The 72089-nt window shown below is 42.1% G+C and overlaps 2 protein-coding genes across 2 annotated transcripts; both read right to left on the reverse strand.

The window, feature by feature from the left end:
- Positions 1 to 3746: 3746 nt before the first annotated feature.
- Positions 3747 to 18490, reverse strand: LOC110287870 (F-box/WD repeat-containing protein 15-like). Its single transcript, XM_085828045.1, has 10 exons — positions 18387 to 18490; positions 17603 to 17640; positions 17245 to 17408; positions 16095 to 16213; positions 10209 to 10418; positions 8670 to 8828; positions 7595 to 7805; positions 6306 to 6484; positions 5890 to 6014; positions 3747 to 3914 (listed from the first exon to the last, which is right to left on the reverse strand). Exons 1-10 carry the CDS (start codon positions 18474 to 18476, stop codon positions 3809 to 3811), a joined length of 1401 nt encoding a protein of 466 aa, XP_085684171.1. The 5' UTR covers positions 18477 to 18490; the 3' UTR covers positions 3747 to 3808.
- Positions 18491 to 31260: 12770 nt separating this feature from the next.
- On the reverse strand, positions 31261 to 46605 carry LOC110287871 (F-box/WD repeat-containing protein 15). Its single transcript, XM_021154376.3, has 10 exons — positions 46516 to 46605; positions 45732 to 45769; positions 45374 to 45537; positions 44246 to 44364; positions 38633 to 38842; positions 37021 to 37179; positions 35956 to 36166; positions 34366 to 34544; positions 33955 to 34079; positions 31261 to 31804 (listed from the first exon to the last, which is right to left on the reverse strand). The coding sequence occupies exons 1-10, from the start codon at positions 46603 to 46605 to the stop codon at positions 31699 to 31701; spliced, it is 1401 nt and encodes a 466-aa protein (XP_021010035.1). The 3' UTR covers positions 31261 to 31698.
- Positions 46606 to 72089: the final 25484 nt, after the last annotated feature.

Raw genomic sequence — 72089 nt, forward strand, 5'->3', positions numbered from 1 at the left:
TTCCTTACAACCCCATGGGACAAGAAATAGTTGAACGTGCTCATAGCACCTTAAAAAAATTGGCTTTTTAAAACAAAAGAGGGGCATCTATATCCCCCAAGGTCACCAAAGGCTCATTTTGCCTTCACCTTATTTATCCTAAACTTTTTGCAAACTGACATTAAAGGTCAGTCTGCAGCGGACTGCCATTGGCATCCAGTTACTTCTAATTCTTATGCATTAGTAAAATAGAAAGACGCCCTGACTAATAAATGGAAGGGTCCGAATCCGGTTCTAATCTGGGGAAGAGGCTTGGTTTGTGTTTTTTCATAAAATGAAGATGGAGCACGGTGGCTACCAGAGAGATTAATTCGTCAGGTAAACACAGATTCTGTCTCTTCTCTTAAGTATCATTCTAAAGACTAAAATTCCTCTTGTGCTTAGAATTCAGCTGGGAATGGAAGCTCCCAGAAACGCTGTTTTCCTCTGAGCCAAATCCCCTACAGGAGGCCGGAGACTAGCTTTAGTTTTACAATTTACATCTAAATAAGTACCTGGATTTCTCAAAAAAAAAAAATTTGCATTGCTACTCTCTCATTGTCTAGATATCTTTCTTTTTTTCAAGCAGGTCAATCTACATTCTCCGGCGGACCTGCAGGCATGCCTACCCCTCCCCCAAGAGCAAACAGGTGGTACTGCTATTCTCCCTTCCAAGGACATTCCAGCACGTGGCTTTCGGTCTGAGATAGGATTTAGATTTACCAAGAGAGCTAGGAAAGTAGAAATTTCATATATTTACAAAGATTAGTTCTTATTTTAATAGAGATGGGCTTAGTCCCTTAGCTGGCCTCTGGCTTTTCACCCTTGCTGTTACTGCAAGGTGTCCTTAGTTCCTCAGGCTAGGGAATAACAGGGATGAGGGAGGAAAGACTTCCAGCTCCTATTTTAACCACAATTCGTGGTGTTAATACTGACATAATTCTTGTCTAGGCCTTGCTAAATCTGAGGTTGACAAGTCTCCACTAGAGACCACGCAAAACTCAGACCTGCGCGTACTGATTCGTGATCATACGAATACAGTATGGGTACCGCTTGGCGCAGGAGATTACTGCGGGGGGAAGGTCCAGCTTAACCGTTTCTGAGTTCCCTGTGCGACACACCTGATTTAAAGGAGGTTGGTATCTAACTCCAGCTAAAAACCAAAAATACCTAAGGCTCTGCCTCCCCTCCCCAAAAGATACCAAGAGCCACAGATGTGGGTCCTGACAACACCCACGGGAGAAATCAAGTCAATGTCCACCCAAGCCAAGGTTAAAGGCCCACTCATCTACGGATGAGAAAATCATTTGATCACCTCAGTTAAGCGTTGCCTATTTGAACTTAATTAATAGGGGGGAGAGAGGTTGGAGACCTTACTGTCGAAAGGGTAAGCCCTTCACTGCCTCCCACCCAAATAAAATAGCCAATTGGCCTTGTACTAAGGAGCCAGCCAGTCTTGCCTCTTCTCCTTGTTTCCCTGCCTGTCATCCAAAATTGCGGAGGATTATCAACTCAGTGTTATTCTAAATTTGTTCGGTCAAACTTAGCCAGGTTTCCAACGCCCTACTTAAAATGCAACCAGGTAGTTACCTATTCAGCACTAATTAGCATTATAAAGTCAGAGCCTGCAGCTCAGCGCTATTCCGTTAGTGCTTTAAAGACAGTCTTAGCCAGATACAGTTTACCATTAGAAAAGATAGGGAATCCCACGAAAACAGGTTTTTTTTCTTTAGCCCTAAGAACTCAGGCAGAACTATTTAGCATAGATAATTTTTCTGCCTCAGGCCAGCCCTTTCTTTTTTTTTTTTTTTTTGTTAACTAATGGGAAGAGATGTGGTCTCCCTTCCCCCACCTGCTTGAACCTGCTTGCTCAAGGGTGGAGTTTCCCGCTCATTCGTGCTGCCACGCCCACTGCTGGACCCTGTCGGCTTTGCTGCCTGGAGGCACACACGTATTCGTCCTGCTACTGGATCCTGAGTTACTTGGCGGGAAATTGGGTTCCCTCCCCCTTCCTTTATAACTGAATGTTGGAATTAAAAAGGCGGGCTTTGAACATGAAATCGTCTTAGCCCCATTCTTTCTTCCGCCCCGTCTAGATTCCTCTCTTTTCAGCTCGAACTGCCATTCTCAGTTGAACTGTTCGAGTTGTGGACTGCGGGCAGGCCGCAACAGTCAGGGAGCTTTTTTGCATATATATATATATATATATATATATATATATATATATATATATATATATGTTTTGCCTCAATGTGCATCAAAAGCTTGTAGATTCCTCAAAGACCAAAAGAGGGCTGTGGATCCCTGAACAGGATGTCAGTTTTGAACTGTCCTGTGGGTGCTGGGAATTGAACCTGGGTCTTCTGGAAGAGCGGCTCTTGTCTTAACTTTCAAGGCTTGTCTCTAGTGCCTTGGATTTATTTCTTTTGAGAGGTGGTGTCATGTAACCCAGGTTGGCCTTGAGCTCAACATATGGTTGAGGGTCCCTTAGGTTTGTCTCACAAGTGGTTGAGCTATGGGGTTTCTTTCTTTGCATAATTCTTTGTGATTTGCATGTGTGTGCATGTTTGGTAATCTGAATGTGAATGACTCCCATAAGCTTGGTCAATACTTGGTGGAATTATTTGGAAGGATTAGGAGGTGTGGCTCTGTTGGAGGGGTTGTGTCACTGTGGACATGTGTTGAGGTTTAAAAAGACTTGCCATTCATTCCCATGTTGTCTCTTTGCTTCCTATGTGCAGATCAAGATGTGCACTCTTCACTGTTCCTGTCTCCATGTCTTTGCTCCACCCTATTGACTCTAATCCTTTTAAGCCATAAGCTCAATTAACTTTAATTTTTCCATTTTAAGGTTTTTCAAGACAGGGTTTCTCTCTATTCATATACATACATAGCAATGACTGTCCTGGAACTGGCTCTGTTTACCAGGCTGGCTTGTTCTCAGTTCTGGCCGACTGTGTCTGCCACGATGTGGGATTAAAGGTGTGCTCTCCCACCACCTGGCTTTTAATAATTGTTATTCTCTCTCTCTCTCTCTCTCTCTCTCTCTCTCTCTCTCTCTCTCTCTCTCTCAAAAGATTTTATGTGTGTTGCTAGTTTGCCTATATGTACATTTGTGTGAAGTGTACTATATCCCCTAGAGTTACAGACAGATGTTAGCTGCTGTCTATGTGGTAGCATTGAACTCAGATCCTCTAGAAGAGCAGCAAGTGATCTTCACTGTTGAGCCATCTCTCCAGCCTACATGCCCTTGATTTCAAAAGTGGTTTGAGAGAAAAAAATCAGTCAAGAATTCAAAAGAGAACAGTGAGGAGAGGTATATGGAAAGGTTTAAAGGAGGAATTGGTGAAGGGATAATTACAGTCTCAAAAAGTTTTTTTTTTTTAATTTTAATTTGCCACAAGATTTCTGCGGTAATAAGCTGCCCACATGGCCTGCTCATCTGAGTCAACCCTATAGCAATGAAATGACAGATGCCACAGCCAAATGTGTGTGTGTGTGTGTGTGTGTGTGTGTGTGTACATGAGTGCATGTGTACATTTGGTCATAGTTTTTCTTTCAGAGATAGGTTCTCTTAATGTAAACTGGTTAGCCTGGAACTAGCTGTGTAGACCAGGCTGGTCTCAGAACTCAGATCTTCCATCTGCTTCTGACTCCTAGAGTCAGGATTAAAGGTGTTCACCACCAAATTTGGCTGCTTCACTGATAAGCAACACTGAAATCGCCAACTTGTGCTTGCAAATAGACCTTTATTATCATTAAGGAAGAGGGCACACAACCCACTCAGTTTTCAAGAGAAGACTTTCAAGGTATATGCCATCAGAAAGCAGGGGATGGGACTATTAGTCATCACTAAAATTATGCTCACATCATCACATAATGTTTTGATAATGAAGCTGCAAAAGGAGAAACAACCAAGATGTCAGTACTCAAATGGGAGTGAGGTTTATCAACTGATAATCAAAGGGCTGTCTTTTTATCACAGTCCTAAATCTATTTAAAACTTTTAAATATTTTTTTTCGTTTGGTGCTGGAGAGATGGCTCAGTGTTTTATAGCACTGACTGCTCTTCCAGAGGTCCTGAGTTCAATTCCCAAAAACCACATATTGGCTCAAAACCAGGTGTAATGGCATCTGATACCCTTTTCTGGTGTGTCTGAAGACATTTGCAGTGTACTTATATACATAAAATAAACAAAAAATATATACTTAGTAGTCATGTGTGTAGGTGTCAACTTGTGTGTGTGTGTGTGTGTGTTTGTGCTTGAGTATGTGTGTGCGTGTGTGCACCTGAATGGGTATGTGCCTATGTGTGCATGCCTGTGTGTGTGCATGTGTGACCACACACATGTGTACTTATATCCATGGGTATGTGTGTCTATGTGTGCTTGTATATGTATGTGTGAGTGTGTTTGGTATGTGTGTGCGTTAATGGGGGTGCATGTGTATGCTCCTATGAGTTGAGTGAGCAGATAATAAGTTGTGGGAATCAGTTCTCTCCTTTCACCAATAGGTTCCAGAGACTGAACTTGTCAGGCTTGGTGGCTTTGCATAAAGTTCTGAGCCATCTCAGGTTAATTTTGAGTAACTGTGCATATTTCCAAGGACGACTATCATCCATGACATCCATGACAGACCCCCATGACAGGGATGTTTCAGCACATCATAGAAGCCAGAGGACATTGTAGAGCCCTTTCCAAATCCTGAAGGAGAAGAAACTAATTACCAATTTAAAAACCTGAGACTGAGTGAGAGGGGATGGTTCAGGATTCAAGGCAAGCCCTGGATACACAAACTTTGAGGCTAGCCTTAACCACATAGCATTTAGAGTTTACACAGAGAAATCCAATAAGGTGGGGAGATTCATTTTTTCTTTTACTTTTTTGGGGGGAGATGGGTTAAAAATGTCTTGCAAACTGGCAATCAACTTTCAGTTCAGCAGCCTGGGTGCAGGGTTTGGGGACTGTAACACCACACCATGACCACTGAAAAGAATTACGATGAAGGCAAGTAAAAGTTAAAGGAAGTTAGGCAAATGGAGATGATAACAGCTCACTGATGAAGGTACCCAAGAGGGGGCTGCACTCAGGAAAACCCATCCTTCTGTTAAAGAGTATATGAGGAAACAGTCCCCTCCCCCCACACTTCTACTGTGGCCCTGAGACTGTTGACAGAACTGTATGTGCTGAGTTCCCAGAACTAGCAATTCTTTCTTTTCCCTCCCTTCCTTCTTTCCTAATACAGAACCTTGCTCTATATCCCTGGCTGCCCTGGGACTCACTCTGTAGACCAGGCTGGCCTTAAACTGACAAGATAGCAACTTGGCTGCTATGCAACTTAGCAGCCAACTAGCAACTGCCTGGATTAAAAGTGTGTGTTGTGCTTAGCCAGGTTTTTGTTGTTGTTAATGTTGTTGTTTTGTTTTGTTTTGTTTTGTTTTGTTTTTGTGATGATTTTGCAATGAACCCAATTTGGCTGCCAAACTTACAGAAGATGACCTTGAACTTCTGGACCCTCCTGACTCTACTATTTACATATTAGACATTTATAGCGCAACGTCTGTTCTGTGTGATGCTGGAGATCATAAATTTAGTCCTATCTTTTCACAGAAAGTTCTTCTGTCTTTTAACAGTGCATTTTTATATAGAACTTTTTAATATGTTCAACACTGCTTTCAATACATTTTTGTCAAGGTTTCTGTCAGATGCCCTGGAACTGGAGTTACAGACAGTATAAGCTGCCATGTGAATGCTGGGGATTGAACCCAAGTCTTCCAGAAGAGCAGTCAGTGCTCATAACGACTGAACAAACTATCCAGCCCCAGAAATGGTTTAAAATTAATTCTAGTTTAAGTCAAGAAGCAGAGCTTACCCAGACGGTGGCAGATATCCCCTTTTTTGTAGTCGATAACACCTCCTGAGCAGTGGGCTTCTCTCGTCCCACGCGTACACATCCAAAGAGCCATTGTTACAGGTGACAATGACATGAACAGGGTCCTTCAAAGAATACCCAAGTGATAGTAGACTGGAGTCAATGTCACATAAAAAGACAGGGAGAGGGCCTAGGAGATGGCTCATCAGGTAAAGGCACTTGCTGAGCAAACCTGGTGCTCTGAGCCAATGTAAAGGGAAAAAGAAAGAGACTAACACCAGGAAGTCTGCCTGTGACCTCTGCAAGTGTTCACACACAGACAAATGCATATGTGCACACACCCCAACAGTATGAAGTTTAAAAATGTAAATCTATTTTAAAAATACCCCACTGGAGGGAACACATTCCAAACATACCACCCATAGTCTCAAGATCTCTTCTGGGCAGTACTGAAATTTCTGCAGACGGAGACCATTTATGTCGAAGAGCAAGAGAGAGGATCCAGTTGAACAAACAATCACATCCTTATCACTGACTCCCATCCATTCTGCGCGCTCCTTGTAGTCTTGCAAAGAGAAACTAGCTACCAAATGTCCTGTTCCAAACAAACCGAAAACAGAGAGGCAATTTATTCAGTCACTTAAATAAGGGAAATATCCTTAATGCTTACTGAAAAGTATATCCCTCCTTCCATGGCATGCTACTCTGAAAGAGACAATGAAAACAGTCCATTGGTCAGACAAGTTCATGTCCTGTGAAGTCCATGTCCTTGGACACAGAAAAGCAGGCTATGATATAGGGATGGTGTGGACAGTCACTAGCTTAAACATTGCAAAGACAACTGTACTGGCAAAGGACAGTAGTACCCAGTCCCTAATGCATGACAAAAATGGAAACAAGTCTCCCTGAGAAAACTGTAGATTGCTATTATAGTGACCATCAAACAGGCACAAGTTTACATCGGGCCAAGGAGCATCCTGCTCCCTTTACAAAAACCTCATGTGGAGTATCATCATATGGTGATCCACAGTCAGGCACAATCGAGTGGATCTCCAACTTTGAGGACAATCTAGTCTACAGAACAAATTCCAGGTTAGCCATGGCTAGACAGAGAACTTTAATACAGTTCTCATGTGGCAGTGTGGGGAGGGGGATCTGCCCTGCCATAGAGGTACTTTCATTGCTACTTCATAATGGTAATTTTGTTACTGTTAAGATTCGTGACTTAAGTATTCTTGAAGATAGAAATTTGTCATAGGGGTCACAACCCAGAGGTAGAGAACTACTGCCCTAAACATTTTGCCACCCCATAATATAATTCGTTATTGCTCGCCATTTGGGGTTTTTTTGTTTTTGAGACAAGGTCTCAGTATGCATCCATGGCTCACAACATAGATTAGGCTGACCTGGAACCCGGGAAATTCTAATTGCTTCTCATCCTAAATGCTGGAATTTAAGGTGTGCACTACAAATTCTTGGCCCTTTATTTTTATTTTTTTAAATTCTTCAGTGTGTGTGTGTGTGTGTGTGTATATATGTATACATCTCTGTAAGTGTATGTATGCATGTGCACATTCTAAACCATCTTGTCAGATCCATCTGTTTTGTTTGTGAGACAGCAACCTCTATGCAGTTTTCCTGACTCACTCTGCTGATTTTGGGGCGTGTGCCATCATGCCTGGCTTTGGAATTTTCTAAGGTTTACCTTGAACATTTAATTTGTTCCCGATCACTTCCAGCTTCATATCAAATGTGCCAAATTTTGTGATGTTTGGGGGTATAGTACTGGACATCAGGGTTATCCTATCTTCCCTTCTTGGGGTCCAGAAGACTCCTTGGCATAATGGAAATTCGAGAATGGTAGACACTGGGTCAGAGAATTCTGATGGCCTCAGTAAGCTGTTCATGTAAAACACCTGTAGAGTATTGCCCAGTGGAATCAATGAAGAGTAAATCTCAGGAGTCTGGCACAAGCACACTCAAGACAAGGGGCTTTTGAAAGAAACCAAAGAGTGGTTGCATCTGTTCTTTACCCAGGACAGGGAGGAATAGTCATTGCTCCCACTCAGGGTCAGAAAAACTCAGCCTCTTCCTGCCCCTCCCATCATATTCAGAGACAGAATGGAGTCCCTGACCCTGGTCATGAGGCCCCTTGGTCATCCTACCCCAATGGACGCATCTGGCAGAGCTTGGTTAAGTACATTTTTCCTGTGCAGAGGACTAGTCCAAGGGTGTTCTGGACTTTTTTTTTTAACTGAAGCATTAAGACTGTCATACTGTAACCCAGGCTGCTTTGAATGTATATCAATATATAAAACTAAATAAATATGCAAGGGCCCTCAGGAGTACAGAACTCTGCACAGACCATTGCTCTCCCAGTACCTAACAACCAGGCACCAGAGAGCTGGCAGTTAAGAGAGAAGGCAGTATATAAAGCATTGGGTATGGTAGCACTTATCTGAAATGCATCAGCCACTGTTGTTCATGTCAGCCAGTGATTGAAAATTGCTTTCTATCCAACAAAGGTGTCTGGGACTGTTATTTCACCTGCTTTTATTCTTTGGCTGAGCCACAGTTGAAGGATACTTCACTATAATAGACATTTGCCATTGTGACTGGTCACGTGACTGCTAACAAGCACATTATTCTTTCCTGACTGTAGGATGGCTTTTCTTATGATAAGGCTTAGGAGAAGGGGAGTGGTCTGCCCGGACCTCCCTGAGGACTGGACTTTCCCACTGTCTGCCACCTTCACCCTGGAGTTGCTAGAACCCACCTACCTTTGTCAAGACATGTCGGTGTTTCCCTATCAGAAAGACCCATTTCTTCTGAGGAGAGCAGTGGAGTTCATCAATACTGTATGGAAATACATTCACCTTGGAAATGAGGTGTAAGTCAGGAATCCTAAGGATGTAGAGGTTCCCCGAGATGTCACCTACCTGAAATCAGAGCAGCGGCACCAGGTCAGTGGGGAAAGGTTAAGCATGGAGGAAGCAGTGTTATCTGCTCTGAGATTCACCACTGTGTCTCCAAGTCCAGTAATGAGACCCAGAGCTGTGACCAGCCTGCCTCTCAGAGAGTCTACGCTGATCCCATGGAATAAGGCTCTCTAGACCTAAGGGATGACTCAGTAGGTAACTCTGTGTGTATGTGTGTGTGTGTGTGTGTGTGTGTGTGTGTGTGTGTGTGCATGTGTGTGTGTGTGTGTGTGAGAGAGAGAGAGAGAGTTGATACATATATGTACATGCATGCAAAATATTCACACACCAAATAATTGTTTTTCCCTTTTGAATTTTTTGAAAAAAGATTTCATTTTGCACCCCTGGCTATACTGGAACTTATTCTGTAGACCAGGCTGGCCTCAAATGCAAGAGATTCATCTGCCTCTGTGACATGCACCACCATGCCCTGCAGGATTTATTTTTTAAAAACCTTTTGTAGGGCATGCTAACATATGTCTTAAATCCCAACTCTCAGAGGGCAGAGGGCGCCTGATCTCTGTGAGTTAGACCACCCTAGTCTACCCAGTGAGTTCTAGGCCAGCTAGGACTGTATCATCATACTCAGTCTTAAACTCATGAGGTAGGGTGTGTGTCAAGATTTTCCACCCTAAAACACTCTTCCCCAGCACTAACTGGGCTATCAGCATTACTCATTTTTCTGTATATGTGATAAAATTCACATTTTTCTCTACTGTCTCCAACCAAATTCATGGATTTAGGACTAATAAACATTTCAAAGATAAAAAGATATAAAATCACTTAGAAAAAGTGTGTGTGTGTGCATTCTTGTGCTTGTTATTTCTATACTTAAGCATGTGTATGGAGATTATATACTGGGGCATACATGGAAACCAGAGAAGGCTGCCCTGTACCCTGTTAGATCACCCTTCTTCTGATTTCCTGAGAGAGACTCTATTGGACCTGGAGCTAGGCTATCTTGGCTAGCAGCCATTTAGTCCCAGTGACCCTTGTGTTTTCATCCCCAACAACACTGGGGTAACAGGCACATTTAGCCACATCCCTTTTTTTTTTATGTGAGTGTCAGGGATTTGAACTTGGATCTTCACGCTTGCAAGGCAAACACTGCTCCCCACTGAGCCACTTCTCCCCAGATGCCAGGAAAGAATTTTAATGTGTCAAAGGCTAAGGGATAGTCATGTTTATGGTATTCTGTGATTGACTCTGAGTATTTTCAGAGACTCCAAGAAGGAAAGTTGAGATTTGACAGTAATGGGACCTCAAATTGGCAAGTGTTTTATTCTGTGTGACTATTCCAGATTTGGTGGTGGTGGTGGTGGTGGGGTGCCTGTGACTTACCAAGACAATTGGGATATCATTTGTAAAGACAGCTTGCAGTAATTGACAGGAAGACAACAGGCCCTTAGTCGCCAAAACTTCCCTGTTGTGGCAGTCCCATAGTTTGATATTTGATTGCATATCTACAGTGACTGCAATTTGCATCTCAGGGAGCGTAGTCATCCGTGTGATATAGGCTGGCTGTTCTGGGCTTACCCAGGTCATAGCACCCTGGAGAACAAGAGCATCATCATGTCTGAGCACCTCTAGTTCAAATGCTTTTACCTACCAGGTTCAATTGGAAACCTTGACCAGACTGGAATCCCTTCTTACTTACAAGAAAAGAATATGCAATTTCTAAGCATCCCTCACTGAACATGGTAGCATAGATCTAGAATCCCAGTCTTGGGAGGTAGAGGCAGGAAAGTCATTACTATCTTGAGGCCAGTCTGGTCTACAATGTCAAGATGCAGGCCAGTTGGGACTATATTACAAGACTATCTCAAAAATAAATAAATAAAAGTAAATAAACACATGGCTGCAGAGGTGGCTCAGCAGTTAAGACCATCAGCTGTTCTTTTTTTTTTTTTCCTTAGAAAACATTTAATTGGTGCTAGCTTACAGTTCAGAGGTTTTAGTTCATTATCATTGCAGAAAGATGGACACCTGGGTGCTGGGGAGATGCATTAGGATCCACAGGTAGCAGGAAGACTCAGACACTGGGCCTGGTTTGAGCATTTAAAACCCCAGAGCCCACCTCCAGTGACACACTTCCCCAAAAGGCCACACCTTCTAACCCCTGTCAAGTGGAGTCACTCCCTAATGAGCAGCAATTCAAATCTGAGCCTATGGGGGCCATTCCTGTTCAAGCCCACAACATCAACCTACCATGTTTTAACCAAATAATAATTCTGATGAGATTTTATATGCTAATTTATGGGAAGGTTTATGTCTTTCATTTTTTTTTTCATTTTTACTTTTTATTAGGTATTTTCCTCATTTACATTTCCAATGCTATCCCAAAAGTCCCCCCATACCCTCCCACCCACTCCCCTACCCACCCACTCCCACTTTTTGGCCTTGGCATTCCCCTGTACTGGAGCATATAAAGTTTGCAATACCAATGGGCCTCTCTTCCCAGTGATGGCCGACTAGGCCATCTTTTGATACATATGCAGCTAGAGTCAAGAGCTCCGGGGTACTGGTTAGTTCATAATGTTGTTGTACCTACAGGGTTGCAGATCTCTTTAGCTCCTTGGAGGGCATCATCCTGAGTGAGGTAACACAATCACAAAAGAACTCAAATGATATGTTCTCACTGATAAGTGGATATTAACCCAGAAACTTAGAATACCCAAGATATAAGATACAATTTGCAAAACACATGAAACTGAAGAAGAACGAAGACCAAAGTATGGACACTTTGCCCCTTCTTAGAATTGGAAACAATCACCCATGGAAGGAATTACAGAGACAAAGTTTGGAGCTGAGACAAAAGGATGGACCATCTAGAGACTGCCATATCCAGGGATCTATCCCATAATTAGCCTCCAAACAATGACACCATTGCATACACTAGCAAGCATTGGCTGAAAGGACCCATCAGCTGTTCTTAACAAAAGGAGCTTGGTACAATTCCCTAAACACCCAGTGCAGTTCACAACTGTCTATAATTCCACTTCCAGGAGGTCTGAATCCCTCACATGCAAATACATGCAGGCAGAATAACTTTGTACATGAAAATAAAGAGAAACACAAAGAAGAAAATCAAACATCTATATTACTTGTGGCAAGATTGGACAGGGAAACAGGACACATGCATTATGCTCAGAGGGGAGCAGACACTCACTATACAGACCAGGGAGTAGAACATGGCTGCCAAGATGGCTCAGCAGGGAAATGCACCTCCCACTAAACCTGATGACAGGAGTTCAATTCTCAGGAACCACATGGAAGTGGAGAATCAACTCCCACAAACATGCATGAAGAGCATTCAGCAGCCCCGTGCTCAGAGCCAGTTCACCTTTTACTAACAGTGCAGCAAGGAGCATGGGCCTGTCATCAATTCTAGTGGGGATAGGTGTGTTTTTGTTTTTTGTTTTTTGAGACAGGGACACTTTATACTCTGGCTCTCCTGGAACTCTATAGAAACCAGGCAGGATTCAAACTTGCCTGCCACTGCGTCCTGTGTTCTGGAGTTAAAGACCTGGCCTACCACTTCTGGCAGTATTTAGTTTTACAACAAATGAAACAAACCTATTCCCAATGAATCAATTCAAAACTGATTATTGTATCATCAATGCAACAATCATGGCAAATGAGAAAAACAGGTTCTCTTCCAGGATTTCCTTTAGGTTAAAAAAAAATTAAGGGGCAGGAGAGCAGGCTCTTAGTTAAGAGCACTTTCTGCTCTTTCAGAGGTCCTGAATTTAATTCTAGCAACCACATGGTGGCTCACAACCATCTATACTGGGATCTGATGCCATTTTTGGGCATGCAGGTGTACAGGTAGATAGAGCAAATAAAATAAGGAACTCTTTTTTTTTAAATAAATCATACACATATATACAAACAAATACACACAGACACACACACTCCACTAACAGCAGCATCAATGACAAAAAGCCAAAGGAATAATTAATGTTAGCAAAATACTATATCCAGCAATCAATATAGTTATTTCTAAGCCCTAGTTCCATTTGCATGAAAATTATTAATAACCTCTCCTTCCCTCCAAATGCAATCTCTTCTTTGAAGGATCTATCACTAAAATGTGACTTGCACTTTGACTCCTTTGAAAGGCAACCTGTTGAAGGCCTCATTACCATACACACATGACTCAGTCTCACATGGGTGAGGTCGCACTATACTCCTGGCTCCCCCCTGCCAGGTAGGATGATGATGCACCACTGGATCCTGCCTAGCACTTAGGAGGCAGAGGTAGGAGGGTCCCCATGAATCCATGGTCAGCCTGAACTCTAGGATAGCCTGATATCATTCTAAACAGCCTCCTCCCACCCACCTGCCAAAACCTAAACCAAACAAAAAACAAACACTCTAAAACATCCAACCCCAATATCATCATGTTCATTATGTTACATTTCCAGTGTGCTGTAGGAGAAAATGTTTCTAAACATTGAGACCATAACAAAATAAAAACCCCTTTGCTGGGTATGTTGGGCCATCACATTCGTTTCAGCACTCAGGAGGCAGAGGCAGGCAGATCTGTTGAGTTGGAGGCTAGCCTGGCCTACATAGTTCCAGTCCAGCTAGGACTATAAGGTAAGACCTTCTCCCAGACAAACAGAACCAAGCAACCTCAAGAATGGATTAATATTCATTGCATTAGGCTCTGTTACCTATTTAAATAGAAAATAGTTGAGAGAACAAAGGGTAATCAAGAAACACATTGAGGTTCCAGCATTTACCCGGTTCTCTCCACCAATGGCTCAGCAGCTGGCAGACTCAGGAGTCAGAGTACACAAGAGAAAAAATTCTTGCATAAACCAGCAGGGACTGCACAGTGGGAATCTGGTGTCATAACGCTGAGACAAGCCAGGAGTAATGTCCTCAAGAACCACAGGCATGACTAATCGTGTGTTCTTTTCCACTGGTGTTAGGGTCCCCACCATCCCTCTTCCAGGGTATCATATGGGTCCCTAGCACTAACAAAACTATAAAGAACAGGGATTATCTACCTACACAGCTGTGCTGCAGCCAGGTCAACAATGCTACCACATCTCTAGCCCTGTTTCTTCCCCTAAGGCACTCAGCCCAGGAAGGTTCCAGGCAAACTATGCTCAAGGCATCAGCATGGTATTGTGTCAGGCAGGTAGACCAATGGAATAAAATTGAAGAACTAGAAATGAATCCACACACCTATGGTCACTTGATCTTTGACAAGGGATCTAAAACCATCCAGTGGAAAAAAGACAGCATTTTCAACACATGGTGCTGGCACAACTGGCAGTTATCATGTAGAAGAATGCGAATTGATCCATTCTTATCTCCTTGTACAAAGCTCAAATCTAAGTGGATCAAAGACCTCCACATAAAACCAGAGATACTGAAATTAATAGAGGAGGAAGTGGGGAAAAGCCTCGAAGATATGGGCACAGGGGAAAATTTTCTAAACAGAACAGCAATAGCTTGTTCTGTAAGATCAAGAATTGTCAAATGGGACCTCATAAAATTGCAAAGCTTCTGTAAGGTCAAAGACACTGTCAATAAGACAAAAAGGCCAAAAACAGATTGGGAAAGGATTTTTACCAATCCTAAATCTGATAGTGGACTAATATCCAATATATACAAAGAGCTCAAGAAGCTGAACTCTAGAAATTCGAATAACCTCATTAAAAAATGGGGCTCAGAGCTAAAAGAATTCTCACCTGAGAAATACTGAATGGCTGAGAAGCACCTGGAAAAATGTTCAGCATCCTTAATCATCAGGGAAATGCAAATCAAAACAACCTTGAAATTCCACCTCACACCAGTCAGAATGGGGAAGGGATGCCTCAGCATGGGTCTACCCGCTGAGGCACACCTCCCACCTCACTATACTTTGCTCTATAAAACATATCCTAGTCTTTTTAAGAACACAACACAGTCTACTTCTTTCTCTGTCTACCCTGGACTGTTCTAGGAATCTCTGGCTATTCTCTCACATGTATAATAAAAAAAACCTTTATCATGTCATTGAGCAGTAATGTCAACAGTTTCTTTCCTGGACCCCCAACAAATAGCATTAAAAAAATCAGAGCATTTCCAGAAAAGTCAGGAACAGGACAAGTATATCCACACTTTCTACTCACAGTTATTATGGTATTGTTTTAGCTAGAACAATAAAAAAAGAAAAGCAAACAAAAGGGTGGCCAAAAGGAAAAAGAAGCCAAAATTCCTTCATTTGCAGACACTATGAGCCTCTACTTTGAGACCCTATGACTCCTCTGGAAAACTCTGAGAACTGATAAACTCCCAGCACATTGGCAGGCTATAGAAATAACATGGAAAAAAATCAGTGCCCGTTCCATACAGCACTAAACAAAATGAAGAAGGATCAGGGAAGCCTTCCCATTCACAGCAGCCTGGAACACCACCCTGAAGGGGCCTGCTGGACATGGTATGCTCTTTTGATAACAGCAGGCACAAGTTAGCAGATCTCAGAATTCGAGGCCAGACTGGTCTACAGAGTAAGTTTCCCTCAAGACTCTTACAAAGTGAAACCCTGTTTCAAACCAGAAAAACAACAACAAACAAACCCTGATGGTTAGTTAAGCAGTATAGAGCAATTAATAGTCTTGCAGAGGACCCTAGTTGGGTTCCCAAAGCCTAAACATTATCTCACAGCCTCTGGCCTCTGCCAGCCAGCACCAACCATAAACTAACACAGGCACACACATATATATAATCAAAACTATATCTCAAAAAAAGAATACCTACGAGTAAACCCCACCTTGTATGAGAACAGTCTCTATGATGAAAACTTTGAAACACTGACAGGCCCTGCACAGATGGCTTAGCAGAGGACCTGAGTTCAGTGCCCACAGACCCAGTGCCCACAGCTTAAAATCACCAGCAATTACAGTTTTTAAGGGACCTGGCACCCTTTGTGACCTCCACAGGCAGCAGACACACATGGATTACACATACATATATCCCCTGAAAACACTCATACATAGAAAATAATTCATTCTAAAAATAAAAAAATATATGAAGGGGGAAAAATCAGGTGTGGTGTTGCAATGCTTTGACCCAAGCACATGGGAAGCCAAGGAAGATGGATCTGTATGGGGACTTCTAGGACAGCCAGGTCTGTACAGGGGGATCCTGTCTCATCACCTGCAACAACAAAACATGAAATTATTATTCATATGAGGGTAACTTTTGCTACTTGTGAGCCAGACTCACCTCCTGAATATCCCAGGTAGAAATCCTGTTCACGGAAGTCACCATACAGACAGCAGACTTCCCTTGTCCATTTCTTGTTAAGCCATGCCTTGAGATATAACATGGATGTGCCCGAAATTCTGCAAGGAAACCCCAACAGTATGTGGACACAAGGCAGGTGAGGGACAACTCTAACTGAAGGAGGTACATTTCCCTTCCCTCTGCCATGAAGAAGGCTTGGATAACAGCTGTGAAAAAGATGAAGAGAGAGGCAGCCATGCACACTACAGGCTGGTCATTGGTTCAGATACATTCATTCTTTAGTCTGTTTCTATAGAGACAAAATGAGCACTGGGGCCCAGGGCGGTAACTCCTGGGCAGAAGAGTTCTTGGTTCTGTTTCTAGAGGCCTATAAACCATAAATGTACTCATTTGGAGGCAGAAGGCTCCAAAGTTCAAGGTCATTCATATTTGATACATGAAGGGTTTGAGATCAGCAAAGGGTACATCAGATCCAGCAGAGGGAGAGAGAGAGGGAGAGAGAGAGAGAGAGAGAGAGAGAGAGAGAGAGAGAGAGAGAGAGAGAGAGAGATCAGGTGTAGAGATATACAGTCTCATGAAGTTAAGCAGCAGATCTTGAATTTCAGGCCAGCCTAGTCTACAGATTAAGTTCCAGGCTCGCCACAGCTATGTAGGGAGTGAGACCTTATCTCAAAAGAAACAGAAAAGATAAAATTCATGCCTTCAGGAGAATGGATTCCATAAAGTTATCTTCTAACACACAAACACCGTGCCATGTATACACCTCACATAGAGAGACACAAAAATAATGAATGTAAAAATTTTCAAAACATCTCTACATCAAAAAACTGTTTGAGGAAGGTTTTTGAAAAAGTTAAATACTAAAGCCTATTTGGTAATTTCCACAGTAACATCTCTCTATAATCTGGGAAGAGTATGAAGCCTTAAGGTAAAGGGAACGATAGGGCTGGTTTTAAGATGTTGAGCAACCATTCAGTAGATTACAGATTGGTTCCAATGTAGATTACAGCAATGTACAGCAGGCCCATCCTGTTAAACTACAATTCCCTTCTTATTAAATGAGAATGCAGGACTGCACAGACTGGGAAAAACCAAGTGAGGGTCTCTTCTAGAGTATCCAAGCTTATACCAAACGCCACAGGAATTTCTTTGTAAGTGAAATCTTCTGGCTTTGCCCGGGTCTTGGCGTGTTCTTGCCATGTTCTGTAAATGAAGAACTCCTTCCATGTCTCTAAGCCATGCAGGTGTAGGGTGACCCTGTCACAGTAGAGCCATCTCTTCTGACACAACTTCCTGAAATACACAGTTGTAATCCCATCAGGCTGACACAAGTCACCTCGCCTTAGAACCATAGTTACTGTATGCATGCATTTATTCACTAACCATCCTCACACATCACTGGTCCACGTCCAGAATCAGAAGGCCTCTTCTTCCCTCTCAGCCCCATCTTGTCCCCTCTTCCCACCCCACCCTGCCCCTCTCCTTACCTCCACAGGACATCACTGCTTGCAAGTTCATTCCAGTTCTATGGGGGAGAAAAGAATCCTTAAACCAACAACTCCCTCCCTCTCCTGCTCTCAATTTGTTCTGGGCTGGGCCTACACAGGTTAATCAAACAGTCCTAGCTCTGCAGGCTGAGCCAGCCTGGGAGACCTACCCCAGCAAACACAAGTCAGCTTGTGAGGGCTCAGAGGAAGGAGGGCCAGGCTCAAAGGTCTGACAAGGAATATCAAGGATGTCACATATTAGCAACACATCTCTGCAGGGCAGCCTGTTCCATTCATTTAGCAGAATTTTGTTATCACTGTTATGGTTCTGAGATAGGTTGTCTAGCCAACTGGGCTGGTATTAAATTCATGTGGTTGAGCTTGACCCCAACTCCTGATCTTCTTGCTTCCACCTCACAAGTGCTTTAATTACAAAAATGTGCCACTAATCCTACCTCAATTAACCAGGTTTGAGGTCTTCATAGTGGATAATACTAACCCATAGCACTAGATATGTCTGTTTGCTATTCTGAAGGATGGAGCTACTGTTGGTCAAGAGAAGCAGCTGAGTCCCCAAGACACTAATGTGTCAGAGCTTAGTAGACAGGTCTAAATAAGTTAATTTTAAGGAGGGAAAGAAAGAAGGAAGGGTGGGAGGAAAGAATGAAGCCAGGCTGTGTGAGTGTGATGCTGGGGTATCTAAGACTGCAAGACTGAGTGGGAAAGGTCAAAGGGCCGCATGTAGGGTGCACCGAATGGAGGAGTTCAGCCAAGGAGCTTTTACCTTGTTCACTTGGGCAGCCTGTAGCAAACTGTAGGCATCCAGATAGGAGAGGATTTTCATCATTGGCAAACTAGGCAAATGGATCTCCATCTTCAGTGGCCTAAGTCCACACTGACTCTTCTTTCTCCTCCCCAGATTGCTCTGATTTTAAAGACTTGGCCAAAGATTTCACAGGATTGCCAACCACAGGCCATCAGGCTTTGGTTGGAGCAAGCTGCACCTGTGTAGACTCTCAGCCTGACTCCCAGCCTCCCTCACTGCAGCCAGATGCACTCAGCTGAGAGCGCTCATAGCTTAACTCACTACACATTGATTTTCATTGCATAGATGAGCTCAAAAACCTCTTCCTGGCACACTGGAGACCAAAATCACATGATCTGGGGCAGCCTGATTGATGATGTACTTGTCAGAACTTTCTAGAAAATACTGAGTAACACACTAATTGTCAACAGTTTCAATTGCTTATGTAAAGTCCATTAGGTTTCTCCAAATTCCTTGTGTAGGGAATCTTGTTTCCATGTTCATGTCTACCTTGAGACCTGAGTTACATCAGCAGGGCCCACCTCTCTGTGCCTGCACAGCCTCTGAGACCATGTGCTTGTGTACTTAGCTCTCTAGTAGAAAGTGGCAGTCAAAGAGGACACCTGATGTTTCCTGCTGCTCTCAGCACATACACAGGCATGTGCAGCTGTAAATAAACTTTTACATGTACTGCACATGAATTCCAGGCCAGTCTAGGCCAAGGAGAGGAAAATGACTGTTTTATTAAAAAGAGAAAAGTAAAATTTCACTCATGCTGTTTATATTCCTAAGTAGAAATCAGAATGTATTTTCATTCTAAAATTACCTTCTCCTGTGCATCCCCAGGTAGAGCTTATGTACCGGACCTTTTAAACCGGGAATAATCACTGTTTTTATCTTGAGATCTGCACAACTGAAAAACATGTGCCCAGTGATCAGGATCACATCTGCATACCTGGTCACTAACTTTATGTCTCTGGTCACCTATTCCTGGAAAATAATTGCCTTCCTGGCAAAATTGGCATATCACTGGCCATTTTGTGACCAGCTTGCTCATCAATTAATACAATTCTTTGTCCTGTACTGCCTTGGCCCTTGCCTGATTGGTTCTGTCAGGCGCTAGGCTGAATGTGTCAGTGTGTCACAGTTCACCTGTGGTCAAAGGAAAACTTGAGGGAATCAGTTCTTTTCTACCACATGGGTCCTCGGGCTCAAAAACACATACAGCGTCTGACTTCATGTTAATTGTCTTCCCACTGGGACTTTTTATAACAGTGTCAAGTCAGCTAAATTAAATGGTTGGCATTTTTTTACTTGTACAACTCTGCTCTTGACTCTGGGCCCAGATAACAGAACTATGGGCGGTCCCAAGCAAACTCACACAGCCATTCTAGGACTAACATTCCAAGGAGAGCAAAGGTCTTAGACCACAGTTACCCAAGTCTTACCATTTACTGTGGGGAGAAATATTTGCTAAGTGTCAGCAAATATTTGCTAAGTGTAAGTGCCCTTACAATGTCTTTCTCAGGGTTCAAAATGATCAAGGAATGTCCCAGGCAAGATAATTGCTATGCTGTTCTAGTTCTGATGTCATTTCCAATATCCTTATTTCTTTGATTAACTGCTCTGTTCCAAGGCTAATAGACTTAAACAGACTCATTTCTGCTCCCTCTTCTGTTGCCATCAGTACTGAATTACTGGTGCACAGTCTTCCTGTGGAAAAAGCATACCACATCATGTCTTTATGAAGAGCAGGGTGTGTGCTGCTCATTATCCCAGCATTCTGCAGCAGACCCAGGATGAGGCAGTCAAACCCAGGATTTCAGATTGCCATTTATTGGGAAATTTCTTACCAGCTGATGCATATTTCTGGGTGGCAACAAGATCAGTGGATCCTAACATGTACATGAGCAGAAGAGAGCTTATGGCGTGTGGACAAAAGTAACTTAAGCAAATGCCAGCTCATCTCAGGTTAAAAGCAAAGAGGTTGGGAGCATCCCTGCACTTGTGTTGCCAGGAGTGAGTGACAGAACTTTGCTTATCATTCTAATGGGTTAGATTCACAATAGTGCAAAGGGAAACAGAGGGAGGGGACCTGACAGGATTATTTAGACATAATCATGTTTACTAGAGCTGTAGTCAGATCAAGTTGAATCCCTCCATTGTGATAATGTTATAGTATATTTAAAGAGCACAAGATGCATCTGCATTTCTAGTCAAAGTGTCTGTCTATATCCTAATTGACAGGAATTCATCAGTTAGAAAAATCATGAAATTTTGTTTTGTGTTTTCAGTTTTATTTTTATTTAAAGATGTATTTATCTTATATGTGAGTACACCATTGGTCTCTTTAGCCACACCTGAAGAGGCCACCGGATCCCATTACACATGGTTGTGATCCACCATGTGGATCCTGGGAATTGAACTCAGGTACTCTGGAAGAGCAGTCAATGCCTTTAACTGCTGAGTCATCTCTCCAGTCCTTGCTTTCATTTTTCAAGACATTTTCTCTGTGTAGTCCTGGCTGTCCTTTAACTTTCTCTGCAGAAACTTTTCTCAAACTCACAGAGATCCAGGTGTCTCTGCTTCCTGAGTGCTGGGGTTAAAGACAGCACCATCCACATCAGGAAATTTAAATTAACTATCACTGCAGAATTTGTCATCAATAAGGAGGAGCAGGTGGCATGTCAGCTGTTCACAGGGTAAAGGCACTTGCAACTGACAATTATTTCTTGAGTTTGGTCACCAGGACCTAGGATGTAGAAGGTGGAAACCAGCCCTCCAAAGCTGTCCTCTGGCTTCGGTGTGCCAAGGCAAAAGTTAATTTAAAATAATTATTTAATGGGACTGGAGAGAAAAATCATGGATTAAGAGCACACACTATTGTTCTATGGGGTTTGAGTTCCTCTGCCTGTAAGGCTTCAATCACCTGTAACTACAGTTCCAGGAGGTTCTGTATCTGATATGTATCAGCCTCTGGTCTCCAGGGCTCCTCTAGTCACATTCATAAGCCAACCCCTCCATATGTCAAACCACCCATATATGTCACCCCAAGCATCTACCACCGCCAACATTAACCCATAAAATATGCTACAAGATCTTTTTGCCATCTGCTATTCCACAGCATATGCCACCCACAGCACCTGTGTCCCCCAGCATTTTCTTCCCCTCAGTATACATAACTAAAATATTTTTTTAAATGTTTGTTGTTGTTTAACAAAAAGATAATCTTGGAGGCTTGTGAGATGGTCAGCAGTCAAGAACACTGACTGTTCTTCTGAAAGATTTGAGTTCAAATCCCAGCAAACACATGGAGGCTCAAAACTATCTGCAATGAGATCTGATGCCCTATTCTGGTGTGTCTGAAGTAACCTACAGTGTGCTTATGTATAATGATAAATAAGGCTTTGGGCCACAGCAAGCACGGATGAGTGAGCATAGCGGACCAGGGTGAGCAGAGGTCCTAAAAAATAATCAATTTCCAACAATTTCCAACAACTACATGAAGGCTCACATCTATCTGTACTCTGTACAGCTACAGTGTACTCACACACATAAAATGAAAAAATAAAACTTATGAAAAAGACAATCTGGTCATGGCAACTCTTGCTTATAACCTCAGCATTCAGGGGACCAAAGTAGGAGATCTCTTGTGCTCATCAATGAATTGGGCTACATAATGTGCTCTATCTTATGTGAACACTCCTACCAAACTATCCTCAAAGTAAATCAAACCAACAAAACAACATCCAGGTAGATAATTTAAGTGAAATAAGGTTTTGGGCTTGTTAGTTATGCAATGGGAGCTGCCCACCAGTAACCCTGCTTTTAGCAACAAGGCAAGGCAGGCACATAGGATTCAATTATGGATGCTGCTCTCTCATTAAATGAGCCATCTGTACATACATTAAGCATTATCTCTATTGGCTATATATGCAAAATTTCAGGAAATACCAAAGATTGTGCACAGGCAAATTGCAACAACTTGTCAATTTTGCTTGAAAAAATTGCACATGCCATAGGCCAAATATCAGTTTTCTCCAATAACCAATTTAGTTGCTGTTTGGAATATGGAACAAACATTTTATCAGGTTTTTAAGACATTCTTTCCAAAATACTTTCATAATTCTATCCTACAAATCTCTATTAACACAGCAACAGCTTCATAATCGGGTATTCAAACTTTACTTGGAGACAAAGAAAGATGAATCCACGGTAATGGTCCCCTTGCCAAAGAATTGCTGTGGGCACATGAGTGGCAATAACCCAAAGAGCCAACAATGGATCATAGTCTGTATAATAAATCTGTTGTTGACTAATAGCTTCCTCTCCTTCTTGCAAAGCTATTTGTCCCTCATCAGTTAATTGTCCAGGGAAATTGGAATTTGCATACCCCTGAAGAATATCAGAGGTTGAAATTTTCTTTTTTTTTTTTGATTTTTAATATTTTTATTACATATTTTCCTCAATTACATTTCCAATGCTATCCCAAAAGTCCCCCATAGCGCCCCCCACTTCCCTACCCACCCATTCCCATTCTTTTGGCCCTGGCATTCCCCTATATTGGGGCATATAAAGTTTGCAAGTCCAATGGGCCTCTCTTTCCATTGATGGCCGACTAGGCCATCTTTCGATACATATGCAGCTAGAGACAAGAGCTCCGGGGTTCTGGTTAGTACATCATGTTGTTCCAACAATAGGGTTGCAGATCCCTTTAGCTCCTTGGGTACTTTCTCTAGCTTCTCCATTGGGAGCCCTGTGATACATCCAATAGCTGACTGTGAACATCCACTCCTGTGTTTGCTAGGCCCCGGCATCGTCTCACAAGAGACAGCTATATATGGGTCCTTTCAGCAAAATCTTGCTAGTGTATGCAATGGTGTCAGCGTTTAGAAGCTGATTATGGGATGGATCCCTGGATACGGCAGTCTCTAAATGGTCCATCCTTTCATCACAGCTACGAACTTTGTCTCTGTAACTCCTTCCATGGGTGTTTTGTTCCCAATTCTAAGAAGGTGCACAGTGTCCACACTTTGGTCTTCATTCTTCTTGAGTTTCATGCGTTTAGCAAATTGTATCTTATATCTTGGGTATCCTAAGTTTTGGGCTAATATCCACTTATCAGTGAATACATATTGTGTGAGTTCTTTTGTGATTGTGTTATTTCACTCAAGATGATGCCCTCCAGGTCCATCCATTTGGCTAGGAATTTCATAAATTCATTCTTTTTAATAGCTGAGTAGTACTCCATTGTGTAAATGTACCATAATTTCTGTATCCATTCCTTTGTTGAGGGACATCTGGGTTCTTTCCAGCTTCTGGCTATTATAAATAGGGCTGCTATGAACATAGTGGAGCATGTGTCCTTTTTACCGGTTGGGACATCTTCTGGATATATGCCCAGGAGAGGTATTGCTGGATCCTCCGGTAGTACTATGTCCAATTTTCTGAGGAACCGCCAGACTGATTTCCAGAGTGGTTGTACAAGCTTGCAATCCCACCAACAATGGAGGAGTGTTCCTCTTTCTCCACATCCTCGCCAGCATCTGCTGTCACCTGAATTTTTGATCTTAGCCATTCTGACTGGTGTGAGGTGGAATCTCAGGGTTGTTTTGATTTGCATTTCCCTGATGATTAAGGATGTTGAACATTTTTTCAGGTGTTTCTCTGCCATTCGGTATTCCTCAGGTGAGAATTCTTTGTTCAGTTCTGAGCCCCATTTTTTAATGGGGTTATTTGACTTTCTGGAGTCCACCTTCTTGAGTTCTTTATATATATTGGATATTAGTCCCTTATCTGATTTAGGATAGGTGAAGATCCTTTCCCAATCTGTTGGTGGTTTTTTTGTCTTATTGATGGTGTCTTTAGCCTTGCAGAAGCTTTGTAGTTTCATGAGGTCCCACTTGTCAATTCTCGATCTTACAGCACAAGCCATTACTGTTCTATTCAGGAATTTTTCCCCTGTGCCCATATCTTCAAGGCTTTTCCCCACTTTCTCCTCTATAAGTTTCAGTCTAATTAACATCTCCTAGAAACTTTTAAAAGTAAATAAACTATATTTTCTTATTTGAATTTTCAGAGCCACAATTTGACTAGGAAACAACTGATGTCCCAAATATCAAAAAAAAAAAAATTGTTTTTGAATCTTTTCTGGAGTAACAACTTCTCCCCAAAATTTTAATGCTAATTGTATTAGAAAAAAGGCATGTAGAAAAAACGCCTTCACTAATATCAGCTAATAAAACTCGCTCCATATAATGAATAATATTCAGCAAAAAATTGAAAGTCCTAACTTCTTGTATTGAAGCAGAAACAATTTTTTTTAAAACAAAATATAGGGCTATTAGCCATTCCTTGAGGGAAAACTTTCCAATGATGTATATTGCTTCATGGGTTATTGAAATGACAAAGCTCTCTAAAAGCAAACCCTTTATAAACATCAGTATGCAAATAAATTATATAAAAACTATCATTTGAATATATAATAATCTTTTTTAATTTATTTTTTATTATTGGGTATTTATTTCATCTACATTTCCAATGCTATCTCAAAAGTCCCCCAAACCCTCCCAAACCCACTCCCCCACCCACCCACTCCCACCACTTGGCCCTGGCGTTCCCCTTTACTGAGGCATATAAACTCTGCACGACCAATGGGCCTATTTTTCCACTGATGGCCGACCAGGCCATCTTCTGAAACATATGCAGCTAGAGACACTAGCTCCGGGGGTGGGGGTAGGGGTGGTACTGGTTTGTTCATATTGTTGTTCCACCTATAGGGTTGCTGATCCCCCCAGCTCTCTGGGTACTTCCTCCAGCTCCTCCATTGGGGTCCTGTGATCCATCCAATAGCTGACTGTGAGCATCTGCTTCTGTGTTTGCTAGGCCCCCGGCATAATCTCACAAGAGACAGCTATATCAGGGTCCTTTCAGCAAAATCTTGCTAACGTATGCAATGGTGACAGCGTTTGGAGGCTCATTATGGGATGGATCCCCGTGTATGGCAGCCTCTAGATGGTCCATCCTTTCATCTCAGCTCCAAACTCTGTCTCTGTAGCTCCTTCCATGGGTGCCTTGCTCCGAATTCCAAGGGGCAAAGTATCCACAACTTGGTCTTCGTTCTTCTTGAGCTTCATGTGTTTCTCAAATTGTATATAATATATATTATAAATATATGTTATATGTAAATATATAATAATACATAATATATAATAATCTTATCCCTATATTTTGGAAAGACAGGTAGAGGAGTTAAGCCAGGTTGTAATGACTTCAAAAGTCCCTAGCTTCATTAACCTTTCATAAACCTTATGTTTGGAACTAAGTTTAGGATTATTAGAATAACCAATCCCTTGAAAGTGAGTGAGCACATCAGCTCCAGTGTCTATTAATCCTTCAAAGATTTTTTTTCTTCAATTATGAATTTAAGGTTAGGTCTCTTACTAGTAATAGATTGAACCAAATACACATCAGAGGAACCAAAGCCACCTTGTCCTCTCTTACTCTTAACAAATTTGGGAGGAATGGGATGCAAGTGAACTAGAAAAAGATGAGCAATTCTTCTGAGAGCAGGTCTGGTAAACACCTTTCTAGGGGCTAGTCAGGATGACAAAGACAAAAGGGATGCCATATAAAGCTCCTCTGAGATCACTATAAGCTTTGCCTTAACTCAAATGTAAATATTTCTTAATCTGGGCCTATTTCCTGAGGACTGGCCCAGTGATTACCCTTCCTGCACTGAGGACAGATTCTAGGAAAGTGATTATAGTACCAGTCTATACTTCTATTTTTGGAAACTTTTACTTAAAATGACCTATGCCCCCATACTTAAACATTCCTTATCACCTCAGCGCTGTGAAAGCATTGTTTGTACTGTAGTCCCCTGCTAGGCAGCAGCCATAGCCAGACCCTGATTTTATGAGGGTCCAATTTCTATACAAAAATAAATGTATTCAGGTAAGTTTGTCTCTGTTTTGTATGGCCATATGGCCATGTGGCAAGCTGCATTGGCATTCTCATAAACCAATTATGTAACAAAAGGAACTCCTGCCTGAGTGTCTCTAAAAATACTGCCAGGTGCTTTTAGCAGTATCGTCACAAATTCCTGGAATGGTTCATTTGGATCTTATTTGGTCCCAGATAAACTCCCACTGAGATCTCCTATCTATCATGAGGAATCAAATTTACTTCTACCACTGTATCTGATAAAGCTTGTGTAAAGGGGCGGCAGGCCTGTGCTGTGCTACAGCTCTCTTTCAGTCTTTATTACTCTTGCAGTATCTCTACTTGCTTGATTTTTTTTTCTTCACTACAAATAAGGGTGAGTTAAAAATCCTGAGCCTTGAGATGGCTCAGTGGTTAAGAGCACCGACTGCTCTTCCAAAGGTCCCGAGTTCAAATCCCAGCAACCACATGGTGGCTCACAACCATCCATAATGAAATCTGATGCCCACTTCTGGAGTGTCTGAAGACAGCTACACTGTACTTATATATACTAAATAAATACATTTAAAAAAATCCTGAGCCTGTAATCGAAGTGCAAACTGCAGCCAATGGAACTCTGGCAGTTTAATTAGAATTCTTAAGTTTGTTTTGCAGTATTAGAACATAACTCTAGTTTTGGAAAAGAAAACCCAATTTTAACAGTGTAAACAATCCATTCTCTTTAAAAATCAATACCAGGAGCATTACTTGCACATTACAAAGTTTGGCTTCCAGTTCTTATGTATGAATGCATGACAGAACAGCTTTCACACCTCATTAAAGAGACACTGTTTTATATTCTATCCTTTATAAGTCTAGTTTACAGGATAGGAATTACATAAAATATTATCCCAATGTAGAAGTATCTTTAGAGGCTTGTTTTCCTGGGTTGGCTCATGCCATGTGTTGTTGTTTAGAATAATTCCAACCCTGAGTTAACTGGTTTAAGCTAACTTATTCTTAGCAATGTTACAAATTTCTAATCATACCCAATAACTTATAAGCCAATACTCTATAACCAAACATTCAGAACATATTTATACCTTTAAAACCACTCAGAAACAAAAATGAATTGGCTACACACATCTTATATATTTAGATCAATCAAAATTTTCTCATCCTTTCTAGCTGTATTTCAAGGGGAAAACACCTTGTCTCCAGCTGTGCTTGACTCCCAACTACAGTGAAGAGTAAACTATCAGTTTCTGCTGTACAAATTGAGACTGTGTTCTAAAGAGGTTAAACCAAATCGAGGGGTGGATAGCCAGAAGCTATAGTTTTAACCACTTTTTTCTTGTCAACATGAAACACAGAACAACAATAATTCAAATAATGATATGAAAATAGACATAAATTGACACACGTGGACAGATTGGTACACCAAGGACAGATAATAGACAGAGAGGGAAGAGAACTTTGAGTCCCAAAGGGAACTAGATTTAACCAGGACTAAGGATAGCTCCACTATGAGCCAGAGAGGAAGCAGGACATCTCCCAATTTCCAACTGTCCCTAGGAGAACTCCGAAATAGCTTATGTCCATTTTTTTTTTTTTTTTTTTTTTTTTTTTTTTTTTTTTGCTAACAGGTCCTGGACTGTGGAAACCTATTCTCTGTCTCTATTTCTCTCTCTTTCTCCTACTTCTCTGAACCACTCAGTGCATAAATCTAATTGAGCTAAGACTTTTTCTAACATCTGTGTTTTAAACCCTGCTCCTCTATCCTGAAGGAGCTCTTGGCTGTGTATGTTTCCCTATATAGAATTCCCCTGTCCAGTGCACTGTCACCCCTGTGTGAAATCAGCATCTGGTCAGCATGACTCCAGCCTCGCTCTATCCTGCTTAAATGTACCTACTGGAAAAACAGCATCTAAAAAATAAACTTTATGTCTAGTGCTACAATTAATGCTGTTCGTTGCTTAGTGTGCAGAATACTGTTAATTTTCCTCTGTTTTCTCTGGACCTCTACTCAAGACAGCATTTCTCAGTGGGTCACCCCATTTTAAGACTCCTTGTTCCGGCACCACCTGTAGCCATCAAATGCCCATGGAAAACTTGGTTTACCTGAAAGTGGGCCTGGAAATGGAAAAGGATGAGGTACCAGAGAAGCACAGAGTCAAGACAAAGTTCTGATCAAAAGTCAAGATTTAATTCTGCAGCGTCCAGCTTATAAAGGGAAGACCACAAAACCCATCCTTTGTTTCAACTGGATTATGTTGCAAAGCAAGCTCAGCTGGGCAGTCTATTCCCTCTATGTTCCTGTGGGAAACTGTAGGTGCAGCAAGAAAGACAACTCCACCTAGGTCATAAAACCCAATTTGGCAAGCACTCACAGTCTGTTTAGCCTTTGGAAGGATAGAAGGAAGGGCACAAAACACTGAATTTCATTGTGAAATTCCTTAAAATTCTATGAAGAAATTGTCTCTCTTTTGCCTGCTTTTTTAAGTTGGTAATATTTTCATTCCCCAACGCAGAAAATTCTCTGTTTAGCCATATAGCCTCGTTTACTTACTTGAGAAAGGGTTTTGTCACACAGTCTAAGCTACCTTGAGCTCCCTGTGGTCAGGCTCAGCCTCCTGAGTGCTGAGTCTCCAGGGATACACTTCCCTTACCTAGACAGTCCAGGAGCTTGTTTTACGTGTGTGTGTGTGTGTGTGTGTGTGTGTGTGTGTGTGTGTGTGTGTGTTGGTTTGTTTTGTCTGAATGTGTACCAGAAACATGTAGTTACCTCAGAGGCCAGAAGAGGGTGTTGGATCGCTGGAACTGTATTGTCAGTTGTGAACTGCCCTGTGGGTGCTGGGAATTGAACCTGGGTCCTCTGGAAGAGTAGCTCTGGTCTTAACTAGCAAGCCTCGTCTCTAGTCCTTTGGTTTTATTTCTTTTGAGAGGCAGTGTCATGTACCCCAAGAGAGCCTTGAGCTCACCTTATAGTTTAGGATTCCTTTAAGGCTTTTGCCTCTCAAGTGGCTTAACTATAGGGTTTCTTTGTTTGCATGGTTCTGTGTGCTATGCACTTGTGTGCATGTGTGGTAATCTGAATGAGAATGGCTCTCATAAACTTGGCAACTAGTTAGTGGAACTATGTTGGAAGGATTAGGAGGTGTGGCTTGGTTGGAGTGGTTGTATCACTGTGGACAGGCTTTGAGGTTTAAAAAGACTTGTCATTCCCATCCTTTCTCTTTGTTTCCTATGTGCAGGTCAAGAAGTGCACTCTTCATTGTTCCTGCTCCATGCCTTTGCTCCACTTTATTGATTCTAATCCTTTTAAACCATAAGCTCAATTATCTCTAATTTTCCATTTTAAGGTTAATCTAGACAGGGTTTCTCTGTGTACGTATATGTACATAACCTTGACTGTCCTTGAACTCACTCTGTAAACCAGGCTGGCTTGTACTCAGTTCTGGCTGACTCTATCTCCCAAGAGGTGGGATTAAAGGTGTGCTCTGCCACCATTGAGCCATCTCACCAGTCCCATATGATTTTTTTTAAAGATTTATTTATTATTATACATAAGTACACTGTAGCTGTCTTCAGACACACCAGAAGAGGGCATCGGATCTCATTACAGATGGTTGTGAGCCACCATGTGGTTGCTGGGATTTGAAATCGGGACCTCCGGAAGAGCAGTCATTGCTCTTAACCGCTGAGCCATCTCTGACTATTAACAATTATTTTTTTCTTTGCTTCTTTTCTTTTTTAAAAAAGATTTTTATGTGTGTTGCTGTTCTGCCTATATGTATATCTGTGTGAAGGGTAACATATCCTCTGGAATGGATTACAGACAGTTGTTAGCTATGGTCTTTATGCCAGAAATTGAATCCAGGCACTCTGGAAGAACAGCAAGTGGTCTTCACTACCAAGCCATCTCCCCAGGCCATATGCCCTGGGTTTAAAAAGTGGTTTGGGAGAAAAAAAAGAGGTCAAGAAATCCATAGAGAACAGTGAGGAGAGGTATATGTGAAGGTTTTAAGGATGAAGGGAGAAAGCAGAAGTGTTTTTTAATAAGATATTTTCTTTATTTACATTTTAAATGTTATCTCCTTTCCTTGTTTCTCATTTAAAAACACTGTATACCTTTCCCCAACCACTGCTCTCCAACCTACCCACTCCCATTTCTGGACCCTGTCATTCCTCTATACTGGGTCATAGAAACTTCACAGGACCAAGCGCCTCTCCTCTCATTGAGGACCAACTAGGCCATCCTCTGGTATATATGCAGCTAGAGTCATGAGTCCCACCATGCGATTTCTTGGATTGATGTTTAGTCCCAGAAAGCTCTAGGGGTACTGGTTAGTTGATATTGTTGTTCCTTCTATGGGGCTGCAAACCCCTTCAACTCCTTGGGTCCTTTCTCTAGCTCCTTCATTGGGGACCCTGTGCTATGTCCAATGCATGGCTGTGAGCATCCACTTCTGTATTTGTCAGATACTGGCAGAGCCTCTTAGCAGACAGCTATATAAGGCTCCTGTCAGCAAGCTCTTGTTGGCATCCACAATAGTGTCTGGGTTTGGTGGTTGTATATGGGATAGATCCCCAGGTGGGGCAGCCTCTGTATGGTCATTCCTTCAGTCTCTGCTCCACACTTTGGCTCTGACACTCCTTTCATGGGTATTTTGTTCCCTCTTCTAAGAAGGATCGAAGTATCTACATTTTGGCCTTCCTTCTTTTTGAGTTTATGTGTTTTGCAAATTGTATCTTGGGTACTGAAAAGGGGAAATTTATAGTTTCAAAAAAGGCCTTTTTTTTTATTAGGTAATTTCCTCAATTACATTTCCAATGCTATCCAAAAAGTCCCCAATACACTCCCCCCACCAGTCCCCCACCCACCCACCCCCACCCCTTGGCCCTGGCATTCCCCTGTACTGGGGCATATAAAGTTGGCAAGTCCAATGGGCCTCTCTTTCCAATGATGGCCTACTAGGCCATCTTCAAAAAAGGCCTTTTAAAAAGAAAAGTGGCATATGACTTTTGCAGTGATAAGCTGACCACGTGGCCTGATCATCTGATTCAATTGTATAGCAAGGAAATGACAGATGTCACAGCCAAATGGGTTGTACATCTAGCCATGGTGTTTGTTTCAGAGATAGGTTTCCATGATGTAGCCCTGGTTGGCCTGAAATTATCTCTGTAGACCATGCTGCCCTCAGAACTCAGATCTTCCACCTGCCTGTGCCTCCCCAGTGTCAGGATGAAAGGTGTGCACCATCACATTTGGCCTCTTTATTGCATAACAACACTGAAATCACCATCCTTGGCTTGCAAATAGGCCTTTATTATCTTTGAAGAAGAGGATACACAACCCATTCAGTTTTCAAGAGCAGATGTTCAAGGCATATGCAATCAGAGAGCTGAGGCTGAGCTCATCTGTAATCAACTGAATTATGCTCACATCATCACATATTGCTTTATAAATGAAGCTGCCAACAGGAAAAAAAAAACTTGATGTCAGTACTCAATTGGGAGTGATTTTTATCAACTATAATCAAACAACTGTCTTTTCATCACAGTCCTAAATCTGCTTAAAACTTTGAAATACTTATTTGTTGCTAGCTGGAAAGATAGGTCAGTGGTTAAAACACTGACTGTTCATTAAGAGGTCCTGAGTGGAATTCCCAGCAACCACACTTTGGCTCACAACCATTCTGTAATGCCATCTGATGCCTTCTTCTGGTGTGTCTGAAGACATCTGCAGTATACTCAAAACCATAAAATAAATAAAAATATACTTTATTGTCATGTGTGTATGTATGCATTCACGTGTGTGTGTGTGTGTGTGTGTGTGTGTGTGTGTGTGTGTGTGTAGGTATGTGACTGTGTGTACCTGAGTGTGTACTTGTTAGGCTTGGTGACATTGCCTAAACTGCTGAGCCATCTCAGGTTAATTTTGAGTAACTCTGCACATTGGCAAAGGAGGGCTACCATTCATAACATGTTTTCTTGTTTGTTTGTTTGTTTGTTTTTGTTTTTTAGAGACAGGGTTTTTCTGTGTAGCCCTGGGTGTCCTAGAATCATTCCATTATTTACTACTGAGGGAAACCTCTACTGGATCACTCAGGAGCCAAGAGTCAGGCAGCCCTGGGAAATTACATATCCTGCTGCCTGTGACCTTGCAGACTCTAGCCGAAACCTGTCGTCCACACCCTCATTCTACTTTGCACTGAGGTGGTAAAAATGGCACCACTAATTTAAATTATATTGCCAACTTTACATGTGCTGTTGACCCTTGTTAAAAAAGGGATTCTGGGTGAACTCCTTTAGTCTCATGGCTCTTGGGGGAGAGACTGATGGATCTCAAGGTAGAGTTCATAGCCAGCCTGATTCCAAGACTGCATATGCTACACAGAGCAATCCTGAAAGAGCGGAGACTCATTTATTTTCTCTTCCTATTTTTTTTAAGAGATGGGTTAAAGGTGTCTTGCTAAATGGCAATCAGCATTTGCTTCAGCATCCTGGAAGCAGGCAGGATTTGGGGCCTGTACCACCACACCATGATCACTGAAAATAACTTGGATGAAGGCAAGTAAAATTCAAAGGAAAAATAGCCAAATGGAAATGATGACAGCTCACTGATGAAGGAACCCAAGATGGGGCTAGTCTCAGGAGAACCCATCCTGTCATTAAAGACAAGATATGAAGAAAGAGTCCCCCCACTTCGGCTGCGAGCCTGAGACTGTTGACATAACTGTTTGTACCGAGAGCCCAAGAACTAGCAATTCTTTCTTTTCCCTCCCTCCCTTCTTTCCTAATACATAATCTTGCTCTATAGCCCTGGCTGTCCTGAGACTCACTATGTAGACCAGGCTGGCCTCGAACTGACAAGATGGCCACATGACTCTGCTTCCCGAGTGCTGGGATTACAGGCCTATGTTATGCTTAGCCATTTATTATTTTTCTCTGTGATGGTTTTATAATGAACTCAATCTGGCCACCAAACTTACTAAATAGCAGAAGGTAACCTTGAACTTCTGGATCCTCCTGACTCTAGTTCTTAAATATTACACATACACAGCCAATGTCTGTTCTGTGTGATTCTGGGGATCATAAATTTAGTCATATATTTTATAGAAAGTTCATTTCTCTTTTAAAAATTCAATTTTACATAGAACTTTAATATGTTTAACTTTACTTTCTTTTTTGAATTTTTTTAATTAGATATTTTCTTTATTTCCATTTCAAACTTTACCCTTTGTTTGTTTTTGTTTTGTTTTGTTTTGTTTTGTTTTCGAGACAGGGTTTCTATGTGTAGCCCTGGCTTTCTGAGAACTCACTCCTAGACCAGGCTGGCCTTGAACTCAGAAACTGCCTGTCCCTGCCTCCTAAGTGCTGGAATTAAAGGTGTGTGCTACCACGCCCGGCCAAACTTTACTTTCACTGCATTGATGTGAAGGTGTCAGTCAGATCCCCAGGAACTGGAGTTACAGACAGGTGGGAGCTGCCATGTGGATGCTGGAGATGGAACCCAAGTCCTCTAGAAGAGCAGCCAGTGCTCTTAACAGCTGAGTCATCTCTCTAGCCCCAGAAATGTTTTAAAATTGATGTCCAGTTTAAGTCAAGAAGCAGAGCTTACCCGTACAGTGGCAGAGGTCTGTCAATGTGCAGTCGATAACACTTCCTCAGCAGCAGGCTTCTCTCCTCCCATGCATACACATCCAAAGAGCCATTGTTACAAACGACAATGACATGAAGGGGGTCCTTCAAAGAACACCCAAGTGTTAGTAGGCTGGAGTCATTGTCAGATCAAAAGACAGGGAGAGGGCCTAGGAGATGGCTCATCAGTTAAAGGCACTTGCTGAGCAAGCCTGGTGCTCTGAGCCAATGTAAAGGGAAAAAGAAAGAGACTAACACCAGGAAGTCGGCCTGTGACCTCTGCAAGTGCTCACACACAGACAAATGCATAAGTGCACACCCCAACAGTATGAAGTTTAAAAATGTAATTTTTTTTAAAAACCACACTTTTGAGGAAAAATTCCAAACGTACCACACTGAGTCTCACAATCATTTCTGGGCAGTACTGAAATGTCTTTAGATGGAGACCATTTATGTCAAAGAGCAAGAGAGAGGATTCAGTTGAACAAACAATCACATCCTTATCACTGACTCCAAACCACTTTGAGTTCTCCTTGTGATATTGTAACTCGAAGCTTGCTACCAAATGTCCTGTTCCAAACAAACACAAAATACAGAGGCAATTTTTACATTCATTTAAGTAGGAGAAAAATCCTTAATGCGTACTGAAAAGCATATCCCTCCTTCCATGGCATGCTAGTCTGAAAGAGACAATGAATACAGGCCATTGGTCTGACAAGTCCATGAACTTGGACGTGGAAGGGCAGGCTATGACACAGTGAAGGTGTGGACAGTCAGTAGCTCAAACAATGGAAAGGCAACTGTATTGGGAAAGGACAGTAGAACCCAGTCCCTAGTGCATGACAGAAATGGAAACATGTCTGCCTGAGAAATCCATAGTTTGCTAGAATGGTGACCATCAAGCAGGCACAAGTTCACATCTGGCCTCCTGCTCCCTTTACAAAATCATCATATAGAGCATCATCATACGGTGATCCACAATCCAGCACAGTCCAGTGGATCTCCAAGTTTGAGGCCAGCCTGGTTTACAGAGCAAGATCCAAGTTAGCCATGGCAGCACAGAGAGACCCTGTCTTCAAAGACTAAAAATACAAAACAATGACAAGCATTTATACATTACTCTGAACACTTGGGGGAGACGCAGGAGAAATCAGGATTTCTTTTAAAAATTGTTTTAACATTATTACGTTTGTGTAGGTATTCAAGCCAGAAGCACAGATGTGGGGGTCAGGGGACAATTGAGGGATTTGTATCTCTCCTCCATCATGTGGTACCCCAGGAATTGATCTACGTTGTAAGACTGCTTCCTCATATCTTGGTCTCTATCCTCTAAGCCAGTGCTTCTCAATCTTTCTAATGCTTCCTATTGAACTTTAATGCAAACCTCATGTGCTTTTGGGAGTTGGGGAACCCAGCCATAAAATTGCTTTCGTGGCTATTTCATAATGATAATATTGCTACTAGTATCAATTGTGATTTAAGTATTTTTGAGAATAGAAGTTTGTTATAGGGGATCACGACCCACAGGTAGAAAACAACTGGCATAAGCCATTTTTCCACCCCATCTTACAGTTATTTATTGCTTGTCGTGTGGAGTTTGTTTTTTTTTTTTTTTTTTTTTTTTTTTTTTTTTGAAACAAGGTCTCACTATGTATAACTGGCTAACAGAGTGCTCACTGTATACATCAGGCTGGCCTGGAACCCAGTCAGATCTGCCTGTGTCTCCTCTGAATGCTGGGATTAAAGGTATGCACTACCATACTTGGTCTTTTATTATTCTTAACTTAATCAGTGTGTGTGTGTGTGTGTGTGTGTACAGATCTGTGTGAGTTTTTATATGCATGTGTACATGCTAAACATTTTCTCAGCTCCATCTTTCCATTTGTGAGTCAGCAGCCTCTCTGACTCAGTTTTTCTGACTCAGTCTCCTGATTTGAGGCATGTGCCATCATGTCGGGCTTGAGAACTTTCTAAGGTTTACCTTTAACAATTCTTTTGTCCCCAAACTCTTCCAGCTTCATATCATATGTTTCAAACTTTGTGAATTGGGGGAAACCACTTCTGGACATCAGGGTTATCCTGTCTTCCCTTCTTGGTGTCCAGAAGGCTCTTTCACATAAGGATAATTTGAGAACGGTAGACACTGGGGCAGAGAATTCTGATGTCCTCAGAAAGCTGTTCATGTAAAACACCTGCAGAGAGTATTGCCCAGGGGAGTCAATGAAGAGTAAATCTCTGCAGTCTGGAACATGCATACTCCATGAGGGGCTTTCGAAAGAAACCCCAGAATGGCTGCATCTGTTCTTCACCCAGGGCAGGGTGGAGCAGTCATTGTTCCTACTCAAGGTCCAAATAACTCATCAACTTCTGCCCCTCCCATCACATTCAGAGACAGAATGGACTCCCTAACTCACGTCAAAGGGCTCCTTGGTCATCCTACTGCAATGGACACATAAGGCAGAGTTATGTACATTTTCCCTGTGCAGAGGACCAGTCCAGGGCTCTTCTGGACATTTTCTTTAAATGAGGCATTGAGACTGTCGTAGTGGAACCTAGGCTGCTTTGAAAGTATGTCAATGTATAAAACCAAATGAATATGCTTGGGCCCTGAGGAGTACCTGGCCTCTGAGCAGACCATCGCTCTCACAGTACCTGGGAACCAGGCACCAGGGAGCTGGCAGTTAAGAGAGAAGGCAGTATAAAAAGCATTGGGTATGGTAGCACTTAGTTGAAATCTGTCATGGCATGTCAGCCAGTGATAGAAAATTGCTTTGAGTTCAGGGTTAGCAAAGGAGTCTGGGGACTGTTATTTCACTTGCCTTCATCCTTTGGCTGAGCCACACTTCAAGGACACTTCACTAATAGACATTTGCCATTGTGACTGGTCAGGTGACTAATACCAAGCACAGTATTCTTTCTTGACTGTAGGGCAACTTTACTTATGATAGGGCTTAGGAGAATGGGAGTGGTCTACCTGGACTTCCCTTAGGGCTCGACCTTCCCACTGTCTCCCATCTTCACCCTCCAGTTGCTAGAACAGACCTACCTTTGGCAAAATATATGGGTGTTTCTTACTCAGTAAGACCCATTTCTTCTGAGGAGAACAGTAGATTCCATCAAAACCATATGGCAATACATTGACTGTGGAAATGAGGTGTAAATCTGGAATCCTAAAGATGTAGAGGTTACCCAAGGTATCGCCTGCCTGAAATCAGAGCAGCAGCACCTGGTCAGTGGGGAAAGGTTAAGCATGCAGGAAGCAGTGTCATCTTCTCTGAGATTCACCACTGTGTCTTCAAGTCCAATAATGAGATCCAAAGCTGTTACCAGCCTGCTCCACAGAGTTTCTGCACTGATTCTATGAAATAAGACTCTCTAGATCTGGGGGGATGACTCAGTTGGTAACTGTTGGAAGAGACAGAGAGACAGAGAGAGAAAGAGGAAGATAGAGACATAGGGTGAGAAAATGTGTATATGTGTTCTGTGTTTGTGTTCTGTGTGTGTGTGTGTGTGTGTGTGTGTGTGTGTGTGTGTCTGTGTGTGTCTGTGTGTGTATGTATGTATGTTCAATCCCAGGGGCTCCAATGGCTTTCTCTGGCCTCTAAGCCTGCTCATGATACATAGACACACATGCAGGGAATATATCCAAACACAAATAATTTTTTCCTTTTGGGTTATTTCAGACAGAATTTCTCTGTGCAGCACTGGCTATCCTGTAACTCACTCTGTAGACCAGGCTGGCCTCAAACTCAAGAGACTTTTGTAGGGCATGGTAACATATATCTTTTTTAATACCAACACTCAGATGTCGTCTGATCTCTCTGAGTTAAACTACCCTAGTCTACACAGTGAGGTCTATTCCACCCAGGAGTGCAAAATAAGACTCTGTCACAAACACATGAGGTAGGGTATATGCAAAAATTTTCCAAGTCCTAAATCACTCCTCCTCAGGACACAATGGGACATCAAAATTATCCTTTTTTCTCAATATCTGATAAAATTCTCAATTTTCTCTGTATTGTGCCTACCCAAACTCACAGATTCAAAAATAATAAACAATTCAAAGACAAGAAGATGTAAAATCACTCAGAAAAATTGTGTGTGTGTATGTGTGTGTTTGTGTGCATGTTATATGTATATTTATGCATTGTATATAGATTACATACCTGGGTATTCATGGAAACCAGGAAGGAAGTCAGGTACCCCGTTAGATCACTCTTCTCCTGATTTCCTCAGAAAGTCTTATTGAACCTAGAATTAGGTTGGCTTGGCTACCAACAGTCTAGTCCCAGTGACCCTTGTGTTTCCTTCCCAAACAACACTGGGGTTACAGACACATTTAGCCACATTCCACTTTTTATGTGTCAGGGATTTGAACTCCAGTCTTCATGCTTGTACAGCATACACTGCTACCCACTGAGCTACCTCCCCCCAGATCCCAGGAAAGAATTTTAAAATGACATTTTTAAGAGAATGGCTTAAGAAATGTACATGAAATAGGTCAAAAGATAAAGGATGGCCATATTTATGTTATACTGTATTTGAGTCAGCGTTTGCAGAGACTCTAAGATGGCAAGTTATGATATGACAGTAATGGGGACCTCAAATTGGCAAGTGATTTGTTCTGTGTGACTATTCCAGATAAGGGGGTCACTTACCAAGACAATCGGGTCATCCTTGGTAATGACAGCTTTGAGTGATGTACATGGAGACTTCAGGTTGTTAGTCGCCAGAGCTTCCCTGTTGTGACAGTCCCACAGTTTGATAGTTGATTGAATATCTACAGTGACTGCAATGTGCATCTCAGGGAGGGTAGTCAACAGCTTGATACTTGCTGGTTGTACTGGGCTTTTCCAGGTTATAACACTCTGGGGAACAAGAGCATCATCATGTCTTACCAACTCCAGTTCAGCTGCTTTCACCCACCAGCTATATTTGGAAGCTTTGTCCAGACTGGAAGCCTTTCTTACTTACAAGGAAAGGATATGAATGTTTGAGCTAGTGAGATGGGTCAGTGGGTAAGAGCACTGACTGCTCTTCTAAAGGTCCTCAGTTCAAATCCCAGCAACCACATAGAGGCTCACAAGCACAAGCAATATTTGACAACCTCTTCTGGCAAGTCTGAAGACAGCTACACTGTACTTATATATAATAATAAATAAATCTTTGGGCCACAGCAAGCAGCAAGCAGGGTTTGATGGAGCAGAGATGACCAGAGCAAGCAGGGCTGACTGGAGAGAGCAAGGTTGACTGGAGAGAGCAGAGGTCCTAAAACTTCAATTCCCAACAAACACATGAAGGTTCACAACCATCTGTAGAACTACAGTGTGTGTGTGTGTGTGTGTGTGTGTGTGTGTATGATCTTTGAAAAAGAATATGAAAGTTTTAAGCATCCCTTACTGGGCATGGTAGCACTCGCCTAAAATCCCAGCCCAGAGAGGCAGAGGCACAAAGATCACTAGCAGCTTGAGACAACCCTGGTCTACAATGTCAATTTGCAGACCTGTTAAGACTACATTACAAGACTATCTCAAAAAAGAAAAAGAAACCTAGGGTTGGAGAGATGGCTCTGCAGTTAAGACCACCAGATGTTCTTAACCAAAGGACCTGGGTTCAATTTCCAGCACAGACATGGTAGCTCACAGTTGCCTTAACTCCCATTCCAGGGGATCTGACTCACTCACATGGACATAAATGCATACAGAATACCTATGTACATGAAAATAAAAAGAAACACAAAGAAGAAAACAAACATCTAGAGTATTTGGGGCAGGAGTGGACAGGAAAACAGGACACCTGCATTATGCTCAGAGGCGAGCACACACTCACTATACAGACAAGAAAGAAGAACATGGCTGCCAAGATGGCTCAGCAGGGAAGGGCACCTGCCACTGAACCTGATGACAGGAGTTCAATCCCCAGGAACCACATGGAAGGGGAGAAACAACTCCCACAAACATGTATGAAGAACATTCAGCAGCCCTGTGCTCAAACCCATTTCACCTTTTACTAACAGTGCAGCAGGGAACATGGGCCTGTCATCAATTCTAATGGGGCTAGGGGTGTTTGGAGTTTTTGTTTTGTTTTTGTTTGTTCTGATTTTTGGTTTTTGAGACAGGGACACTCTATATCCTGGCTCTCCAGGAACTCTCTATGGAAACCAGGTTGGCTTCAAAATCACCTGCTTCTGCCTCCTGAGTGCTGGAGTTAGAGGCCTGAGCCACCACTTCTGGCAGAATTAAGTTTTACAACACATGAAACAAAACTATTCACAATGAATCCATTCCAAAACTGGTTATTGGAACATCAATGCTTATACGTTGCAAATGAGGAAAACAGGTAGTGAATTGAGAAAGGACAACACCCCTGCTTCCATGCAAGCTGATTGCCTCTAATCACACCTATAGAGCATTTCCCTATTCAATCATCAATGTGTGAGTTCTCAGCCCCCTTATGCAGTGCTACTGCCAAGCTGGTGGTCCTGGATGGTATAAGAAAGCTAACTGAGGAAGCCATGGAGAGCGAGTCATAAAGACTGATGAACCCTCCATGGCCTCTGCTTCAGTTTCTGCCTCAGCCTCCTCTGATGGACTATAACTTGTGAGTCGTTTCCTCCAAGTTACTTTTTTGACCATAGCCTTTTACACAGCAACAGAAAGCCCACTAACACACAAACTTGTAGCCAACCTGTATTATGTGGTAATTGTTAGTTCTCAAGACTCTACAAATATCCAGAAATGAGATCAAGCTGGGTTATGGGATTTCTGACTCTCATATAAAAGTCATTATTCCTCAGGAACTTATGAAACCAGTTCCCATCTGCCAAAGGATAATTTTAGCCTTGTTTTTGCTACCGTCATAATGTTACAATGTACTCTCTTTACTTACTAGATATTAGATACATTCTAGAACAAATAAACACAGATTGTCTAACTCAGATATACTTAGTAGATACTGGCTTTCAATCTTGTCAGAAATCTGCTAAATGTAATGTTAAATGTTTTAGCTTACTATAATAGACAGAGGCCCCCGAATCCTGACAGTAAACTCCACACTGCCCAAGATCTCTGAGTGATATGGGCACAGTGACAAGACTACCAAGAGTGTGATATGACAACAACAGAGAATCACTGTCCCATTGCCATGCCTAATACCAGGGCTTGGCCTACACTGTGGACAAACAGAGGATACCCAGGGAGTTAAATGTCTCATATTGCCTAAGACAAGTGAGTCATCTCTCCCACGTCCCTCTCCCACAGGAAAAAGCCTCTCATCTTCTGGGCCTGATGGCCAGACTACCTCTGCCAGAGTCAAGATGGAATTGTCCACTGCAGGTCCCACCAGATGGATGACTCTACTGTCTCCAAGGGAAACAACTGAGCTGACAAGGTAGCCAGGGCTGTGGCCCTTAGGGGCCTAGACTTGTCTCACCCACCACAGAGCATTCTTACCCTCCTCCAAGGTCATTACTTCCTGGACATCCCCCCTCACAAATAACACTAACTTGTCATTCCTTTTGTCTTCAGCTTCAGATCCTGACCTCGGCCTACCAACTCCTTAATGTCACACAACCTGGCCACGTTAAAGATTGCTGGCTATGTGTACCCCCTGGAATTAACTCACAATTGCCACTTACAGCTTTTCTGACGACTCTGTCAAGTAAACTTAAATCACCTTTTACCAGCTGCTCCAACTCTGATGTTGCTACTACACCATATCTTTTCTCTATCATTCTTATCTATAGACTTAAGGTGTTTTTCATGATAAACTATATAATCAACTATCATATTCACATGGTCAAATCTCCAAGGTTCCTTTACTTGTCTTTTAAATGTAAAGTTAAAATGTGTTTCATCATGCTAAATTCATATATATATATATATATATATATATATATATATACTCCATAAAATCGACTCAGATTCACCTCTCATGGAAAACACAGATCCCATCTAGATTGGTACACCTGCCAATCAATAGCCTCAGTTCCTACCTGTTGCCTATTTCAGAGGGTTGGATTCCTCTCTTGTTCCTTGGGATTGGGACTCCTCTCACCCCAACCACCAAGACCTAACGGTTTCTAATGTACACCTGAGAACATGTCTTTTTCTCCCAAAAGCACTTGACTTTATTCTCTTCCTCAAATATACATAAGTGTTCCAGCACCTTGCTATGTCCAGGTGTTTACTCAAAATCTACATCCAGAACAGCTCCAGAGAAGCAACTCACAGATGTGTCAGCGTCTGCTCTCACAGACATGGATGCTTCTACTGGGCCTGATCCTTCCTACCCACAGATGGCCTCACAGATCCTAGTAAGCAAGGAAACAAACCACTCTCATAAGACTAGAATGACACCCCCTCTCCATTTTCTTAGGTTTCCCAGACATGTGGCCCCAAAGTCAGCAGGAAGCAGCTAGAGATCACAAGGACCCTATTCCTGCTTCACCATTGCCTTTTTCTACTTTCTCCTTTTTAAATTTAAAACAAAATAGACAAATGTTAGCATTTCTTCTGGGCACCACATAACAGTTACCTGGAAACAGCTAAGTAGGCCTGACTTGCTATATAAGTGTCTGTTGGGTCCGTACTCCTTCTCTCTGACCTTTCTGTCTGAATCTTTTCTCTTCCTAACCCGTTCTTCCCTCTTCCCCCTTACCCCTTCCCTCTCTCTCTCCACATTTTCTAACCTGCCTCTCCTTTCCTCTCAACCTTTCTCCCTCTCCATCTTTCTCTGCTCTACTCCCTTCTCAACTTTACTTCCAATGCCCTAAATAAACTCTATTCTACACTATACCCATCATATGTCTGGTACCTCAGGGGAAGAGATGCCTCAGCATGAGCCTTTCAACTGAAGCCCTGTACAACCTCACAATACTCTACTCTACAAAATATTTCCTGGTCTTAAAAACACAACATAGTCTACTTCCTTTTCTGTTTCCTTTGGACACTTCTAGACCTCTCTGGTCATTCTCTCATATCTACAATAAAAATCTTAATCATATCAACTAACAGTAATGTCAGCAGTTTCTTTACTGTACACCCAAAAGTAGCGTAAAAAAAAAAAAAAACAAAGCATTTCCAGCAAAATCAGGAACAAGACAAGTAAATCCACATTCTCTACTCTTATTGAATATGGTTTTGTTTTAGCTAGAACAATGAAACAAGAAAAGCAAAGAAAAGAGGCCAAGAGTAGAGAGAAGCCAGCGTTTCCTCATTTGCAGGCACTTGATTAGAGATCCCAAGACTCCTCTGAAAACTCTTAGAACTGATAAATTTCCAGAAAATTGACAGGCTGCAATGTTATCATGGAAAAAAATCACCACCCTTCCTATAGAGTAATAAACAAAGTAAAGAAGGATCAGGGAAGCCTTCTGATTCAGAGCAGCCTCAACCACCACCCTGAAGGGGCCTGGTGAACAGGGTATATGCTTTTGATTCTAAGCAGGCATAATTTGGCAGATCCCAGAGTTGAAAGCCAGTGTGGTCTACAGAGCAAGTTTCTCCCAAGTCTCTTACACAGTGAAACATTATTTCAAACCAAAAAGAAAAAACAAAACAAAACAACAACCAAACAAAAACAACAACAACAACAAACAAACAACAAAAACACACCACCAACAAACAAACCCTGGAGTAAGGGGTCAGAGTGATTGTTCAGCAGTTCAGAGCAATAATGCTCTTGCAGAGAACCCTAATTGGGTTCCCAAAACCTACAGAACACCTCACAGCCTCTGTCCTCTGTCAGCCAGCACCAACCATAAACTAACACAGGCACACACATATATAAAATAAAAAATATATCTTCAAAAAGAATACCTAGGAGTAAACCCCACCTTGTAGGAGAACAATATATGATGAAAACCTTGAAACACTGACAGGCCTTGCAGAGATGGCTTAGCAGAGGACCTGAGTTCAGTGCCCACAACTTACAATCATCTGCAACTACAGTTTCTAAGGGGCCTGACACCCTCTTGTGATGTCCACAGGTAGCATACACACATGGGTTACACATACATATATACACAGAAAGTACTCCTACATAAAAATCAATTAAATCTAAAAATAAAAAAGTAAGAAGTGGGGAAATCAGGTGTGGTAGTGCAAATCTTTGACCAAAGCACATGGGAATCCAAGATAGATGGATCTATCTGGGAACTTCGGGACAGCCAGGTCTGTACAGGGGGATCCTGTCTCATCATCACCAGCAACAAAATGATGAAATCAGAATTCATATGAGGGTAATATTTGCAACTCGTTGACCAGACTCACCTTGTGAACATCCCAGGTGGAAATTGTATTCTTGGAACTCACCATACAGACAACAGACTTGTCTTGTCCCTTTCTTGTTAAGCCACACCCTGAGATATAATATGCGTATCCAAAAAGTCCTGCAAGGAAACCCCAACAATATGTGGACAGCAGACAGTTGAGGGACAACTCAAACTAAAGGAGGTATGGTTCCCTTCCCTCTGCCATGTAGAAGGCTTGGATAAAAGCTGTGGAAAAGATGAAGGGAGACAGCCAAGCACGCTGCAGGCTGGTCATTGGTTCAGACACATTTACCCTTTAATCTGTTTCTATAGAGACAAAATGGGTCTGGGGCCTGGAGCTCTGACTCCCTGGGCAGAGTGCACTGTTCTGTTCTGAAAGGCCAATAAACAGTAATCCATTAATCATTTGGAGGCAGAAAGTTCCGAAGTTCAAGATCATTGGTGTGCATTACATAAAGGATTTGAGGTCTGCCTGTGGTGCATGACATCCTGTCTGAAGGAAGAGAGAGAGAGAGAGAGAGAGAGAGAGAGAGAGAGAGAGAGAGAAACAAAAGGAAATACAAATCATGTATCATTCCTAGTGAAGGCAAGCAGAAGTTCTTGATTTTAGGCCAGCCTCATCTACAGATGAAGTTCCAGACTAGCCATGGCTATAGAGTGAGGCCTTATCTCAAAACAAATGGAAAAGGAAAGATTCTTCTGTTCAAGAAAACAGATTCCACAAAGTTGTCTTCACACACACAGTATGCCATGTATACATGTCACATACAGGAATACTAAAAATAATGAATGTAAAAAACTTAAAAGCATATCTCCATCAGAAAACTGTTCCAAGGAAGTTTTTTGAAAAAGATAAATACTAAAGCCTATTTGGTAATTTCCTCCAGTAAATTTTATCTATACTCTAGGAAGGGAACAAATCATTCAGGGAAAGGGAAAAATAAGGCTGGTTTTACGATGTTGAGCAACCACTCAGCAGATCACAGATTGGTTCCATGTCTAGACTAGCACAGTAGTCCCATCTTATTAAACTACAATTCCCTTCCTCTTATTAAATGAGAATGTAGGACTGCACAGAACGGGTAAAACCAAGTGGGGGTCTCTTCTTGAGTACCCAAGCCCATACCACACTTCAAAGCAATTTCCTTGTGAGTGAAATCGTTTGGCTTTGCCCGGAACTTGGCATGTTCTTGCCATATTCGATCGACAAAGAACTGCTTCCATGTCTCTTTGCCCTGGAGCTGTAGGGTATCTATGTCACAGTAGAGCCATCTCTTCTGACACAATTTCCTGCAATGCAAAGTTGCAATCCCATCAGGCTGACCCCAGTCACCTCACCTTAGAGCCATGGTTACAGTGAGCAAACTTTTATTCACGAACCATCCTCACGCAACAGAGGTCCATGTCCAGAATCAAAAGGCCTCTTCTTCCCTCTCAGCCCCATCTTGTCCCCTCTTCCCATCCCACCCTGCCCCTCTCCTTACCTCCACAGGACATCACTGCTGGCAAGTTCATTCCAGTTCTATGGGAGAGAAAAGAATCTTTAAACCAACATCCACCTCCCTTTCCTGCTCTCAATTTGTTCTGGGCTGGGCCTACACAGGTTAATGAACACAGTCCTAGCTCTTGAGGCCCAGCCAGCCTGGAGAGACCTACCCCAGCCAACACAAGTCACCATGTGAGAGCTCAGAGGAAGGAGGTCCAGTCTCCAAAGGTCTGACATGGAATCTCAAGGATGCTTCATATGCATGGCAGCTTGTTCTTTTCATTTAGCAGAATTTTGTTATCACTGTTACTGTTCTGAGATAGGGTGTCTAGTAGCCTGGGCTGGTTGTATATTCCTGTTATCCTGAGTCTGACCCTAACTCCAGATCATCTTGCTTCTACCTCACAAGTGCTTCAATTACAGCCCTGCACCACCACTCCTGCCACATTTAACCATTCAGAGTAGATAATATAACCCCTAGATGTATCCATTTCCTATTCTGTACTTTGGCACTCTGTTGGGGAAGAGAAGCAGCTGAGTCTCCGAGACACTAATGTGTCAGAGCTGAGTAGAAAGGTCTGAATAAGGTAAGTTTAAGGAGAAGGGAAAGGAAGGAAGGAAGGAAAGAAGGGAGGGAGGGAGGGATTGAAGGAGTGAAAGACGATGCCAGGCTGTGTGAGTGTGGTGCTGGGGTAGCTGAGACTCCAAGACTGAGTGGGAAAGGCCAAAGGGACCTTATGTAGGATGCACCGAATGGAGGAGTTTAGCCAAGGAGCTTTTACCTTGTTCACTTGGGCAACCTGTAGCAAACTGTAGGCATCCAGATAGGAGAGGATTTTCATCATTGGCAAACTAGGCAAATGGATCTCCATCTTCAGTGGCCTAAGTCCACACTGACTCTTCTTTCTCCTCCCCAGCTTGATCTGATTTTAAAGACTCGGCCAAAGATTTAGCAGGATTGCCGACCACAGATCATCAGGCTTTGGTTGGAGCAAGCTGCATCTGTGTAGACTCTCAGCCTGATTCCCCTTCCCCTCTCACTGGAGCCAGATGCACTCAGCTGAGAGTGCTCACAGCTTAACTCACTCCACAGTGATTTTCACTGCATAGATGAGCTCAACAACCCCTTCCTGGCACTCTGGAGACCAAAATCACATGATCTGGGGCAGCCCTGATTGATGATGTACTTGTCAAAACTTTCTAGAATTTTCTGAGTTACACACTAATTTTCAACAGGTTCAATTGTTTATATGAAGACAGTTAGGTTGCTGCAAATTACTGGTGTAGGGACTCTGGTTTCCATGTTCATGTCTACCTTGAGAACTGAGTTAGACCAGCAGGACCCACATCTCTGTGCCTGCACAGCCTCTGAGATCCTTTGCTTGTGTACTCAGCGTTCTAGTAGAAAGTGGCAGTTAAAGAGGACACCTGATGTTTACTGCTGGTCTCTGCACATAGACAGGCATGTGCACTCCTGCATATACTTTTACATGTACTGCACATGAATTCCAGAGCAGTCTAGGGTAAATAATGGGACTTTGTTTCCAAAAAAAAAGAGTAAAAGCGTCATGCTGATTGTATTCATGCTGATTATATTGCTAACTAGTAATCAGAATGTATTTTCATTCTTAAATTACCTTCACATGTGTATCTACAGGTAGGCCTTATGTCCTGGATCCTTAGTAACTGTGATACTTTGTACTGTAAGACAATAACCCAAGGAACCCAGCACGACAATAGAGTACACACAGACATACACCATGGACATATGCATGTATGCATGCTTAGATATACACACTTACATAATGGTTATATGAGACACTGTTTAAACTATGCTCTCTACTGATTCAGATTGAAAATAATTTTGAGGACTGCAGACGTCACCATTGGATTTGTTACTACAGAATTGGATGTTAGAATGTGAAGCAACTGCAACCAGCAAAACCAAAGCAGCCTGCAGAGGGGACTCAGGCCACAGTCCAGGCCCTGAAAGGAGCCAGAGACCTCGCTGTGCTTCACGTTCTCAGTTTTCACCTTTCTTTCTTTTCTCTTTCTTCTTTTCTTTCCTTTTTTATTTCTTTCCTTCTTTCTTTTTATTTTTTCTCTTCTTTATTTGATTTTGAGACAGGTTCTCACTCTCTTCCCCTTACTGACCAGCCTGGAGCTTGATATATAGTCCAGGCCTCAAAGTTAGAGATCTGTCTGCCTCTGCCTCCCAAGTGAATGAGATGAAAGATGTGAGCCGCAATGCCTGGCTTTGACCTTTCTGTTTGCTGAGCCAGAGGATGGCCCGGGCTTCTTTCTCTGAGTGACTGATTTGGATGTTCTTATGCAGGGCTATTGTAACTCCTTATAACAGACATGAGGCATTGCTACCCCAGGCACCTAAACAATGGATATTTCAGTTCATGGTGTATATCTGATTAGTTTTACAATGTGTGATTCTTCAAGGTGCGTGTGTGTGTGTGTGTGTGTGTGTGTGTGTGTGTGTGTGATAGAATAAAAGAGGATAGCATCCTATGATCCAAGCTGGCCTAGAATTCACTGAGGAGTTTAGGTTGGCCTCAAACATGAAGTCTCTTCCCTGCAGAAGCCAGGAGAGGGCATTTGACCTCCTGGTACTGACGTTACAGACAGTTGTGAGCCCCCACGTGAGTACTGAAAAGTCAAACCCAGGTCCTCTGGAAAAGCAGTCAATACTCTTAACCCATCTCTGTTACCCCTAAATAGATCCTTCTTCTTGTTGTATTTAAACAAATATTTCAATTATGGCCATCTGGCAAAAGACCATCAGTTGACCAGTAGAGAGATGAGCTGAAAGACATTTCCTGAGGCTCTGATATTCACTGCACAGTGTGATGAAGATGTTTGTTGCAGTAGCTTCCTGAGATCCATCAACAAGTGAGTGTACATGAGATGGGGTAGGTGGGAAAAATATACTCTGTCCCAGGTTTAGAAATTGCTTATCTAATATTGTTAGGGCCCTGTTGTCTGTAGAGGCACTAGAAGACAATCCACCCCTTGTCTCTGCCAGTTCCCAGCAGCTGCCCTGGCATCCCTGAACTTGAGAAGCATCACTCAATTCTCTGTCCCTGCTACCAGTCATGTTCTCATACCGGTATACATTTATTTTAATTAGATATTTTTTTCCAATTTTTATCTAGATATTTTCTTCATTTACATTTCAAAGGCTATCCCAAAAGTATCCTATACCCTCCCCCCCCCACCCTGCTTCCCTACCCACCCACTCCCATGCCCCTTTCTTTCCCTGACACCAGTCATGTTCTCATCCCGGTATACATTCTTCTCTGCTTTGTTGTTTCACTATGTAGCTCTGGTGACTCAGGCTCACTATGTAGACAAGGCTGGACATGAACTCACAGGGATCCCCTTGTGTCTGCCTGCTGCTGAGTGCTGGGATTAAAGGTGTGTACTGTCATACAGAAATTACTTTAATTTTGTTTTGTTTTGTTTTGTTTTATTTTGTTTTGAGACATGGTTACTCTGTGTAGCCCTGGCTGTCCTGGAACTCACTCTGTAGACCAGGCTGACCTTGAACTCAGAGATGTGCTTGCTTCTGCCTCCTGAGTGCTAGGATTAAAGGCAAACACTGCCACCATCACCAAGGTGGGATTCTTTTCTTTTTTTAGGTCACCTGTAAATGTAGTCAAATCACATCGGGATAAACTAAGATAAGCTCCTCATTTGAGATTGATAACCCAGTTACATCTTTGGGTCTTTTTATTATTATTATTCTGTGAATGAGAGTGTGTGTTTGTGAACTTGAGCACAAGTACACACAAAGGTTAAGGTGTCAAATCTTCCTGGTGCTAGAGTTGCAGGCAGTTGTGAGATGTCCCAGGAGATTCTGGGAACAGAACCTGAGTCTTCTGTAGAAGCCATATGTACTCTTAATTACTGAGCCATTTCTGCAGTCCCACCTAGTCATATATTTTATCATATTAAATAACATTCATACCTTTGTCAATTAAGGCAATACACTTTCCAGAGATTGGGACATAGATGTATCTTTTAGAACAGACCACCATGACTGGCCACTGCAGTTATTGAATAAAGACATATTTGCATGTTAACAGTGGTTGGAAATCCTATACTACCATCTTAACAACATTAATGAAGGACAGAGCAATAGTACACCCAGCCTCTTAACCACTGTCTGCGGCAAACAGTGGAGACCTTGCTGGGTATGGCAAGATGTCTGTAGCTCTTAATAACAGTCTTCAGTGACTCACCAAGGTAGATTGAGAAACTTGCAATCACAATCCCATCATAATCTTCAACTTCCAGTAAGACATTTGGCTACTGTGAGGTTCCATAAAGAGACAGAAAAGGCTCAAGTCACCCTTACAGAGATGGAGAAAGAAGGATGAAGGAGAAGCTCAGATCCTGCAGCCCAGACAGTGGACACAATAATGAAGTCTCTGAGGATGACTGTGGCCAGGAACAACAACTGACTTCAACCACATTAGACCTTGTCCTGCCTAGTTTTATGTCAACGTGACACAAGCTCGAGTGATCTGAGAGAAGAGAATCTGAATGGAGAAAATGTCTCTAAGTGATCAGGCTGTAGGCAATCCTGTAGGGCACTTCCTTAATTAGTGATTGATGTGGGGGGGCCCAGCCCACTGTGGATCATGACATAAGGCAATGGAAATATCAGCACTGATGATTTCATTAAACCTAAGTGTTTATATAGTCAATAAATGGCAGAGAGCCAGGCACACACCATTAAGTTTCAGCACTCAGGAGGCAGAGGCAGGTACATATCTGAGGTTGAGGCCAGCCTGGTCTATAGCCAGTGCTCTTGAAAGAACCTAGTGGGGAAACCCCCACTCAACTCCCAATTCGGCGTGCACCCAAAAAATCACGAAGGACCATCATCTTGATGTAAATACATGAGGACTGTTAATTACAGAGCTCCAGACCGACATGCATCCCACACAGGAGATAACAGATGTCGGCTTTGAGGCTCGAAAGCTAGGGGGTTTTATGAGGTAAGGGGCTTAGGGGTGTGGAATTCAGCATAGCGACACACTATTGGCTTATTCAAACATTATCAGAAAGATTGCAGGGCATCAGAACTTTGTTCCTATGGGCTGGGGGCTTATCTTTGTTCACATAGCAACCAGTTGATGTATGACTTTACCCGGTGTCAAGGGGCAGTAGACAGAGGGGAGGTTCCAGCCAGGTGGTGTTGACCCAGACAAGATAGCTCTGCTTGTACAATCAAGCTGTTCTTAGGAATGTCTTAACAACAGCTGTCTGTTCACCTGTCTGTTCTGCTTTGTTCTCAGCCCCAGGCCGGGGGCTCATAGACAACTCTTTTACATGAATCACAAGATATAAAATCTCATTTTCTTTCATTCCCCTCTTCTTCTACTAAGTAATTCTAATCTTAGAATTTCAGAAGTCTATATCTCTATGTGGAGAATACTGCATTTACTCTATTTTTAACATGGGAACAAAAACAGAGTAAGAAGGATTAGTAAACAGAACTAGGCAGGGACCCTTTTAGCGAGGCTTGAGGGTCTGGGCATAATGTAGGTGCACGTAGATCAGATCTCTGGCTGGAACTGGTGAGATGTCTTTGGGGCACCCGGCTCGTTCGCTGTAGCCAATTGGGACCAGGCTTCTTTCTGCACCACCTGCAAGCCTTTTAACTTAGCATACAGATCATTATTACAACAACATAGGTTTAAACACATCATTTAAGACAGTGATGAGCATGGGAGCCCTATAAAGGTTCTCAAAAAGAGTAATGTTGTGTCCGGCCAGCATATCACAGCCTGGGTTCTAGCCTGGAAAGGCATTTTGGAAACCTGGAAGAGAAGAGGGGCTAGGCGGCGAGAGAAAGAAATGTAGCTAAGACAGCATTCTGATCAAAGCTCAATTTTACTTTTTCAGACACTCAGTTATAAAGAAGGGGGAGGGAACCCGATTTCCTGCCAAGTAACTCGGGGTCCAGTGGCTCCAAGCAGCAAAGCGACAGGGTCCAGCAGTAGGCGTGGCAGGACGAATGAGCAGGAAACTCCACCCTTGAGCAAGCAGGTTCCAGGCTGGGAAAAGAGAGACCACAGAGTAAGACTGAATCAAGAGGGAATATTTCTAGTTTCAAATAGGGCATGGGGAAGGAGCACCAAGTCTGTGCCAGTCTCTATGCTTAATTTTGTCAAGGTCTGTTTAGAGTTCTATTTATTTTTCTATCTGTCCTGAGCTCTGAGGTCTGTACACACAATGCAATTTTCATTTGACCTCTAAATACTTGACCACACCCTGACTTACCTGGGCAACAAAGGCAGGGCCATTATCTGACACTATTGCTTTTGGCACTCCGAACCTTGAAAAAATTTTCTTTAATAATCTTCTTGATTACTATCTGAGCAGTCTCATTTTTACAGGGAAAAGTTTCTATCCATCTTGAGAACATTCATAAAAACCAGAAGGTATTCATATACATATTTTTCTCAGTAAAGTCTATTTTCCAGTAGATGTCAGGTCTGTCTTCCCACGGGAGGACTAGTTTTCTTCTTTCAGTTTCTACTATTTTATACAGGGTTTTTTTTTTTTTTAACCAGTCTTAATTTGTCTATAACTTGATAGTCTTTAGACTATCAGGATCATTGCTCTTTGGGATGACTGTTTGGCGGTTAGATCTGCCATCTGATTTTTTTTAGCCACAGCATCTTAGGTCTTTCTCTGCAGATGTCAACAGCTCTATTTGTCTGTATATTGCTCTGTAAAGTGGCAAAAGCATACCTGCTATCAGTGTAGACTTCTCTTTTGTCATTTATAGAGCTTGTATCAAAGCTACAAGTTCAGCTTTCTGGGCTGAAGTCCCTTCAGGGAGGCTGCTGGCCTAGATCACTTGCTTTCTGTCCACCACTGTACTGCTGTCCCCGCCTTCTGCTTACTTTTAACCGTGAGGCTACTGCCATCCGTGTACCAGCTCAAACTCTCAGGCCAAGGCTGATCTGATCCTTCAGATCATTTCGAGTATCAGTTTCTTCTGCCAGAATGTCAAAGCAGTGATGAGTAGATGAAGACTCAGCAGGTTAGCAGGGGGAGTGAAGGTCACTCGTTCAGTCAACAAAAAGCTCTGATAATGTGTCCATCAGTCAGGGGAATGGTTGGATAATGTTTTTAAGAGCATTAGTCAGCCATCGGTCAGGGGGGCTGAACCACACTTTTTAGGGCATGTGCCAAGTTTTGTCTCAGAGTAAATTTATCTGCGTCCTTGACCAGAAGCCACTATGTGCAGACAAGCAGGCCATCCTACAGTCACCAGGTCTAATTTCTTACAAGTATACCACAGGTCTTTTCCAGGGTTCCAATCTCTGAGTAAGAACCTCTTTGGCAATACCTTTGTTCTCAGTCACATCTAGGAGGCCCAAAGCTGAGGACGACATTAGGGCAGTCTTAATGGCATCCAAGGCCATCTAAGGTTGTTCTTTATTTCTTTATACGAAGGGCTGTTTATCTCTTTAATTTAGCAAAACCTGAAATCCACAGTCTGCAAAAGCCCGCATTGCCCAGGAACTTTTCTAGCTTGTTTTGCACTGGTTGGTGGGAATGTGAAACACAGTCTCTTTTCTAGCTGCTTCAACAGGTAGGCCACCGGTATCTTCTAAGGACTCCGCTTCTGTGTTAGCACCCCTTTTGCTATCTCTTTACTTTTAGCCACGAACAGGTGAAGGGTTTGGTCATGAGGGGGGCTCCTCTTCTTTTTGTTAGGGCAGTCTCTCACCCAATGCTCTTTTTTTTTTTTTTTTTTTAACAGTAAACACATTGATCTTTAGCCAAAAGCTTTCTTTTGTTGCCAGGTACTAAGTTTTCTAGTTTCCCTGACTTTTGTGGCCAGCATTTTATTTCTCTTATCTTTTTAATTTCCTGGCTTCCTGTTTCTTACAGATCATTCCCAAGCATTATTAGCATGTGCCACTTTGCTAGGTTCTAGTCTTTGTCATTTACCTCTCTTTGTTCCTGTTTCCTAACTGTAATGGAGATCTCATATAATGTTCTCTCTCTCTCTCTCTCTATATATATATATATATATATATATATATATATATATCTTTTTGTTTCTCCTCGTCTTTGCTTCCTTTGGATGTTATCTAATTATCACATCTATATTCTGTCACTTATCTTCCCTCATAGTTCACCTCTACCCTGGTTTATCTTTCTGTCTCACAGCACATCTCTGATTCTGACTCTGATCTCTGTCTTTGTCAGTCTCATTTTATTGGTTCCTCTTCTAAATATTTTTCATTCAGAGTATCTATCTCATCTCAGACCTCTCTAATCTCCTTCATCTCTATTTTTACTTTTTCTCACTGTTAACCTATCTCTTCTGAGTCTGCTGAAGCTTTGCTCTCAGCTCTTCTTTGCAGACCTCTATCCTTCTTTTGTTTCTCTTCCTCTGCACTTTCTTATCAACGTATGCTAACTTTCTTACCGACTTACCCTGTCCTTTTCTTAACTTCTGTAACTTTCTATTACCTCGGTCAGGTTGTTGGGGCACTTTCTAGTCCCACAGAGAGAGACCCTCATCAGAGCCTGGCAGTTAGACTGGCAGGTGCTCCTTACCTTGGACAGAAGCCCCAAGTGGGCGGATGCCTCCCTCACTGGAGCTTGGAACAGACTCACTGCAAGCAGCTCAGGGCGGGGCCGCCTGAGAAGAGAAAACTCGTGGGGCAGAGAAGGGAGTGCAGCTCTCACAGCTGGCTGCACCAGCACTCATCTTAAAGTGAAAGCAGTTTTTCTGTTAACAAGAGAGGACAATGCAAGGGACAGGGGAATAAGAAGCAGCCAGGGAATCCGTGGCGCTCTTGGCCGGCCACTACTACAGCCTCTTCTTTTTTCTTCAGCAGCCACAACATCCAGGGCCACTGACTTCTCAGGGACTCTTTTGCTCCAGTTTACCGAGCTCATTTTTCTCTAGGCTCCAGGCCCATGGGTGGGACCACTATGACCCACTGGCTGCCCCCTGGAGTTGGAGTGGGAGGCAGGGCAGCTAAGGATCTGAAAGGAAGTGGTCAGCATAGGGATCTAACAGGATTCTTAGGCTTATTCCAGAAGGCATAACTCAAAAACAGTCGTCAGTCATTAGTCCAAGTCAGAACACAAAGAGACACACAAGATACACACAGAAATCGTTTTCAGGCAACCACCATAGAATCACAGTACCACAGAAATGACAAACACAAGCAAGACCAATACAGAGTGTCTTACAGGCAATTTCCAGAGAAGCTCACTGTCACTACAACCAACTCAAATGGACCTCTCTCCATGGGAAGGCCCCCTGAACCTGAGACCAGCCTAAAACCAAACCAAGAAAATCAGTCAACTCCTTGGGACCAAAACCAGACTTGAAACCAGACAAACTAAAAACAATACATAATCAGAAGGTGATCCAATGGAGGACACACAAGTGAACAAGACAGACAGACACACAGACATACAGACAGACAGGCAGGGAGGGATTCCACTTTACCTCCTAGTGTCTGTGTCTCATGACAAAAACCACAAACAAAAACAAGATAGCAACATAGAAAAAAGACACCACTATATCTAAGCACACTCGTCTGCGCCTGGACTTATACAACCAGCCAAACACTATTTCCTAAGAGGTCGGATTCCACATAGACTCCTTTTCTGACGGAGTGGGATTCTACATCTACTCCCGCTCTGGCAGAGAGAAGACCTGATCTCCCTCACTCTGCCAGAGGACAGTCAGTCCTTTCTGACTGTCCCTCACCCTGGGTACTTCCTCCAGGGTCACCCTTGGAATGTCTTCCAAGGTCACAGCCTGTGGGGCCATAGACCGTCATCTTCCCACAGCCACTAGGGTCCTTACAGTCCACAGGGCAGCTGCCAGAATACAGAATACCAGAACTGGTAACACAAGTTGGACTCAAACCCACAATCTCAGAACTGAAAAACCAAAACACAAATTCAGCAGTGCCACACTTAGACACTTAGACAACAGACAACATACAAGACTCACACAAACAAACGTACCTCCAAGGGGTCCTTCGGGGTTCTTGGGTGTCACGCAGATCTCGGTGGGACCTCCAAGTGAAAGAACCTAGTGGGGAAACCCCCACTCAACTCCTGATTCGGCGTGCACCCAAAAAATCACCAAGGACCATCATCTTGATGTAAATACATGAGGACAGTTAATTACAGAGCTTCAGACCGACATGCATCCCACACAGGAGATAACGGATGTCGGCCTCGAGGCTCGAAAGCTAGGGGGTTTTATGAGGTAAGGGGCTTAGGGGTGTGGAATTCAGCATAGCGACACACTATTGGCTTATTCAAGCATTAACAAAAAGATTACAGGCCATCAGGACTTTGTTCCTGTGGTCTGGGGGCTTATCTTTGTTCACATAGCAACCAGTTGATGTATGACTTTACCCGGTGTCAAGGGGCAGTAGACAGAGGGGAGGTTCCAGCCAGGTGGTGTTGACCCAGACAAGATAGCCCTGCTTGTACAATCAAGCTGTTCTTAGGAATGTCTTAACAACAGCCCTGTCTGTTCTGCTTTGTTCTCAGCCCCAGGCCGGGGGCTCATAGACAACTCTTTTACATGAATCACAAGATACAAAATCTCATTTTCTTTCACTCTTAACAGCTGATTCATCTCTCCAGCCCTTGCAAGACTTTCAATTTTTCATTAAGCTCCAGGATAGGAAAGTCTTCCTGGCATCAAGATCAGCTCTGCAATTCTGAGCAAGGTGGGAAGAAACCGGAAGGGCAAATGCTGCAACAACCAGAGCACCTACTATGCTCCCTCTCACATCAACCAATAAGTGTCTATCAGGCTTTCTATGCAAGGTCATGGTTCCTGCCATAACAAGAATTGGCTCCAACCATACTGGCTTCCACAATCCTGCTTTCTGATTGGCTCTCTAATACTTAATTTTCTGAGGGTCTGGGGTCTGATTTCTAATACCTTCTCCAATTTTGTAAAAACAATGTAGCCATCAAGGGGCCATTGAAAAACTGGGATTACTTGAAGGGGGGCTGGAAATGAAAACAGATGCGGTTCAAACGAAGGATAAAGCCAAGACAAGGTTCTGATCATCACTCAAAGTTTAATTCTGCAGCTCCAGCTTATAAAGGGAAGACCACAAAACCCATTCTTTGTTCCAGCTGGATTATGTTGCAAAGCAAGCTCAGAAGGCAGTATATTCCTCTAAGTTTCTGTAGGAAATTGTAGGTGTTGCAGAGGATTCCAACTAGGTCATAAAACCCATTGTGGAAAGCAGTTAAGGTCTGTTTGCCTGCTCAAGACTGGGGGAAGGGCACAATTCTCACTTCTTTGTTTTTTAAAGATGTGCTGGACTGGGGCACAAGATTTATTTGTTTTCCATAATCTCCTCTAGGGTAGAGAGTGGCCAGGTGACTGTACCTCTCTTAGATTGGTGTCTCTATTGCTCCTTACGCATCATGAAGGACAAACATAGGTTTTTTATTTATGTCTCTGTCTTAGGTCGATAGGAGCTCAAGAACACTCTTCCCTGTCTCTGACTACCAGTCTTGTATAGCAATTCTTTCCCATTCAGACCAAACCCATGAAGGACATATGAATATGCACTTAATATGTATTTCATCATAGCTGTGAGTAACTGCCATGGTGAATAGCTGAGCTTGCTGAAAGCAATCTTCTGTGAAGGGAACCAATCTGTTTCAGATACAAGGTCCAAAAGTTAAAGGCAACAAGATTATAATTAAGGGTCCAAGCAGTGTAAAAATTAAAGTTGTAAGCTATGAAGAAGTGGAAAATCAGGATTCAAACCATCCCTGATTCGGTCCTTTTCTCTTTTCCTTTGGCTAGACTTCTAGAACTTTAGTCATAAAATCCTTTAATATTCCTGATTGATCAATATAAAAGTAATATTCTTTGTTGAGGGCTGCATATCGTCCTTACTGTTGAAGGAATAAAAGTTCAAGTCCTCTCCTATTTGGAAGCCCTAACTCAGACAAGGAAGTTAGAGATTCTTGCAAATGGGAAATAGAGGTTTCTATCCTTTCTATATCTGTATTTATTTCCATTCTAAGCAGCTCATTTTTTCCTTGCAAATCCAGGGCAAAAGCACTAGGAGCTGCTCCTTCCACACCCAGAGAGTTCCTTGGCATTCAAATTTTAAAATTTAAAATAAAAAGCATGATTTAAATAATTTTGTGGTGTACAGGGATACAATTCCCTCCTCTTTTTTGTTTTTTGTTGTTGTTGTTGTTGTTGTTTTTTAATGAAGATATGGTTTCAAAGTTCCATGGGCCTGTTCCACACAATACCTTGTCCTTTATTAGGGCAATGGGAGCTGTCCACCAGTAACCCTGTTGTTAGCAACAAGGCAAAGCAGGCACCTAAAGGTGCCTTCAAATGTCCTTTTGTGCTTCAGCACAAAGTACAAAAAAAGTAAGCAGAAGTATTTTTTGTCTCACTTTATGCCCTTTGAATGTGTGTGTTTCTGGATCTCACCCAGAATTATAGACCCAAGTCTGCAGTCCATGTCTCCAGGAGTAGGACTTTAAATTCAGCATGCTTAAGAAGTGCCTGACCCTTAAATGCCTTCCCATATGAATGTGTACAGGATCCCAGAATAAATCCTCCCCAGTCCCTTTCTTTGATGAGGGCTCTTCTCTTCCATACTCTTTTGTTTTGCCTTTGCACTCACCAGGACATGACCCAGCTGTGTTCATTCACACTGACTAATACTCTGTGAGATTTTGTCCCAGAAGGCAGGCAGCCACTACAACACAGGTGGTGTATAGACAGGGTACATGTTGGACAAAGGGATGATCCATGCCCTAGATGGGAAGGGGGAAGATTTCTTCATACTGCTCAGAGTAATGTGGGTGGAGGCTTATGTTAAAGGTCAGCCTGACTGAATTTGGGATCCCCAGGAGACACACCTTGGGGACTCCATTGAAATGAACTATCTCCTCTTACACCAGAGAGCCCAAGTAAACTGTCTCTTAAGTTGATTTTATCAGATACTTAACTATCCCAGCAATGAGAAAATTCACCAGTGTAGTATATTTAATTTTTCATTTTGACATTTTTGGATAGGATTTTGTCCTGGAACTCACCGTGCAGACCTGCCATGCTCCTACCTCTGCTTTCCATTTTGTTTTTGAGACAAGACCTCTACATAACTCTGGGTGTTCTAGAAACATGCTATGTGGACCAGAATGGCCTTGAACTCATATCTTCCTGCCACTACCTCCTGAATGCTGAAATGAAAAGTGTCATGTCATGCCCCAAGGTTAAAGATGTATTTTTCTTTTATATATGAGTGTTTTGCCTGTATGCACATCTTTGCACTGCATGCATGCTGTACCCACAGAGGCCAGAACAGGGCATTGGATTGGATCCTTTGAAACTGGAGGTTCCAGCATCAAAATTGTAAAACTTCTATTGTGACTAGTTGTGTATTCATGGACCAAGCACAGCATGTTAGGCAAGCCTCATCCTATTTCCAGAATTATCTATTTAATATTTTCAGATGGTTTGCCATGGATAACTGAAATAATGGAAGGAAATCCTTGCCTAGGAAAAGAAATGAACTACACAGTTCAGTCTTCATTGTGTTGGGAGCAGGTCCAGATTTGTCCCAAAGAGTTTTTAACACAATTCTATGGCTGGTGATTAAAGATGGCTTTTCCTTTGAATTTTTTACTGGATAGAATATATTAATCAAGTCTGGGTCTTGGGGGATGGTTCATCGTGAGTAAAGTTCTGGCTGCTTGAAGCTTGAGGGTATAAATTCCCATCCCCAGTAGTGTTGAAAAAGTCATGTTCAGCATTTTATGGCTATAACTCCAATGTTGGAAGTCAGCCTAGTGAAAAGGGTCACCTCAAGGTTTAGTGAGGTCTCAAAAAAAGATGGAGGCCTAGAAAATGCTCCGTCAGTAAAAGCTCTTCCTAGCAAACCTCATGACATGAGTTCGATCTCTGCAACACACATGTACGAGCTGATAACTTAGTCCTGCAAGTTGTCTTCCTACATATTCATGTGTATTGTAACCCCCCTTACCCCAAATAAATGTAATAATTGATTTTTAAAGTGTAGAGCAAAAGAGGGAAACACGAACACAGATCTCGAGCCTCTATGTTCACAATCACATGTGAATGTACTCAGAATGATAACTTTAAATTACCTAATTTTTTTTAAATTAAATTTCATAAAAATAAAAGAAAGTAAAACTTGCATTATATGTGGTTTGAAGTTTTTCAAAATAAAACATATGTGTGTTCTGAATAGATGTATGTATGTGCACCATGTGCAACCCTTGTCCCAGAGGGACCAGAAGAGGGTGTTGGATCTCTCAACTAGAGTAACAGATGATTGTGAATTGCCTTGTGGGTACTAGCAAGTAAGGTGGGTCCTCTATAGATCTGCAAATGCTGTTAGCCACTGAGCCATCTCCCCAGTACTTCCCTATGCTGCTTACAATGTCATCAAAGGAATGGTATCTGGATGAAGAGTCCTAATAAAGGGAATAACCGTGATTAGTTCTTTGTGATCAACAGTTTGCTCTATGAGTAACACTTTGAAGCCCCAGGATATTCTGGGAAACTGAGGAAATGGGACGGCTCCTTATCCTGCCTTTGATTAGTCAGCTACAACTTCCTGGTACTTATTAGTGCTGTTCACTTGTCTAATACTACCTGTGGGGCTGTGGGGATAGGGGAAGAGGGGAGTAGGAGAGAGTGCCCAAATCCTGCCAGAGTTCCAGTGCTCTGGGCAGGCAGATGTGAGAGGACTGCTGAATGCTTTCCATATGGCTCCAGGTGGGTCTCTGGTTGGGTAAAGCCTTTGACCCCACATGGCGGGGGTGGGGGGTGAACAAGGGTCAGCCCTCAGTACCAGGTTCTCAGTCTCCAGCATCCAATGCTGGATACAGTGGAGTAGCTGAGAACATAATTGGGACCCTGGGGCGGCACTTGGCCCCAGAGATATGGGAATAGAGGGCAAGGGGAAAGAGGGGGCTGGGTGGTTCCCACACAGGCAAGAGTCCTTAGTCTGGGCCTTGGTCAACAGAGACAGTCTATGGTTTTAGAGTTTTATTGTAGAAAGGCAGGGGAAAGGAGAATAGATAGAAACAGAGAGATACAGGCCATGGCCAAGAGGAGAGAAGGGAGAGAGAGGGTGAGAGAGGGAGAGAGAGGGAGAGAGAGGGAGGGAGGAAGGGAGGGAGAGAGAGAGAGAGAGAGAGAGAGAGAGAGAGAGAGAGAGAGAGAGAGAGAGAGAGAGAGAGAAGGAGGGAGAAGAAAGGCTAGAGAGTAAGAAAGCTTAAGAGAAAGGTAAAAGCTTAGAGAGCAAGGAGGGGCCAAACAGCCCCACTTATAGTGGGCTTATTATCTTGCTGTTGCTAGGTAACTATGGGGAGGAGTCTAGCCAGAAGGCCAGAAGCTTGGGACATTGTCTATGTGACTGAAAGCCACATGCCTCTCCTGTGGGGGTTGTGGGGGAAGTAACTTCAACAGGAACCAGGGGTCCAAGAGACATGGTCGAATGCCTTCTGCCCCATGTAGGTGGGAATTATCACCACCAGGTCCCACTAGGGTTCAAGACCTCAGCTTGACTGGAGACCAGGTTGTCTGTGCATAGCCCATTGCCCCAAAACTACCAACACTGGGAGGGGAAGGTTTGATTAATTGCCACTGAAAGATGCCTACTGACATGGCTTCTGTGACTGAGGAAAAATGTGACTCAGGTCTTGGCTAGTGAGAACAGATCAGAAGTGGCCTGAATTGCCATGCTAGTCTACATAGATGCACAGATCATCCTATGCCCGAGTATGTGGGTACACATACGTATGCACATGTAGTAAGAGTGAGCAAGTGCTCACACTCAAACCATAACATGCATGTGGAGTTCAGAGACCAACTTGGGGAATTAAATCTCTTTCTGCTGCATGGGTTCCATGGAGTGAACAAGCTAGACATCGGGCTTCCCTAAAGTTCCTTCATCTACTGAACTGTATGATTTGCACAACTTTTATTTTTAAAATCTTGTTTCAAAATAATCTTGTTCATAAACCCATCCTGAAATTTATCTGTGACACCTCATATCATGCTAGGACTTCAGCTGACAGGAAGACCACTGCAAATAGTGGGCTGTGCTGCCAATTGGACCTTCTGGAAAGTCATTTCTGATTTTGTTCTGTCTCAAAGACAACCATCACTCTCATCCTTCTCAGTGTACACAGTCCCTTCCATTTATCTCCAGTAGAATAACTTTTCCGAGGGTCTGGGGTCTGATTTCTAGTAAGTTCTCCAAATTTGTAGAAACAATGTAGCCATCCAGTGGCCATGAAAAACTGAGATTACCTGAAAGGGGAACTGGAAATGAAAACAGACGGGTTCTGACAGAAGGATGAAGCCAAGACAAGGTTCTGATCAAAGCTCCAAGTTTAATTCTGCAACTCCACCTTATAAAGGGAGGAACACAATGCCCATACTTTGTTTCAGCTGGATTGTGTTGCAAAGCAAGCTAAGCAGACAATCTATTCCTCTATGTTCCTTTAGGAAATTGCATGTACAGTGAGGCAGAGGGTTGCAACTAGGTCATAAAACCCATTGTAGATTCAGGTGACAGCAGATGCTGGCAAGGATGTGGAGAAAGAGGAACACTCCTCCATTATTGGTGGGATTGCAAGCTTGTACAACCACTCTGGAAATCAGCTTGGCAGTTCCTCAGAAAATTGGACATAATACTACCAGAGGATCCAGCAATACCTCTCCTGGGCATATATCCAGAAGATGTTCCAACCGGTAAGAAGGACACATGCTCCACTATGTTCATAGCAGCCTTATTTATAATAGCCAGAAGCTGGAAAGAACCCAGATGCCCCTCAACAGAGGAATGGATACAGAAAATGTGGTACATTTACACAATGGAGTACTACTCAGCTATTAAAAAGAATGAATTTATGAAATTCCTAGGCAAATGGATGGACCTGGAGGGCATCATCCTGAGTGAGGTAACACAATCACAAAGGAACTCACACAATATGTACTCACTGAGAAGTGGATATTAGCCCAAAAACTTAGGATACCCAAGATATAAGATACAATTTGTTAAACGCATGAAACTCAAGAAGAACGAAGACCAAAGTGTGGACACTGTGCCCCTTCTTGGAATTGGGAACAAAACACCCATGGAAAGTTACAGAGATAAAGTTTGGAGCTGTGACGAAAGGATGGACCATCTAAAGACTGCCATATCCAGGGATCCATCCCATAATCAGCTTCCAAACGCTGACACCATTGCATACACTAGCAAGATTTTGCTGAAAGGACCCAGATAGAGCTGTCTCTTGTGAGACAATGCCGGGGCCTAGCAAACACAGAAGTGGATGCTCACAGTCAGCTATTGGATGGATCACAGGGCCCCCAATGGAGGAGCTAGAGAAAGTACCCAAGGAGCTAAAGGGATCTCAACCCTATAGGTGGAACAACATTATGAACTAACCAGTACCCCAGAGCTCTTGACTCTAGCTGCATATGTATCAAAAGATGGCCTAGTCGGCCATCACTAGAAAGAGAGGCCCATTGGACTTGCAAACTTTATATGCCCCAGTACAGGGGAATGCCAGGGCCAAAAAGTGGGAGTGGGTGGGTAGGGGAGTTGGGGGGGAGTGTATTGGGGACTTTTTGATAGCATTGGAAATGTAAATGAGGAAAATACCTAATAAAAAATTAATTCAAAAAAAAAAAAAAACATTGTAGAAAGCACTCAAGGTTGTCTAACCTGTTCAAGTCTGGAAGAAGGGCACAATTCCCTCCCCCCTCCTTTTTTTTTTTTTACTTGTTAAAGATGAGCTGAACTGGGGCATAATCAAGTCTAAGTAGAGAGTGGCCAGGTGACCCTGTCTGTCTTAGGTTGGTGTCTATATTGCTCCTTCTTACCTGTCATGAGACACAAACATAGCTTTTTGACATATGTCTGCCTTAGGTTGATAGGAGCTAAATAACACTCTTACTCATCTCTGACTACCAGTCTTTGATACCACACTCTTTCCCATTCAGACCAAAGCCAGGAAGGACATTTGAATATGTACTCAATGCATTAATTCATAATAATGGATAACTGCCATGGTGAATAACTGAGCTTGCTGAAAGCAATCCTGTGTGAAGGCAACCAATCTTTTTAAGATACAAGGTCCAAATGTTAAAGGCAAAGAGATTATAATTAATGGTCCAAGAGGTGTAGAAATTAAAGTTGTAAGCCATTGAGAATAGGAGAATCAGGATTCAAACCATCCCTGATTCCTCCTTTTTCTCTTTTTCCATTTGGCTAGTCTTCTCAATCTTTGCACATAGAATCCTGAATGATTGATGTTAAAGTCACGATTTCGTGCAGGACTGTACATAGTCTGTCCTCCCTGTTAAAGGAATAAAAGATCAAGACCTCTCCTGTTTTCAAGAACTAGCTCAAACAAAGAGGTTAGAGATTCTTGGAAATGGGAAATAGAACTTTCAATCCTTCCTTTATCTGTATCTATTCCCATTCTAAAGAGTTCGGTTTTTTTTTCTTGCAAAACCAGGGCAGAAGCACCAGGCACTGCTCCTCCCACACTCAGAGAGTTCCTTGGCATCCAAATTTTAAAATAAAAAGCATGATTTAAATAATTTTGTAGTGTGTGGGGATATAATTCCCCCTTTTTTGTTTTTTATGGAGATACTGCTTTAAAGTTCCATGGGCCTGATCCATACTATCTTGTCCTTTAGGATCACAAGGAAAAATGAGTAATATCCATTTGTCATAATTGATTAGGTAGAAGTCATTGAGAATTAACACCATTATATAGTACATGAAGAAATTGAGGACTCTGAGAACAAGTCTTTACAATTTAATGTGCATATTTTATTGACATACCAAATTATCGTCTCAAGGTATTACTATTTTGATAATGTGGAAAATGAGTTTGTATGGCCAATCGTTCCTGTGTAAGGCCTATAATCTTTCTGGTATAAAAATCTGGTGTGGCATGGCACTAAGGAAACTATCCAGGCAATCCAGTATGAGCTCTTAAATGTTCTATAAAGTTAAGGACTAGTATGTTCACTTAAATTGAGTGGTATTTGCATAAATAATTGCCAAATTTGAGAATTAGCAGTATCTAAAAAAAAGGAACAATTTCAAGCTATTGAAAACCATGGGGTTATATTGGCTATCAGTATAGAATTTGAAAGCTGATTTTTTTCAACATTTCCTAAACAGTGACTACAACATATAATTCAATTATTTGTGAAGCAGGAGGAAACTCAAAGAATAAACTTGGGATCTAATTATGGATGCTGATTTCTCACTAGATGAGCCATCGGTAAATACATTAAGCACTATCTATATTGGCTATATACAAAAATTACAGGAAATATCAACGCTTACATGCAGGCATATTGCAACAACATGTCAATTTTACCTGAAAATATTAGACATGAAATAGGCCAAATATTACTATTCCCCAATAACCAATTTAATTACTGTTTGGAATATGGAATAAACATCTCATCAGTTTCTTAAGGCATTCTTTACAAAATACTTTCACAATTCTATCTTACATTTCTGCATTAACACAGCAACAGCTTCATAATAGGGTTTTCACACTTGGAGATGAAGAAAGATGAATCCACATTAATGGTCCCCTTGCCAAAGAATTGCTGTGGTCAAGTGAGTAGCAGTAACCCAAACAGCCAACAATTGATCATAATCTGTATAATGTATGTGTTGTTGGCTAATAGCTTCCTCTAATGTCTGCAAAGCTATTTGTGCCTCATCAGTTAGTTGTCCAGTGGAATTAGAATTTGCATACCCCTTAATAATATTAAACAGAGGTTTAATTTTTCATGGGGTAAGCTTAAGATGAGGTCTTAGACAATTAACATCTCCTAGAAGATTTTTAAAGTAAGTAAAATATCTTTTCTTATTTGAATTTTCTGTGCCACAATTTGTTTAGGAAAGAACTGATGTCCCAAATATCAAAAAGAATATTGTTCTTGAATATTTCCTGGAGTAACAACTACTCCCCAAAATTTTAATGCTAATTGTATTAGAGAAAAGGCATGTAGGAAAAAAACAAAAACAACAAACAAACAACAACAACAACCCCTTCAATTGTATCAGCTAATAAATCACACTCCATATAATGAATAATATCCAGCAAAAGATTGAAAGTCCTAACTTCTTGTATTGAAACAGAAACAAAATTTCTTACAAGATATAGGGCTATTAGCCATTCCTTGAGGAAAAACTTTCCAATGATGTATATTGCTTCATGGGTTCTTTAAAATGACAAGCTCTCTAAAAGCAAACCATTTATAACCATTAGGGTGCAAAGAAATAGTATAAAAACTATGTTTTGAATTTATAATAATCCTATCCCTATATTTTGGAAAGGCAGCTGGAGTAGGTAATCCAGGTTGTTATGCCTTCATAAGTCCCTAGCTTCATTAACTTTTCATAAATCTTAAGTTTGGAACTTTGTTTAGGATTATTAGAAAAAACAATCCCTTGAAAGTGAGTGAGCACATCAACTCCAGTGTCTATTAATCCTTCAAAGCTTTTTTCTTCAATTATGAATTTAACGTTAGATCTCTTACTAGTAATTGATTGAACAAAATAAACATCAGAGGAACCAAAGCCACCTTGTCCTCTCTTACTCTTAACAAATTTGGGAGGGAGGGGATGCAAGGGAACTAAAGCAAGATGAGCAATTCTTCTGTTAGCAGGTCTGTTAAACAGCTTTCTAGGGGCTAGTCAGGATGACAAAGACCAAAGGAATGCCACATAAGCCTCCTCTGAGCCCATCATGAGCTTTGTCTTAACTCAAATGTAATGTTTCTAAATCTGGACCTATTTCCTGAGGCCTGGCCCAGTGATTACCCTTCCCGCACTGAGGACAGATTCCAGAGGAGTGATTATGCTGCCTGTCTATGCTTCTATTTTTTGGACAGTCTTTCCCAAAATGACCTATGCCCCCATACTTAATAGATTCCTTATCCCCTCAGGGCTGTGAAAGCATTGCTTGTTCTGTAGTCACCTGCAAGGCAGCAGCCATAGCCAAACCCTGATTCTATGAGTGTCCAATTTCTATACAAAGATGAATGTATCCAGATAAGTCTGTCTCTTCTTTGTATGGCCGGATGGCCGTGTGGCAGGCTGCATTGGCATTCTCATAAGCCAATTATGTAACAAAAGGAACTCCTGCCTGATGGTCTCCAAAAATTCTGCCAGCTGCTTTTAGCAGTCTCTTCAAAAATACCTGAAATGGTTCATGGGGACATTATTTTGTCCCAGATAAACTCCCACTGAGATTTCCTATCTATCATGGTGAGTCAAATTTCCTTCTACCACTGTATCTGATAAAGCTTGTGTAAAAGGGGCAGCAGGCCAGTGCTGTGCTACAGCTTTTTTTAACTCTTTATTACTCTTGCAGTCATCTACACTTGCTTGAATTTTTCTTCATTACAAATATGGGTGAGGTAAAACTAGTGAGCCTGTGATCGAAGTGAAAACTGCAGCCAATGGAACACTGGCAGATTGACTATAATTTTCAAGTTTGTTTTGCAACTTTAGAACATAACCGTAGTTTTGGAAAACAAACCCAATTATTAACAGTGTAAACAATCCATTCTCTTTAAAAATCAATAGGAGGAGTATTACTTTTACTTTAAAATATTTGGCTTCCAGTTCTTATGTAAGAATGCAGGACAAAGCAGCTTTTAATACCTCATTAAAGAGAAACTGTTTTAAATCCTATCCTTTATGAGTACAGTTTCTAGGATAGGAATTACATAAGATATTATCCCAATTCAAAAATATCTTTAGAGATTTGTCTTCCTAGGTTGGCTCATGCCACATGTTGTTGTTTAGAATGATTCCAACCCTGAGTTACCAGGTTTAAGTTAACTTACTCTTAGCAATATTAGAAATTTCTAATCATACCCAATAACTTATAAGCCAATACTCTATAACCAAGACATGCAGAACATATTTATACCTTTAAAACCACTCAGAGGTCCCCGTAGAAGCATCAAGGTGTTCCTGCAATAAAGGCACGACTGTGTCGTGTTGTTCTTGCTGGTCAAGAGCAGACATGACGGCGCTTTGCCTGAGTATCGGCAGCAGACATCTTGGTTCTGGGACCCCGCCAAGTGTATTCTACACAGGCCCCAGACATCCGGCCACTTTCCCGGCCAGAGGAGGTGGGTACGCCTGGCCTGGGAGTGCTTTGCCTGAGCATCGGCAACAGACATCTTGGTTCCGAGACCCAGCCGAGAGTATTCTGCACAGGTGAGAATACGGAATACAGAAGCTAAAAGCTTCTGGGACAGGTGGGAGCCACAGAGCTTCTAAGGCAGCCCCCTTTTCGGGCCCCAGACAGCAGGCCACTTTCCCGGCTAAAGGACAGGGGTCCGCCCAGCGCGGGAGCGCTTTACCTGAGCATCAGCAGCAGGCATCTTGGTTCCGGGACCCCGCCAAGTGTATTCTGCACAGGTCCCAGACATCCGGCCACTTTCGAGGCCAGGGAAGGGGGGTACGCCTGGCCTGGGAGCACTTTTCCTGAGCATCTGCAGCAGACATCTTGGTTCCGGGACGCCGCCGAGTGTATTTTGCACAGCTCCAGAGATTACCAGATAGTGAAAGGCAAACATAAGAATCCTACTAACAGAAATCAAGACCACTCACCATCATCAGAACGCAGCGCTCCCACCCCACCTAGTCCTGGGCACCCCAACACAACCAAAAAGCTAGACCCGGATTTAAAAGCATATTTCATGATGATGGTAGAGGACATCAAGAAGGACTTTAATAACTCACTTAAGGAAATACAGGAGAACACTGCTAAAGAGTTACAAGCCCTTAAAGAAGAACAGGAAAACACAACCAAACAGGTAGAAGTCCTTAAAGAAAAACAGGAAAACACATTCAAACAGGTGATGGAAATGAACAAAACAATACTAGACCTAAAAAGGGAAGTAGACACAATAAAGAAAACCCAAAGTGAGGCAACACTGGAGATAGAAACCCTAGGAAAGAAATCTGGAACCATAGATGCTAGCATCAGCAACAGAATACAAGAGATGGAAGAGAGAATCTCAGGTGCAGAAGATTCCATAGAGAACATCGGCACAATAATCAAAGAAAATACAAAACGCAAAAGGATCCTAAATCAAAACAGCCAGGAAATACAGGACACAATGAGAAGGCCAAACTTACGGATAATAGGAGTGGATGAGAATGAAGATTTTCAACTTAAAGGGCCAGCAAATATCTTCAACAAAATTATAGAAGAAAACTTCCCAAACCTAAAGAAAGACATGCCCATGAATATACAAGAAGCCTATAGAACTCCAAATAGACTGGACCAGAAAAGAAATTCCTCCCAACACATAATAATCAGAACAACAAATGCACTAAATAAAGATAGAATATTAAAAGCAGTAAGGGAGAAAGCTCAAGTAACATATAAAGGCAGGCCTATCAGAATTACACCAGACTTTTCACCAGAGACTATGAAAGCCAGAAGAGCCTGGACAGATGTTATACAGACACTAAGAGAACACAAATGCCAGCCCAGGCTACTATACCCAGCAAAACTCTCAATTACCATAAATGGAGAAACCAAACTATTCCACAACAAAACCAAATTCACACATTATCTTTCCACGAATCCAGCCCTTCAAAGGATAATAACAGAAAAAAAACCAATACAAGGACGGAAATCACACCCTAGAAAAAGCAAGAAAGTAATCCCTCAACAAACCAAAAAGAAAACAGCCACAGAACAGAATGCCAACTCTAACAACAAAAATAAAAGGAAGCAACAATTACTTTTCCTTAATATCTCTGAATATCAATGGACTCAATTCCCCAATAAAAAGACATGGACTAATAGACTGGCTACACAAACAGGACCCAACATTCTGCTGCTTACAGGAAACCCATCTCAGGGAAAAAGACAGACACTACCTCAGAGTGAAAGGCTGGAAAACAATTTTCCAAGCAAATGGTCTGAAGAAACAAACTGGAGTACCATTCTAATATCGAATAAAATCGACTTCCAACCCAAAGTTATCAAAAAAAAAAAAAAACAAGGAGGGACACTTCATACTCATCAAAGGTAAAATCCTCCAAGAGAAACTCTCAATTCTGAATATCTATGCTCCAAATGCAAGGACAGCCACATTCATTAAAGACACTTTAGTAAAGCTCAAAGCACACATTGCACCTCACACAATAATAGTGGGAGACTTCAACACACCACTTTCATCAATGGACAGATCCTGGAAACAGAAACTAAACAGAGACACATGGACACTAACAGAAGTTATGAAACAAATGGATTTAATTGATATCTACAGAACATTTTATCCTAAAACAAAAGGATATACCTTCTTCTCAGTACCTCATGGGACTTCTCCAAAATTGACCATATAATTGGTCACAAAACAGGCCTCAACAGATACAAAAATATTGAAATTGTCCCATGCACCCTATCAGACCACCAAGGACTAAGGCTGATCTTCAATAACAACATAAATAATGGAAAGCCAACATTAACGTGGAAACTGAACAATACTCTTCTCAATGATACCTTGGTCAAGGAAGGAATAAAGAAAGAAATTAAGGACTTTTTACAGTTTAATGAAAATGAAGCCACAACATACCCAAACCTATGGGATACAAGGAAAATATTTCTAAGAGGGAAACTCATAGCTCTGAGTGCCTCCAAAAAGAAACTGGAGAAAGCACACACTAGCAGCTTGACAACACATCTAAAAGCTCTAGAAAAAAAGGAAGAAAATTCACCCAAGAGGAGTAGACCGCAGGAAATAATCAAACTCAGGGGTGAAATCAACCAAGTGGAAACAAGAAAAACTATTCAAAGAATTAACCAAACTCGGAGTTGGTTCTTTGAGAAAATCAAAAAGATAGATAAACCCTTAGCTAGACTCACTAGAGGGCACAGGGACAAAATCCTAATTAACAAAATCAGAAATGAAAATGGAGACATAACAACAGATCCTGAAGAAATCCAAAACAACATCAGATCCATCTACAAAAGGCTATACTCAACAAAACTGGAAAACCTGGACGAAATGGACAAATTTCTAGACAGATACCAGGTACCAAAGTTAAATCAGGATCAAGTTAACATTCTAAACAGTCCCATATCCCCTAAAGAAATAGAAGCAGTCATTAATAGTCTCCCAGCCAAAAAAAGCCCAGGACCAGATGGGTTTAGTGCAGAGTTCTACCAGACATTCAAAGAAGATCTAATTCGAGTTCTGCATAAACTATTCCACAAAATAGAAGTAGAAGGAACTCTACCCAACTCATTCTATGAAGCCACAATTACTCTGATACCTAAACCATAGAAATATCCAACAAAGATAGAGAACTTCAGACCAATCTCCCTTCTGAATATAGATGCAAAAATCCTCAATAAATTTCTTGCTAACCAAATCCAAGAACACATTAAAGCAATCATCCATCCTGACCAAGTAGGTTTTATTCCAGGGATGCAGGGATGGTTTAATATACGGAAATCCATCAACGTAATCCATTATATAAACAAACTCAAAGACAAAAACCACATGATCATCTCATTAGATGTGGAAAAAGCATTTGACAAGATCCAACACCCATTCATGATAAAAGTTTTGGAAAGGTCAGGAATTCAAGGCCCATACCTAAACATGATAAAAGCAATCTACAGCAAACCAGTAGCCAACATCAAAGTAAATGGTGAGAAGCTTGAAGCAATCCCACTAAAATCAGGGACTAGACAAGGCTGTCCACTCTCTCCATACCTATTCAATATTGTACTTGAAGTCCTAGCCAGAGCAATTCGACAACAAAAGGAGATCAAGGGGATACAAATTGGAAAAGATGAAGTCAAAATATCACTTTTTGCAGATGATATGATAGTATATATAAGTGACCCTAAAAATTCCACCAGAGAACTAACTCCTAAACCTGATAAACAGCTTCAGTGAAGTAGCTGGTTATAAAATTAACTCAAACAAGTCAATGGCCTTTCTCTACACAAAGAATAAACAGGCTGAGAAAGAAATTAGGGAAACAACACCCTTCTCAATAGTCACAAATAATATAAAATATCTTGGCGTGACTCTAACTAAGGAAGGTAAAGATCTGTATGATAAAAACTTCAAGTCTCTGAAGAAAGAAATTAAAGAAGATCTTAGAAGATGGAAAGATCTCCCATGCTCATGGATTGGCAGGATCAATATAGTAAAAATGGCTATCTTGCCAAAAGCAATCTACAAATTCAATGCAATCCCCATCAA

Source organism: Mus caroli, unplaced genomic scaffold (genome assembly GCF_978045245.1).
Source record: "Mus caroli unplaced genomic scaffold, Mus_caroli_1 scaffold_11, whole genome shotgun sequence".
NCBI lineage: Eukaryota > Metazoa > Chordata > Mammalia > Rodentia > Muridae > Mus > Mus caroli.

Bases quoted from the DNA above. Each gene is read 5' to 3' on its own strand.
- LOC110287870 (XM_085828045.1), bottom strand. From the start codon at position 18,476: ATGGAGATCCATTTGCCTAGTTTGCCAATGATGAAAATCCTCTCCTAT. The intron at 6,485-7,594 runs GTAAACCTTAGA...TGTTTGGAACAG, and splicing joins GAACAAATTAAATGTTCAAG to GACATTTGGTAGCTAGTTTC. The intron at 3,915-5,889 runs GTAAGCTCTGCT...CTCCTTTTGCAG, and splicing joins GGATATCTGCCACCGTCTGG to CTTCATTATCAAAACATTAT.
- LOC110287871 (XM_021154376.3), bottom strand. From the start codon at position 46,605: ATGGAGATCCATTTGCCTAGTTTGCCAATGATGAAAATCCTCTCCTAT. The intron at 36,167-37,020 runs GTAGGTCTGTTC...TACTCTCTGCAG, and splicing joins ACCCATATATTTTGCCAAAG to GTGTTTTACATGAACAGCTT. The intron at 34,080-34,365 runs GTACGTTTGGAA...TGTTCTTTGAAG, and splicing joins TGATTGTGAGACTCAGTGTG to GACCCCCTTCATGTCATTGT.